A 72,089-nucleotide genomic window follows, 5' to 3' on the forward strand; every position below is an offset into this window, starting at 1 on the left:
TTAATAGGAATTTGAAATGATTTATACTTTTACTTTTGATACTTAAGTATATTTAGAACCAAATACTTTTAGACTTTTACTCAAGTAGTATATTACTGGGTGACTTTTACTTTTACTTGAGTAACTTTCTATTACGGTTTCTATACTTTTACTCAAGTATGACAATTGGGTACTTTTTCCGCCACTGCATTTATTTTATGTTGGAACCCATACTATCAAAAGTAGTTGCTATAACTTACACAATAGCGATTTAAAATTGGCCTTACTAAAGGGAGGAAACACATTGGGCTTGTGCTCACATCCGCTCACACTCACATCGCCACAATAAAGAAGCCCCTGGCTCTATTACTATACTTTTGGTAATGAGATGCACAAATGACTTATTCATAAGTTTTCATGAAAAATGGATGAGTTGAGAACATGTGCAAAAAATTATATCATAACATGTCCATGTAACTACCAAGATGTAATCACCACAATAGTCTATTTTGGTGTTTCTCTTCCCGCATCTAGATGTAAATCCATAGAAGCAAACGCAGACGTTGTGACCCTGCACTCTCCTGTTCTCCCTGACCTGACCTTAGCCATTCACTGTCACCAGACCTGTGAATTCCTGTGTGATAGTAGAGATAGCTACTGGTATAAAAATAATACCCAGTTAGATAGCCATGTACAGGGGGACAGGTGGAGTAGGCACTAAAAGGTTGACTGGCTGACGCGTCAGATAGTTTCACTGACATGCCTTTCTTGGTGCCTGTAGCAGGCAATGATTAGTGTCACACTGATGTCAGGACACTCAACCTACACCTGTGTGTGTGTGTGTGTGTGTGTGTGTGTGTGTGTGTGTGTGTGTGTGTGTGTGTGTGTGTGTGTGTGTGTGTGCCTGTGTGCCTGTGTGCCTGCCTGCCTGCGTGCGTGCGTGCGTGTGTGCGTGTGTGTGTGTGTGTGTGTGTGTGCATGCCTGCGTGCGTGCCTGCGTGTGTGCGTGTGTGTGTCTGTGTGCAAGAACTACTGTTATCATCCCAGGTTCATGAAGGACCTGGCTGAGTTTACCACTTACAGGTAGTGAATTACAATGGTTTTATTTACGGGTGTAGAATTTTGATCTGCATTGGCTGTGTTTGTGGTCGATGTAACATTGAATCAATCTCCAAGTGTAACCCGACAAACATGAACCGGTCAATGTGAGCTATCATTGACACTCCCTCACTCTGTTTTGACATCTCCTCCACATCTCTTCAATGCTATTGTGCATTCTTGCAGTAACTCGGAGTGATTCAATTGTTTTGCTTGTGTTTTCTCTCTCCCTTCACCAGATCAATGACCCTTTCTGTAACAGACCTGCCCACGTTTCGCAAAAGGAAATCATTTTAGCTCTAGTGTTTTTGCCAAATAAGCAATTTATTTGTCTCTCTCTGTGTTGGGCCCTTGGATAGATGTTTGGAAAGCTCAGGTACAGCCAATGTATTTCTATGCCTAACCTTTTCACCATGTTGAGTAGGTAAGCGATAGCTCCGAACTACAATGTCTTGAGGGCCACAGGTTTTGTATTGAACCTAGAACACAGCCATATCGAAGAGGAACTGCAGAAAGATTGTTCTGAAATCTGAAGCTGCAGTATAACAATGGATTACAACCCTCGCTCTGACCCTCAAGCTGCTCGAAGCACACTTGAACTGGATATGTACGGGCAAAAGCTGATCTGCCTCAAAAAAGGACATTTACTTCTTAGAAAAACACACAAAGCATCTAAAAGCAACCCAAGACAGGAATATTAAGTTGCTCAGATAAGTTGCATACAACAAAATCTAAATTAAGCTCTCTTGCACGTGAATTATCTTCTTGTACGCATGTGAAGTGGTGACCACCCATTGAAACTCTGATAGTACAACACTGATGAGAAACTCTGCCACACTTGGGACTATGCCAAACTGTAAGGTTTTCAAATACATTTTGGAGAACTACTGCATGAGCTTATTCTTATGATAAGACCTCCATGAAAAAGCCTAGATACAGGATGACCACATCCCTACGTGTACTCGTAAAGCTCTTTGACAAGAAGCCAAAGTAATTATTTTTGTCTCTTGTTGCGAGGATACGTTTAGGCTTCTTTAAGATTGTGTGTGTGTGGTGTATAATGTCAAAGCGATATAAATGAATACTGTAACACACGGACAACAGCAGCAGGTTGACAATACTTTTTGATTATGGGAGGCATTTATGGAACCAAACTAAAATAATGAGAACAAGATGGCGGACATTGAGCCCAGGTGTACCATAAGTACAGTATTTCCACATAGGGAAGTCAGAGCTGCTTTCTCTTACTCCCTGACTATGGAAAGGGTCTGTAAAGGCTCATTGCGTCATGGTTGGCGGCACTTGCTTCACTGATCTGCAACACAGTGAGGTAAGGGATGTGAGTGACAGAGTTTAAAGAGGACCTTAAACACCTCGCAGAAGTAGGGCCATTAGCTGCATATTAAAAAGGCAAATAATAAACCAGTCAGCTTGACGTGTCTTCAGCCAACAGCAAGTTATTCTCTATGTGATTTGTGGGGATAAGTAACAGCCATCACCTTTCAGGAACACTCACAGTGGTACAAACCAGACCTTGCTATCCTCCTCCACGCTTTCCTTTATGATGTGAAGTAACTGTAGTAAATGGAAAAAGGCAATTTCGTGGGGTTAGATTCTTCACATACTGACTAAAGATTTATACACCAATTTCACCATCAAAGTCAATTTATGGTTGCCTTTAATCTATGTAATTTCTGTTTACATGGCTGCTAATTTGCCCTAATCAATTTCATGTCAAGTCATTAGGGTGGAAGGTGAAGGAAAAGAATAAGCTTGGTCACGCTATGTATATGTTTACCGTGACACTGTCAAATCAAATATAGCCAGAAGTGCTCCAATGGTTTACATCACGTCACTTTGTTGTATGGCTCAGGAGGCCAACAATAAACACAATCAATGGAGCTCCCTCTTTCTCTGTGCCTCAGGATAGGCGAGTAAGGTCTTCAGCAGTTCTTTGAGTGTATGTCTATGTACTTGTCACGCACTGAAGTCCCTATTAGCTCGTACAAATAAATGAGAACTCATTTCCACGAAGGGGCGCGAAAGCACCAGCACATGGCGTGCGACCTTTCTGACCCAGGGTTTGACCAGCTTGCCGACTGTGGTGGTTCTGTTTGTTGATCCTAATTTTCGAACAGTTTACAGAACTGGGGACTGGTTATGCAGTGTCGTTTCCCCGTTTTCACAGGTGGACAGACAGCGGGCACGGCTAGCGCACATTCTCTGCTTGTTCAACCGTGCCTCAGTGACAGCCACCCGGCGCTCTGCACTGAGTGAAGCCCATGTGTAGTTAGCAAGGAAAACAGCTGAAAAAGTTTGAAATGTGGATTCCAACTCTAATATGTTCTTTAGGAGTAATCACCCTGGGTTATTGGAATAAGTCTGTTATAATGATCTTATCCCTACTTTGTTGAAAATGAAGACAGCTATCCGTTAATAATATGTTCAATGACTCGTTACAACTGCCATTCTATTCCCATGTAAAGTCAATTTCAAGATCCTTTTTAGTTGAAGTAATATAGCAGTAGGCAACATATGTTTGTGTGGATTTGTGAATATTGATGATGCGGTACAAGCAAATGCAGGTGAGTTGTAGTAATAAGTCAAGTTATTAGAACATTTCCAAACAGATCCTTTCCATTCACCGTATACTTTCTGTTGACTTTGTCGGACTTCCTTTTCAAGGATATGGCTGAAGCCAGAAAACTTGATGTAAAACGTGCAAATCGGGTTTCAGAGGGAAATAAGATGATTGAGAGGAAAATACTGTATTAGAAATGCAGCCAGAGACTGAGTGTGGTTTTGTGGACGATGTTTTGTCTTTTTTTTCTGCTGAAGGCTTTGGCATGCCAAACCTCAGGTTGTGGGAAGGCAGAAAAATATAGCATTAGCAGTATTATGATAAATAAAACTAATAGAGGATTTCATAAAGTCAGCCAAAAACAGAATTTGGCTGTGTCTGTTACCATTACAAACATATGTCTCCACGTCGGAAACGGTCTTCTCCTATGTGTAAAGGTGGTGTTGTGGTGCCCTTAAAGGAAATTTAAATGGTGAACTGAAAGAACTTTTACTTGAAGACATTGTTGTCATGGAATAAGACTCACCATAATGGAACATGGCAGCCATTTTGTTTTCACTAACAACAGACTGGGGTCATGCGTTGGGGAAGAGGATTGATGCATGTCAGAGATAGTTAGATCAGGTGGATGCTGAAATGGAGGACTAAGGATGTCAACGTTATGAAAAAAAGGGACAGTTGATACATTAACTGCAACAAGAGGTCATCTCAAACCTCCAACTTCCTTTCTTTTTTTTACCCCCTTTTTTCTCCCCAATTTTGATCTTGTCTCATTTCTGCAACTCCCCAACGGGCTCAGGTTGAGTCATACATCCCCCACCAAACCATGCTTCTTAACACCCACCCGTCGCACCAATGTGTCATAGGAAACACCGTTCAACTGACAACCATTGTCAGCCTGCAGGCGTCCAGCCCGCCACAAGGAGTCGCTAGAGCGCGATGAGCCAAATAAATCCCCCCTGGCCAGACCCTCCCCTAACCCAGACGACGCTGGGCCAATTGTGCGCCACTCTATGGGATTCTTGATCACGGCTGGTTGTGATACAGCCCGGGATCGAACACTGTGATGCAGTGCCTTAGACCGCTGCACCACTCGGGAGGCTCTCCTTGTTTGTTTTGAAATAGTAAGAGAAGCTGTTGTGCTGAAACTGAGTTATAACCTGTCGGGCCACAGTTAATGTCTCCCAATATACAATGATCATCAAAGGGTTGAAAGGTCATCACTACTGAGTTTCTATGTGTATCACATAGAAACTCAGTAGTAGGGTTTAAAACCACAAAGTTGTCTTTGATGTGGAATTTACATTCCACTTCTCCTGGAATGTAGAAAATGCTACTGAATGTCCATGGTTTGTGCAGCAAGGGGACAGTATTGAGAAGGTTGAAGATAATGTCGAAGCTCACTCGGGGCCAAGTTTGTTGGTCTTGTTTGTTAAAATAACATATTTGCACACATTGTTACCAACTATATGAACCAAGACTATTTTGTGAACCCATCACAAGCTGTTGAAACAATGATATTTGAGGAAATGTGTGATTTACTGATCAAGGTCCATATCTTACTTAAAATAATTATTTATCCAACCACACAACGCAACACTTATCATACTTCTTTCTAATGATGCAATGGTTTCCAGAGATACTATTTTGTGCCAGAGATATTATTTTGTGCCAGACATATTATTGCCCAAGTTGAATATGTATGCATCCGGACCCTCCAAACTGATAATGAACAGCGGATGTGCGCAAAATGAAAACTTGTATATCATCTATAGCTTGTCTATCACACCACACCATATTAAGCATGTCATATTCTGTTGGACACTCGCCAGCCTTTCAACATTACATCCAACTCCTGCTGCTCTTAACATACTAGCTCACTTTTTCTTCCTGTCCTGCCACTGTGAGGGAGAGTGGGAGAGGTCTCGTGCTAAGCACCTTCATATGCTGTGCGCCCGTTGCCAAGAAAGCTCTCAACACAAGGAGAATAGCCTGGAGCGATGAGCTCCTCCGGACCAGGGTCCGGGTTCGTCTGTCACTGCCACTTTGTCGGGTGACGCACCTTCCCCCGTTAACACTGAAGAAGAGGATGATGGCTGAAGGCACAGAGCCACACCTGGGGGTATGACAGAGAGGCTCCAAAGAGGTCTCCATATGACATGTACTGCGCTCAGCAGGCGGCGAGACGGGCAGGCGGATCAACAGACTCAGAGAGTAAGCTGACCCTCTCCTTGGCAATGCAACGTAGGAGACATCACAGGAGATGATAAATCTGCCGTCCTTTTACCCCCGTCCTTCCCGCCAAAGCGATGTGTTTTTGATTACAGTAATAAAGTACTGTTGAGGGGATTACAACATTAATAGCTATAAATCCAGGTCATAACAAACTGTCAGCGGTATCTAAAAGGGTCTTAATGGCCGACTTAATCTCTACGTCAGCGGTAGGCAACACTGGTCATGGAGTACCGCAGGCACTTAATGTTTTTGATTGAACCGACCTGGAATACCAGGTGTGTTGAATTTAGGCAATCACTAAACTGATCAATTAGCTCAGTTGGTCAGGTGGGAACCGACTCGGACACATACATTGGATTCTACTTTGTTGGCTGATCACCAAAATGGCTTTTGACCTTTGTATTGAGAACATGGTCATGAGGAGGGATTGAAAGCGCCAAAATTAAAATATGTGGCAAACAAAAAGGAAAGCCTTCCCCATCTCAGATTCCAGGTCTTGCATTATGAGTCCACATTCATTAGTGGGAAATTGGCATGCTTGGTTAGTATTGTGCAAGTTGAACATCAATCTGTACAAATTACTTAAGAATACAAGTGGAAGGTTAAGCATACAGTTGACAGAAAGAGGTGAAAAGCTAAGAATTGTGCAAAACTGTTTTTAATCATATCTGCATGTTATTTTTCAGCTTTCATTGAACATGTACAGTATTTAAAACTCTCTCCGGTGGTTATTTGGATTTCTGACAGTTGGTTATGTTTGAGCATCAGGTCCAACCATTAACCCAGTTTAACCTTATCGATGTGTTATCACGTCTTCCATGCTGTGCTCACTGGCATTTCCTTAGAGACTTCATAGAGAATAACTCTTCATGCCACACATAACTAGTGATTGCCACATGCAGAAGAACAATGTTGAGTCATTGATGCCTGCACTCAAACATGAATATCTAAAGAGCTAAAATAAATCTTTCAGGTACATTTCTAAAAGTTTATGCCGGGAGATGAACCCCCGGGGGGTTCAAAGCTGACTTATGGAATTGTTCTAATTAGCCTGTTAAGGATAGGGGGCAGAATTTTCACGTTCGGATGAAAAACTTGCCCAAATTAAACTGCCTGCTTCTCAGACTCAGAAGGTAGGATATGCATATTATTAGTAGATTTGGATAAAAAACACTCTGAAGATTCTAAAACTGTTTGCATGATGTTTGTGAGTATAACAGAACTCATATGACAGGCAAAAACCTGAGAAAAATCCAACCAGGAAGTGGGAAATCTGAGAATTGTAGTTTTTCTTTTGAATCCCTATCGAAACTACAGTGTCTACGGGGTCACGTTGCACTTCAACAGCCTTTAGAAACTTGTTTCATCCGTCTCCTGTTACTGGGCAGAGAATAGGAGCTCAGTCAATCAGTGGACTGCCTGAGGACAAAGCTCGCGCACCGTTCCTTCTTTTTCTTCTGGAATTTTTTACATTTACATTTTAGTCATTTAGCAGACGCTCTTACCCAGAGCGACTTAATTGAATGCATACATTTCATTAAAAAAAATTCCCCGTACAGTTGGAATATTATCAACGTTTTATGTTAAAAAGACCCTAAGGATTGATTGTAAACATCGTTTGACATGGTAATGGAATTATTTGACTTTTTGTCTCTGGTTTAATGCTCACGCATTATGCCTTTGGATTAGTGATTAGTGATCTGAACGCGCGAACAAAACGGAGGTATTTGGACATAAATATGGAGTTTTTCGAACAAAAAGAACATTTCTTGTGGAAGTGGGAGTCCTGGGAGTGCATTCCGGCAAAGATCAGCAAAGGTAAGTAAATATTTATAATACTAATTCTGACTTTAGTTGACTCCAGAACTTGGCGGGTAACTGTATAGCTTGCTTTGATGGCTGAGCTCTGTACTCAGAATATTGAAAAATGTGCTTTCGCCGTAAAGCTATTTTAAAATCTGACACAGCGGTTGCATTAAGGAGAAGTGTATCTATAATTCTTTCAATAACTGTTGTAAATTTTATCAACGTTTATGATGAGTATTTTTGTAAATTGATGTGCTCATTCACCGGCAGTTTTGGAGTGAATACATTTTCTGAACATCACGCGCCAATGTAAAATGGGGTTTATGGATATACATATGAACTTTATCGAACAAAACATACATGTATTTTCTAACATTGAGTCCTGGGAGTGTCATCTGATGAAGATCATCAAAGGTTAGTGATTAATCTTAACTGTATTTCTGGTTTTTGTGACGCCTCTCCTTGCTTGGAACATGGCTGTGTGGTTTTTCTTGTTTAGGCGCTGTCCTAACATAATCTAATGTTATGCTTTCGCCGTAAAGCCTTTTTGAAATCGGACACTGTGGTTGGATTAAGGAGAATCTTATCTTTAAAATGGTGTATGATAGTTGTATGTTTGAGAAAATTGAATTATGAGATTTTTGCTGTTTTGTATTTCGTGCCCTGCTATTACATTGGCTGTTGGCGAGGGGTTCCGCTAGCGGAACTCTTGTCCATAACAGGTTCTAAGATGGTCATATTATGGACCATTTAGTTATTTGATTTAGAATTGTAGGACTCCTTTAGGTATCAAAATATATAGAACAATTATTTGATCAAATATAGAATTTGACCTTTACTACTATAGCCCAAGAAACATATTGAATAACACATTCATTAATGGCAAAAAATACATAATAACAAATAAGGTTTTGAAGTGTTTGTCCTATATCTAGGAGATATAAGAAAGCTCAGGAAATATATACTGTATACATATTTTTTTTACAGATATTTAACCCCTTTTTTTGGGTAAGCACACAACTACCTTTATACTTTTTTAGACCAGCGCAGGTTACCTTCAGATGAGTCCCGTGACACTTGTCTCCTCTTTCCATAAAGGGGCCATAATAGTAGGTCAAACCATTCGGACGCTACAGACGTTTTCGTAAGATTGCTGATTTTCGGGATGTCTCATGGTCTGACAAATATCGCTCAAGCTTTGCCACCTTTCACCGTAGTGCAATATCAGCAGATGCAGTGGAAAAACAGATATCTCTAGCATAAATTGACAGATTTTGATGGGGATTTTTAAAATAATTTTACTACATTGGTGCGGCAATCGACTATAGGCACATCTAATAGATCTAAGGTACATCTAATAGATCTGTAAAAGAGCAGTTATAGATCTAGGGCACCAGTGTGCTAATCGTGGCATAATACTGCACTATGAGACCTTAAATGGAAGCTTTAATTCACTTTATTTATACTCCAGTAGTGTAAAATTGGCCAACGGACCCATGGGAGAAAAGGTTAAGGGCAAACAGATAAAGAGCAATAAGGGGGATGGGGCTGATGAAAGCAGCACCAATATATAAAAGGCTAGCCAAGGGCCACAGCCCTAATAATAACCCTGACAACAAGATTACCAGCTGTGAGGGTGTGAGAGAGAAAGGGAACAGCCGGGCCAGGTGTGTGTGTGTGTGTGTGTGTGTGTGTGTGTGTGTGTGTGTGTGTGTGTGTGTGTGTGTGTGTGTGTGTGTGTGTGTGTGTGTGTGTGTGTGTGTGTGTGTGTGTGTGTGTGTGTGTGTGTGTGTGTGTGTGTGTGTGTGTGCTAATTTAATCAAGTGTGAAATATAACCACAGGTACACCAAGAGTAGGTCAGGCTGAGCAATGGAGAGACTCTATTTATATAATAACAGAAATAGAATGCTAAATCTAATTCATTCTGAATTTTAATTCTATGATTGTGATTCAAATCCATTCAATATATTTCACAGTTAGAATGCCTTTCCTTGCCGCACTTGGCTGATTCCCCAGATGCAAATACATCGAAGGAGAGAAGAGTGACTGATAGTAAGTATAGTGGCAATTATTACAGGATTAGAGACCTATACAGTGGGGGGGAAAAGTATTTGATCCCCTGCTGATTTTGTACGTTTGCCCACTTACAAAGAAATGATCAGTCTATAATTTTAATGGTAGGTTTATTTGAACAGTGAGAGACAGAAATGCAGACAGGGATGGACGAGAGAGAAAGCAAAGTGAGCAAGAAAGAAGGAAAATTGGAAGCAGAAAAGAGGGAGATGGCAGAACTTGTAAAATAGCTGGACACGCACAGAAAGTGTTTGGAGGATAGAGAGAAATCCATTGAGGAAGAGAGGAGGAAAAAACTGGAGAACCTCGATAAGACGATGGAGAGAGAGAACGGAAAGAGAGGGAGGAGATGAGGAAGGAGACAGTGAGGGGGATTCGAGTGAGGGCAGAACTGAGAAGAGATATGAACCTGGACACAAGTGAGACAGACATTACTTATTTTCACCTGGAGGGCAGGAACGGAGTGAGGATGAAGAAAATAGCATGCCAGAGGAGAGGGATGGAGAGGAGGAAGATGGAGGAAAGAGTGAGAGAGGAGAATAGTGGGAATGGAGAGATGGAGGAAAGGAGGCTGAGGGGAGAGGTGGGCGGTGGTGATAACGTGCAGAAAAAAGAGAAAAAGACCAGTAAAGACAGTAACTCTGCCCCCGAGGTCTCCATCATGCTGTCCAGTGTTGAGATGGAAAGCAAGGGAAAGAAAGGAAATGTGTTCACCAGGTGGTTCTCCAAGAAGTAGGAAGAGAAACAAAAGGACAACAGTGATCAGGATAAAAAAAAATATACATATATATTATATGAATTTTTTTTTGATTTCATTAAGTTCAATTGTTCATTACTAAAATAATCCTGTATACAGTGGCAAGAAAAAGTATGTATACCCTTTGTAAATACCTGGATTTAAATTTTGATCTAATCTTCATCGAGGTCACAACAATAGACATACAAAGTCTGCTTAAGCTAATAACACACAAACAATTATACGTTTTCATGTCTTTATTGAAAACACTGTGTAAACATTCACAGTGCAGGGTGGAAAAAGTATGTGAACCCTTGGATTTAATAACTGGTTGACCCTCCTTTGGCAGCAATACCCTCAACCAAATGTTTTCTGTAGTTGCGGTCAGGAGGAATTTTGGACCATTCCTCTTTACAAAACTGTTTCAGTTCATCAATATTCTTGGGATGTCTGGTGTGAACCGCTCTCTTGAGGTCATGCCACAGCATCTCAATCGGGTTGAGGTCAGGACTCTGACTGGGCCACTCCAGAAGGCGTATTTTCTTCTGTTGAAGCCATTCTGTTGTTGATTTACTTCTGTGTTTTGGGTCGTTGTCCTGTTGCATCACCCAACTTCTGTTGAGCTTCAATTGGTGGACATATAGCCATACATTCTCCTGCAAAATGTCTTGATAAACTTGGGAAATCATTTTTCCGTCGATAATAGCAAGCTGTCCAGCAAAGCAGCACCAAACCATGATGCGTCCTCCACCATACTTTACAGTTGGGATGAGGTGTTGATGTTGGTGTGCTGTGCCTTTTTTTCTCCACACATGGTGTTGTGTGTTCCTTCCAAACACCTCAGCTGTAGTTTCATCTGTCCAATGAATATTTTGCCAGTATCAATGTGGAACACCTAGGTGCACTTTTGCAAACTTCAGACGTGCAGCAATGTTTTTTTGGACAGCAGTGGCTTCTTCCGTGGTATCCTCCCATGAACACAATTCTTGTTTAGTGTTTTATGTATTGTAGTCTCATCAACAGAAATGTTAGCATGTTCTAGAGATTTCTGTAAGTCTTTAGCTGACACTCTAGGATTCTTGTTAACCTCCTTGAGCATTCTGCGCTTTGCTCTTGCAGTCATCTTTGCAGGACGGCCACTTCTAAGGAGAGTAGCAACAGTGCTGAACTTTCTCCATTTATAGACAATTTGTCTTGCCGTGGACTGATAAACTTCAAGGCTTTTAGAGATACTTTTGTAACCCTTTCCATCTTAATGCAAGTCAACAATTCTTAATCTTACGTCTTCTGAGATCTCTTTTGTTCGAGGAATGGTTCACATCAGGCAATGCTTCTTGTGAATAGCAATCTCACATTTTGTGAGTGTTTTTTAATAGGCAAGGCAGCTCCAACCAACATCTCCAATCTCGTCTCATTGATTGGACTCTAGGTTAGCTGACTCCTGACTCCAATGTGCTTTTGGAGAAGTCATTAGCCTAGGGGTTCACATACTTTTTCCAAGCTACAATGTGAATGTTTAAATTATGTATTCAATATAGACAAGAAAAATACCCCCAAAAATGGTGTTATTAATTTAAGCACACTATGTTTGTCTATTGTTGGGACTTCAACCCCTTGAAGATCAGATCAAATTTGATGACCAATTTATGCAGAAATCCAGGTAATTCCAAGGGGTTCACATACTTTTCTTGCCACTGTATGTGTCATTTCTCTACTATAAATGGTTGTGGGTACTGCGGGTCCTTTTCTTCTGACGTCAAATCCCCCCATCGCTAACAAACGAACAGCATCGCTACTCAGAAGTTTGTTACATTGGCAGACTATGTCTGTTTATGTGTCTGGTTGAGAGAATGCAAACAGGATTTTCCTATAAACCGGTAGTGTGTTCGTTTCTGTAAACCCCAGCAGACTAAGGAAACATAGAGACTAAGCTCATAGGAGTTTATTCTCAGTGGAAAAGCTTGGGTGTGTGTGTGTGTGCACCGTGTTTGTGCGTGTATATGTGTGTGTACATGTTGAGGAGGGGCCAAATGAGCCTTAATAAGCCTTATTTCTGTTGTCGACCACTCTGATCTTTCTCCTAATTGGCAACGGGGCTGGAGGATGGCAGTTGGTGATTCGAAGACGTGAGGATGAGCACTGTAGCCCGAGCTGCATGCTACTTCACAAACTCTCTCTACTCACTCTTTAAATAGAGGAATTGATGACGCTGAAGACATTACCAATTTCTGTTGACAGTCAGGTAACTGCCAAAATAAAGGAAACACTATTTATTGAAAGCAGGTGCTTCCACACAGGTGTGGTTCCTGGTTTAATTAAGCAATTAAAACATCCTATGCTTAGAGTCAAGTATAAAATGTCTAGTTGCCAATACTTTTTGCTACCATGGCTAGAAGAAGATCTCAGTGTCTTTGAAAGAGGGGTGTCAATGGGGTATAGGGGGTTTAAATGGTGTGTGTGTGTCAGTCACATGATTTGAACCAAATTAAAAACGTATGGGAGATTCTGGAGCGGCGCCTGAGACAGCATTTTCCACCCCATCAACAAAACACCAAATTATGCAATTTCTCATGGAAGAATGGTGTCTCATCCCTCCATTAGAGTTCCAGGCACTTGTAGAATCTATGCCATGGCACATTGAAGCTCTTCTGGTGGCTCGTGGTGCCCCAACGCCCTATTAAGACACTTTATGTTGGCGTTTCCTTTATTTTGGCACTTACCTGTACATTTAATATACCCTAAATTACATGTTGAAATACTATAATAATTGATGTATTGTAATAGGTACCAGTCATACTGTATCTGTGTTGAGGTGTTGATGGCAACGTTTTTGCCAGAGGATCACATGGAAGGCTTTCTAAGGCTGCATTAGCATTGTGGCTAACACCCTCTGGTGATATCGCCACAGATTTCCTGTCACCGTCGACAACTAGATAAACACCCCAATGAAATCCAACTTCTGCCTGGAAACACTGAACTGTGATCCAGCGATGCCCCAGCCGACTATTTGGTGATCTTTGGTGTAGTAAATATATACAACTTCAGTGGCTATGATACAGTATCATCCAGTTTTATCACAAAGTGAGGTTTATAGAGATTTTTTTAATGTCAAAGTACAGTATCTGCAGTGCAATACTGTTCTGTGTAAGCAAGAAGATAGCTCATTCAGCAGCCACTAGATTGTGTGTGCGTGTGCGCCTGTGTACATGCCTCACTGTAGATAGGCTAAGTGTGTGTGAGCATGTGTGTGTGTGTGTGTGTGTGTGTGTGTTTAGATGCTTGTGCGCGAGAGTGTGTGTTGGATAAGAGAAATCGAATGAAGATGGGATAGACCAGAGATGGTTCACCCATACTGTTGAAAAGTCCCCCGGTGTCACAGAGGTCTGGTGCGATTAGACACACCGCCTTGTCTCTCAAAAGTGAATTCCTTTGTGGACGAACTGCTCGATTAATTGTGAGTGTGGCACATCTGCTTTATAGGTGTTGCATGAGGCCTGGGGCTAGGTCCTTTTTCATTTTGGCACCGGCCCTTTCTCTTACACCCTCTATTTTTAACCCCTTGACAGCTGCATATAGCAGTAGACCGGCACGTGGAACCTTTTCCAAACAGGGAGGAAGTTGGAACAACCGGATGCAAGGCCCATCCGATGTAACCCCGACTCACATGTAAAATTATTCTCAAATATCGATAGAGTCTGGGTTTAATGCCTTACATGGATGACACCCATGGGATTGTTCACCTCGCTCATTGGTTATTGCAGAACTCACAGCCGATACTGTACTGAGTAACTGTACTGAGTAAGACGGGCGTCCTCCACAAAGTCAATGACCAATTTATACCAATTAATCCGGGACTTTATGCTAACAGACCTCTTCCTCGGGTATCATTGTGGAAATCCAGGATATATGATGTCTTCATTTATTTGTAATTATGCAATCGCTTTCGCAGCTGCAGTGTATTATAGTTGATTCGTTGGATACGCTCCGAGCCGAGGCCATCGGACAGTGCCATGGGTCCACCTGGGTAATGGCGTGTTTGGTTTGGCGTCACTCTGCACACAACTGTCTTTTTTGACATATTGATTAGGCGTGATCGATGAAAATGAATTCCATGAAAGGTTTTCTTTCTAATTGCGATGGTTTGCCGTAGCATTGCCAGGGTGGAGTGTGTCTGTATATACTGTAATCAGGTATGAAGAACCCGATTCGTCTGAAAGCCGACACAAGGTCCCTCGAGCGACTTAATATGTGTGACCTCAATTTCGTAGGTCAGACCAACTGCTGCTTCATTTCACTATTGTATTTTTTGTCCCCTCTTAAACACACATACCTGAGCCATTTATGGATGAAAGCTGCCAAAAATGTTTCAAGCGTATTATTGCCGTGTCTCTCCTCAATGTCTAGCGTGCGGGTAGAAAGATGGCATCTGCTGTGAAATGGTATTTCAGGCCCAGTTAATGAATGGAGTCATTGTGTGTGCACCGCTAACCTGTGATCTGTGGAGTGTCACTGAAGTGCTACTCATGTTGTTATCTGAAAACTGGCAGAAATGGGTTCCAGACTTGTGCCCCCCCCCCTCCAACAAAAGGTGATTTGTGAACGTGTGTGATTTTAAGGGGGGTGTTTTATGGATGTTTGGTAGTTTGGACATCTTTTCGAAAACTAGGTCAGCCTGCCAGTGCTGAAAAGAGGTCAAATGACACCACAGTGTTTTGGTTAGACTTGGAAATTGATGATAATTTGGTGAGGAAACTAAAAGTTTCCTTTGCCTTTAAGTGATTTATAAACAGCCTTCGAGATTCCATGTCTACGGTGAGTGAATGAATATGCCTGAATGAAGCCTAATCAATCATTGTCTTCATTTACACTCTGAATTCAGCTTTCAGCGAGGAATAAACTTCAGTAACCATTCTCTCAGCATTGGCAGTTGAACTGAGGCAGCAACAATCTCATCCATTTTCACCCCTGTACTCATATTTGGCCCCCTCAACAGTGAGCACACAAGCACTATTGAAAGAGCCTTGGCACGTATTACCAAACACAATCATTGGGTTATGGATGGTCCCCCTTTGAGCTCAGATCCAGACATAATTATTAGGAGAAATTAGGGTCCATTTTCTCCTTGGTAATGTATTCCTGTGTTTGGTATGTGTGCAGAGTAGCTATTTACATTTTGTGTAAAAGCATGTGCGAGTGGATGCACCCAGTGGGATTTATGTACAATATGCAGATGCTCTGAGGACAGCTGTGCCTTGAGGGCAGAAATATGTGCTGGCTGTATGTGTGTTTATGTGTACAAGTTAGTATTTGTGTATATAACTAATCCATATAAGTAGGTTTGTTTGTATGAATGTACACACAGCCATCAGTAGCACTTTATCCATAAAGTAACACCACTAGCTCAGCTGTACAGCTTCATGACTTTCTCCCATTCTTCCATCGCCTCATGGCTGCAGTTATCACCATCCTCTCTGATTAAGCCTTTCACTGGGGCATGCTAGTTGAGGGAGACCTATATCAGCCACACCAGCCCTTTATGGCCATAAGGACTTAGCTCCCAGTCAGCCAATTGAAAGGAATGTGCAGGCAGATAGAGGGGTTCACCGGGTCATCTTGCAGGGGCTCGGCAACCACTTGAAACCTGTAGGGTTCACTTTACGCGGCAACACATGTAAAGAATGTCGCGGAGAGCGCCTGATAAAGGATGGTTGACTGTAGAAGACTCTCTATTTGGTTTGTCGTTAAAACCTATGTGAAGGAATGCCTCTCTGGTGTCTGCTCTGACTACATACACCCAGAATACATTCCTCTCTATGTGTGAAGAGGGATTTTTGTATTTTTTTTCTCCATCTCCTTGATTCAATGTCTCTGTGTTGTGATGTTCGGTGTATCCCTGAAAATGGATGATTGCTGTGGATTTCATTTGTAGAACAACAAATGGGATGATCATATTTGAGTTGTTAGAGAGCTTGATACTCAAGCTTGACAATAAACTAGGTTAGAGGGCAGTTCTACAATCTACGTCGGGAGATTCAGATTTAAGGCTGAGGACTTTGAATAATCATATTTTGTGGTTAGCTATTTTAATTTCAGGTAATTTCCATGTAAAATGACCCGTAAGCACCAACATGTGAAATTCATACAGTAGCAGCATGTCAAATTGGGTGTCAAATGAAAGCTAAGAGTCTATATATTTTGTTGGAATTAAGGCATATATACATTTTCCAACAATTTTCCATCCAAACAAATTAAGAATAAGCAAAGACTTTGATTTCTGGTCAAGCAGCTGGAAAAGGGGTCTTCGAAAACATCTACCAGAAAAGGTATTGAAAGGTATTAAAAATGCATCAAGACCCAATAATGTTGAAGTAAAGACCCCTACTAACTAATATCAACACTAATATTTAGTTTCTAATATCAACTCTTATTTAGTTTTGGAAAAATGTTTCTGCCTTCTGTAAGTTAAAGAAATATTGCCTTGTGCCTTGAAATTCCATTACCAAAAAAAACACATACAGTATATGGCCATAAGTATGTAGAACAATTATAAAAAAATTGTTACACAAAGAATAAATACACAATAATTTGGCTATATACACGGTGTAAGTAACGAGTCGATGTGCAGGGGTATGAGGTAATTGAGCTAGATATGTACATATAGGTAGGAATGAAGTGACTAGGCAACAGGATAGATAATAAATGACTGATAATGATCAGTTATTCCGGATGACTGTGTGATCACACTCTCCGTAGCCGATGTGAGTAAGACCTTTAAACAGGTCGCAGGGCCTTTAAATAGGCCGCAGGGCCAAACGGATTACCAGGATGTGTACTCCGAGCATGCGCTGACCAACTAGCAGGTGTCTTCACTGACATTTTCAACCTGTCCCTTAATGAATCTGTAATATCAACATGTTTCAAGCAGACCAAAATAGTCCCTGTGCCCAAGAACAGCAAGGTAACATGCCTAAATGACTATCGACCCGTAGCACTCACGTCTGTAGCCATGAAGTGCTTTGAAAGGCTGGTCATGGCTCACATCAACACCATCATCCCAGAAACCGTAGACCCACTCCAATTTGCATACCACCCCAACAGATCCACAGATGATGCAATCTCTATTGCACCACACTGCCCTTTCCCTCCTGATCACCACATGATCTGAGTACATGTCCTGGTAATCCATCTGGCCCTGCGGCCTTATGAATATTAAACTGTTTAAAGGTCTTACAGTCGTCCGGAACAGCTGGTGCTCTCCTGCATGGTTTGTTGTTGCTTGCCTCGAAGAGAACATAGAAGGCATTTAGCTAGTCTGGTAGGCTCGCGTCACCAGGCAGCTCGCGGCTGGGTTTCCCTTTGTAATCCATGATTGTTTGCAAGCCCCGCCACATCCAGCGAGCATCGGAGATGGTGTAGTAGGATTCGATCTTAGTCCTGTATTGACATTTGATTGTTTGATGGCTCGTCGGAGGTCGTAGCGGGATTTCTTATAAGCAACCAGACTAATGTCCCGCTCCTTGAAAGCGGCAGCAAAGACTTTAGCTCAGTGCAGATGTTGCCTGTAATCCATGGCTTCTGGTTGGGATATGTACGTATGGTCACTGTGGGGATGACGTCGTCGATGCACTTATCAATGAAGCTGGTGACTGATGTGGTCAACTCCTCAATGTTATCAGATGAATCCCAGAACATTTTCAAGTCTGTGCTAGCCAAACAGTCCTGTAGCTTAGCATCTTATCCTGTAGCTTAGCATCTCACCTTAGCTTCATTGGACCACTTCCGTATTGAGTGTGTCTTTGGTACTTTCTGTTTGAGTTTTTGCTTATAAGCAGGACTCAGTAGGATAGAGCTATCAGATTTGCCAAATGGAGGGCGAGGGAGAGCTTTGTATGTGTTTCTGTTTGTGGAGTAAAGGTGATCTAGAGATTTTTCGGCTCTTGTTGCGCAGGTGACATTCTGGTAAAAATTAGGTCAGACAGATTTCAGTTTCCCTGCATTAAAATCACTGTCCACTAGGAGTGCCGCTGGTATACTGGTAAAAATGAGGTCAGACTGATGTGCATTTTCTTCTTTGCTTATGGCCTTATACAGCACATTGAGTGCAGTCTTAGTGGCAGCATCGGTTTGTAAATAGTATGTTTTGCAGTTTATCATGAGATATTCTACCTCAGGCGAGCAAAACCTTGAGACTTCCTTAACATTAGAGATCACACACCAGCTGTTGCAAACAAAGAGACACACACCTCCCCTTAACCTTACCCGAAGCTGCCGTTCAGTCTTGAAGATACATAGAAAAACCAGCTGGATGTATATTATCCACGTCCGTGTTCAGCCACGACTCTGAGAAACACAGGCCATTACAGTTCTTCTGGTCCTGTTGATAGGATAGTCTTGAACAGAGTTCGTCCAGTTTTTTCTCTAGTGATTGTACATTCGCCAATAGAACGGAGGGTAGAGGTGGTTTGTTTACTCGCCGACGTAGTCTCGTCAGGGAGCCCGCTCGTTTGCCTCTCTTGCGCCTTCTCTTTCTCTTTTGAGTCCCCAGGGATTAGGGCCTGGTCCGGACTGAGCAGTACATCCAGAGCTACATACTCGTTGAAGTAGAAGTCTCCATCCATAATCGAGGTTATTGACCACTGTTCTGATCACTGTTCTCTATCGTTCTCTGTCGTTCTCTGTCTCTAACTCTGAATGCTTGGCTATGAAAAGCCAACTGACATTTACTCCTGAGGTGCTGACCTGTTGCACCCTTTACAACCACTGTGATTATTATTATCTGACCCTGCTGGTCATCCATGAACATTTGAACATCTTGGCCATATACTGTTATAATCTCAACCCGGCACAGCCAGAAGAGGACTGGCCACCTCTCAGAGCCTGGTTCCTCTCTAGGTTTCGTCCTAGGTTCCTGCCTTTCTATGGAGTTTTTCCTAGCCACCATGCTTCTACACCTGCATTGCTTGCTGTTTGGGGTTTTAGGCTGAGTTTCTGTATAGCACTTTGTGACATCGGCTGATGTAAAAAGGGGTTTATAAATACATTTGATTGAATTTGATTGATTGATGTCCAGAATCTGTTTTCAGTCATAGGAAATTATGGCGGAAATATTTTGAACAAAATGTAATTTTTAAATCTGCTTTAAAAAACATAAAATAGCAGAATTGGTGAGGAGCCCGTAAGATGGCATCTATCCTCATCTTATAATATCATGATATGCATGTCTGCCATCACCGATGGCAACCCAGCAGCTATAAAACAGCCTCCCAGTTCATCTTAACCACACTGGCTCAACTAAAAGTCAGAAGATACAGTGTGTAATTCTTATACACACAACAATGGCAAATCCATTACTCTGTTTAAAAGGATAACATAATACAGTATGGTACTCATATCAACATTTTATAATTCACCAGCTCAATGCATAGTTGAATGGAATCACAACAGACCATTTAACCCTTTAATGCATTTGTATGCGCTCAACGGTTAGTAGCCCCAATTTGTTCGCACCTTCATGTTCCCCATAGAGAATAATCTTATAACCAGCAGGAAACGGATTGCAGCAAACCTTTCTTGTGGAATTGGAGACATCGGTCCCTCAACAGTACAAATTGGGTCAAATCCTGATGTGGAGCGTCTGAGGACTGACTGTTACTGTTTATGATTAAACACTGGTTTCTCATGAGATTACAGATTAGACAGGAGGGGGTGGTGTGTGTGTCTGTGTCTGTGTGTGTGTTCCATTTCAGCTCCTGATGTAATGGTCCAGACGACCTTTCTTTATCTCGGCTGCAGTGTCTGGACTGAGAAATGGTTACAAGCACCGCAACACTGCTGGAGTCATCATCAGGCCGGTAATTCAAACCTGCCGTTTTAAGGGCCCTTCATTCATCAGCGCACAGGCACGCGACTGGAAGCGGGTCAGAGGTGGGCGAGGGGGGGGGGGGGGGGGGGGGGTCTGATAGTGGCCCACAGAGCACACAGACAATCCTTTAAGTTTGAATCATGGTCGACTTGAGAGATACTTAACCCCAAGAGCACCTGGACTCCCCTGGCTGGGTCTCAGATAGCAGCGTTAACATGATTACTACTCACTAATGTCCCGTTTTGTCTGAGTCACCCTAAGTCTGCAAACAGAATAGCTCAGGACGCCATTATGTAAATAGGGGGTATCTAATCTAAAGTTAAAGACGCTGGAGTGCTTTGTGGGGCAGATCAAAGGAGCGTGTGCAGTCCAGCTATGGTCCACTATCCCAGGGGGTAGATTGGTCTTAAAGAGGGCTGATAGCTGCTGCCCCTATAGGGCGGGGATAGAGGGTTATCAATCAAGGCTGTGTGTTATGTGCACTGAGGTGCTGGTGAAGTTGATCAAAGCTAGCAGAGAGCAATGGTCAAAAATCAGCAAGAAGATGACGGAACATTTAACTCAGAACCCTGTCTTTCAAAGATAATTTGTAAAAATCCAATTAACTTCACAGATCTTCATTGTTAAGGGTTTAAACACTGTTTCCCATGCTTGATCAATGAACCATAAACAATTAATGAACATGCACCTGTGGAACGGTTGTTAAGACACTAACAGCTTACAGACAGTAGGCAATTAAGGTCACAGTAATGAAAACTTAGGACACTAAAGAGGCCTTTCTACTGACTCTGAAAAACACCAAATGAAAGATGCCCAGAGTCCCTGCTCATCTGCGTGAACGTGCCTTAGGCATGCAGCAAGGCGGCATGAGGACTGCAGATGTGGCCGGGGCAATAAATTGCAATGTCCGTACTGTCAGACGCCTAAGACAGCGCTACAGGGAGACTGGACGGACAGCTGATCATCCTCGCAGTGGCAGACCACGTGTAACAACATCTGCACAGGATCCGTACATCCAAACATCCCACCTGCGGGACAGGTACAGGATGACAACAACAACTGCCCGAGTTACACCAGGAACGCACAATCCCTCCATCAGTGCTCAGATTGTCCGCAATAGGCTGAGAGTGGCTGGACTGAGGGATTGTAGGCCTGTTGTAAGGCAGGTCCTCACCAGACAACGCAGGCAACAACGTCGCTTATAGGCACAAACCCATCGTTGCTGGACCAGACAGGACTGGCAAAAAGTGCTCTTCACTGACGAGTCGTGGTCTTGTCTCACCAGTGGTGATGGTCGGATTTGCGTTTATCGTCGAAGGAATGAGCATTATACCGAGGCCTGTACTCTGGAGCAGGATTGATTTGGAGGTGGAGGATACGTCATGGTCTGGGGTGGTGTGTCACAGAAATGCTGTGTGTTACAGGGAAGAAATCCTCCTCCCTCATGTGGTACCCTTCCTGCAGGCTCATCCTGACATGACCCTCCAGCATGACAATGCCACCAGCCATACTGTTCGTTCTGTGCGTGATTTCCTGCAAAACAGGAATGTCAGTGTTCTGCCATGACCAGAAAAGAGCCCGGATCTCAATTCTATTGAGCACGCCTGGGACCTGTTGGATCGGATGGTGAGGGCTAAGGCCATTCCCCCCAGAAATGTTGGGAACTTGCAGGTGCCTTGGTGGAAGAGTGGAGTAACATCTCACAGCAAGAACTGGCAAATCTGGTGCAGTCCATGAGGAGGAGATGCCCTGTAATACTTAATACAGCTGGTGGCCACACCAGATACCGACTGTTACTTTTGATTTTGACCCCCTCTTTGTTCAGAGACACATTATTCAATTTCTGTTAGTCACATGTCTGTGGAACTTGTTCAGTTAATGTCTCAGTTGTTGTTATGTTATGTTCATACAAATATTTACACATGTTAAATATTTACACATGTTAAGTTTGCTGAAAATAAATGCAGCTGACAGTGAGAGGACGTGTCTTTTTTTTGCTGAGTTTATATCCATAAAAATTATGCCAGTTGATTCATGATTTCTACTGGCTGAAAAATGCTGCCTGCCCTTCTGTCTCGTCCAGACTCCTGACACGTTCTTTACTATGGGACAGCAGGATAATGAATTTTAATATTGAAACAATGTTGCAAATCTCTGCTGTTGAAAACTAAATGTTAGTCTAAAATAAATGTGAGATAATGTCTAGATGCTTTTTGTTCTGGAGATCAAGTTTATAAATTGCCTGGCTGGGCTGATGAGACAATGGATTGCACAGTCAGATGGAACAGAGTAAATAAGCATTTTAACATCATAGTTTTAGCCAGTGGCTACTTGTCGAATTAGACACTGGCTGGAATGCGGTTTTAACCAATCAGCATTCAGGATTAGACCCACCCATTGTATAATTCTTGATAGAGGAGTGTTTGCTAGAATTAGCTCTGCATTCTTAAGTCTTTATATGATGTCTTGCAGTATCTTATTGAAAATAAGCAGTGATCCCAGCAAAAGGATGCTGGATAGATAGTGTTAAACCAATTTTGTTGAATCAGCTGAATAAATAGCCAATTTCATTTGACGATTAATCCAGATTAAAGCAGAAGCCACAAAAACGTCACAGTTTCTTCAGTCAATAATGTCAGTAGAGAGAACTCAACTCTCTCCAATCTCACAAAGACCTGCTGATTCCAATTGTGTTTCACAGGACTTCGGTTTCAACCCCTATTCCTCAACCTGGTCCACCATAGAATAAGAAACCGTAAAAGTTGAATTCCTATAAATCATCCTTATGCCATGTGCTCTCTCCTCTCCATGGTCTTTCTGGTAATGTCAGGGAAACCGTAGGAAGGCCGGGATTGGAGTGCAATGGATTGTTGTGCTGGGAATAGAGCTGGGATAAAATGCAACATTCCGAGACAAGGACAAGGCTCTGATATATTGATTTATCGAAGCTGTGAAATATAGTTCAACCGGCGGGAGCCCAACACAAGGGAAGAATTAATATCAGTCAACCCAACAGATAGTTGTTTGAGATATTTTACCTCCACACAGAAAGTACCCTAATGGTGATGAACAGAAACATGGACCTCAATGTAAGGTGTGCGTGACTGGCTGCAGGGAAGTCTGGGTAATAACCGGAGCAGTTTAATATGAAAAACCAATGGCACCCAGAACAACAATATATGGGTACAAATTAACCAGTCGCGAACCAGTCAGAGTGCACAAACACTTTACAACAAACAATTTCACACACAGACATGGGGGGAACAGAGGGTTATATACACGACAAGTAATGAGGGAATGTAAATGGTAAACAAGACAAAACAAATGGAAAATGAAAGGTGGATCGGCGATGGCTAGAAGACCGGTGACGTCGACCGCCGCACGCTGCCCGAACAAGGAGAGGAACCGACTTCGGCGGAAGTTGTGACACTCAATGTTACTGGTTAACATGGGGTTTGAAGCTATACAGTAACAAACATATAACTTGTGTACGACTCATCAAAAAACCATGGGAAGGTATGTGGTGGAAGGAAGGCACACAGACTGCAGAAAAATTTGCAAGTGAGAAAACACTAATCGCTCAAATAGTTAGATTACTGGATTTTGGATGCATCCAAAAACAGTTTACATCATGTAAATAGATTGATTCATCAGAGATAGGATAATCTGTATTGCTAGTTCCACATGTTAAATGTTAAAACCTAGTTCTAGTGTTGATTGAAAGTTATTCAGAGAAAAATAAAGCCTATAACCTTTTTAACTTCGCCACTGAGGGCCTCTACAGTTACACTGCCTGGCACATGACTGCCACCTGTTGGAGGCACAGTGAAACCACACCCTCAACACACTAACAAATATCACTGCACATTGGCCACTCTACTTTAATTTACTAGGGTCTTTCACTGAACATATGTCACTTGGCTAAAACAATACAGTCACGTTCATATACTCATAGACAAACTTTGGCCTAGTTCCTAAAAACCCACTATGCTTATGCATTTGTCAACTCTTGGTCTCTTTAAAAGGGGACAAAACTACAAAAACTGTTTAAGAGCAGTAAAATGGTCACTGGGCTCTGTGTTTGTGTGGGAAACTGTGTTTATGGCGCACCGGGCCCCTAAGAACTGTGACATGGCTGAGGGAGTGTGGGTCCAGACATGCTGTCTGGAGGAGGACCCGTCACTCATCACCCCGTCTTTCTGAGAGGGGATGGAGGGGGTGAACAGGCCTCAGGGATGTCTTATGCTGCTATGGTCCTCTGGGGTAGTAGGGAGGGTAGAGGGCTGTATCAGTCTGCTCATGGTCCCATGGGGTAGTAATAGGGAGGAGAGAGGTCTGTGTTCGTCGGGGAAAGCGCAGTGTTCCATGGGGATTTTTGCCCTATGGTTCTCTGTCCATGGGGTGAGTTGAGAGGGGAGAGAGCTGAGTCTGCCTGGCCTGCTTATGGTCTTCTGTCATCTGGGGTAGTAGGGAGAGTAGAGGACTGAGTCTGTCTGCCGATGGTATTCTGTCCTTTGGGGTAGAGAGGAAGGTTCTGTCCATTGGTGTTAAGAGGGAGGGGAACAGGCTCTTTCTGCCTGCCTATGGTCTTCTGTAGACTGGATAGAGAGTTTCCTCTGGGGCATGGGTAGAAGGGCTGTCCCTGTTCCTGCTTATGGTCTTAGGACAGAACATAGAGGGTCCACTGGGGCGGAGGTAGTGCAGAGAGGAATGGGTTGTGTCTGCCTGGTCCTTGTCCTCTAGGGTAGTGGGGAGGCGGAAGGTTGTCACTGAGCCTGCCTTGGATTTTCTGTCAACTGAGTAGCAGTGGTCCACAGGGCCCTGCTCTTTACCCTAGTAGAAAACTGGAGACAAGCCAGTTACAGTAACATTGTTCCACAAGTTACTCACACGTCAGAGCACAGGTTTGTTTGCTTGTGTGAGTTTTTGTGTGTGTGTGTGTGTGTGTGTGTGTGTGTGTGTGTGTGTGTGTGTGTGTGTGTGTGTGTGTGTGTGTGTGTGTGTGTGTGTGTGTGTGTGTGTGTGTGTGTGTGTGTGTGTGTGTGTGTGTGTGTGTGTGTGTTTGTCACATTGGATGCACACTGGAAGCCATGTCATATCATGCACTAGGAATATTTAACTGGAGACAAGAAAGTCCCCATGGAACTCAAAACTCAATGGAAAGATATATTTGCACTTCAATTGATACCACCTTCAAAACTGACCTTGGCTGAATCCTCAGATAAACACGCTACATATAGGCTACATGTCAGTATAATGTACAGTATAATTCAGATTTACAGTCGTTTGGCTGCTAACTGCAATCCATAAACAGTCAGTCATAAACATACACGTATACTCCATTTAAACAGCATACCATCTGTTCTGACACTCTGATCCATAATCATAACAGTTTCATGAACCTTTCAGTCAGCCCATTGTGGAAATTCCTTTTTCATATTGACCACTTGATGGCCCCAAAGTACATCGTATTTTAGACTACCCACCAAAGGTGGAGAGTGACGAGTCAGTCACTACACTATACTGCACAAAATTATAAACGCAACATGTAACAATTTCAAAGATTTTACTGATTCAATTGTCAATTGAAATAAATGAATTAGGTCCTAATCTATGGATTTCACATGACTGGGAATACAGAAATGCATTTGTTGGTCACAGATACCTTAAAAAGAAGGTAGGGACCTGGATTAGAAAACCAGTCATTATCTGGTGTGACCACCACTTGTGGCCTCATGCAGCACAACATCAAATAAAATGTTATTGGTCACATACACATATTCACCAGATGTAATTGCGGGTGTAGCAAAATGCTTATGTGTCACGTCCTGACCAGTGAAAAGGGTCATTTGCCATAGTAGAATGGTCAGGGCGTGGCAGGAGGGTTGTTTTGTGTGTTTTGGGGTTTGTTTGTGTCTAGGGGAATGTGTTCTAGTTTTCATTTTCTATGTTTCGTTTTCCAGGTTTGGCCGAGTATGGTTTCCAATCAGAGGCAGGTGTCTTTTGTTGTCTCTGATTGGAAGCCATACTTAGGCAGGCTGTTTTCCTTTGGGTTTTGTGGGTGGTTGTTTTCCATGTAGTCTATGTACCTTACGGAACTGTTGGCTGTCGTTTGTTTTTTTCTTGTGAAGTGTTAGTCATTAAAAGTAAAGAATGAGCACACAACACGCTGCGCCTTGGTCCCCTTTCATCGACCGCTGTGACATTATGTTCGTAAACTCCAACAGTGCAGTAATATCTAACAATTCACAACAATACATACAAATCTAAAAGTAAAAGACTGGAAATAAGAATTATATAAATATTAGAATGAGCAATGTCCGGAGTGTACATATATATACAGTTGAAGTTGGAAGTTTACATACACCTTAGCCAAATACATTTAAACTCAGTTTTTCACAATTCCTGACATTTAATCCGAGTAAAAAGTCCCTGTTTAGGTCAGTTAGGATCACCAATTTATTTTAAGAATGTGAAATGTCAGAATAATAGGAGAGAATGATTTATTTCAGCTTTATTTCATTCATCACATTTCCAGTGGGTCAGAAGTTTACATACACTCAATTAGTATTTGGTAGCATTGCCTTTAAATTGTTTAACTTGGGTCAAACGTTTCGGGTAGCCTTCCACAAGCTTCCCACAATAAGTTGGGTGAATTTTGGCCCATTCCTCCTGACAGAGCTGGTGTAACTGAGTCAGGTTTGTAGGGCTCCTTGCTCGCACACACTTTTTCAGTTCTGCTCACAAATTTTCTATGGGATTGCGGTCAGGGCTTTGTGATGGCCTCTCCAATACCTTGACTCTGTTGTCCTTAAGCCATTTTGCCACAACATATCTCCAAAAAGTACGATCTTTGTCCCTATGTGCAGTTGCAAACCGTAGTCTGACTTTTTTATGGCGGTTTTGGAGCAGTGGCTTCTTCCTTGCTGAGTGGCCTTTCAGGTTATGTCGATATAGGACTCATTTTACTGTGGATATAGATACTTTTGTACCTGTTTCCTCCAGCATCTTCACAAGGTCCTTTGCTGTTGTTCTGGGATTGATTTGCACTTTTTGCACCAGAGTACGTTCATCTCTAGGAGACAGAACGTGTCTCCTTCTTGAGCGGTATGACGGCTGCGTGATCCCACGGTGTACATACTTGCGTACTATTGTTTGTACAAATGAACGTGGTACTTTCAGGCGTTTGGAAATTGCTCCCAAGGATGAACCAGACTTGTGGAGGTCTACAATTTATTTTCTGAGGTCTTGGCTTTTGATTTTCCCATGATGTCAAGCAAAGAGGCACTGAGTTTGAAGGTAGGCCTTGAAATACATAAACAGGTACACCTCCAATTGACTCAAATTATGTCAATTAGCCTATCAGAAGCTTCTAAAGCCATGACATCATTTTCTGGAATTTTCCAAGCTGTTTAAAGGCGCAGTCAACTTAGTGTATGTAAACTTCTGACCCACTGCAATTGTGATACAGTGAACTTTAAGTGAAATAATCTGTCTGTAAACAATTGTTGGAAAAATTACTTGTGTCATGCACAAAGTAGATGTCCTAACAAGAAATTTGTGGAGTGGTAGAAAAAGTTTTAATGACTCCAATCTAAGTGTATGTAAACTTCCGACTTAAGCTGTATATATATTGAGTACCTGTCAAAAGTTTGGACACCTACTCATTTAAGGATTTTTCTTTATTTTCTACTATTTCTACTTTGTAGAATAATAATGAAGACATCAAAACTATGAAATAACACATATGGAATCATATTTTTACAAGATGGCACCGACAGTGATGCTCTCCTCGCTTCGCATTCTTAGGAAACTATGCAGTATTTAGTTTTTTTATCTATTATTTCTTACATTGTTACCCCAGGATATCTTAAGTCTTATTACATACAGCCGGGAAGAACTATTGGATATAAGAGCAACGTCAACTTACCAACATTACGACCAGGAATATGACTTTCCCGAAGCGGATCCTTTGTTTGGACCACCACCCAGGACAACGGATTTAATCCAAGTAGCCGACCCAAAACAATGGCGCCGCAGAAGGGGCAGACGGAGCGGCCTCCTGGTGTGCACATCTCTCACCGCTCCCGAGTATACTACTCACCAATGTCCAGTCTCTAGACAACAAGGTAGATGAAATTTGAGCAAGGGTTGCCTTCCAGAGAGACATCAGAGATTGTAACATTCTCTGTGTCACGGAAACATGGCTCACTCGGGATACGTTATCAGAGTCGGTACAGCCACCCGGTTTCTTCACGCATCGCGCTGACAGAAACTAACATCTCTCTGGTAAGAAGGGCGGGGGTGTATGCCTTCTGATTAACGATATGTGGTGTAATCATAACAACATACAGGAACTCAAGTCCTTTTGTTCACCTGACCTAAAATTCCTTACCTTCAAATGCCGACCGCATTATCTACCAAGAGAACTCTCTTCGATTATAATCACAGCCGTGTATATCCCCCCCAAGCAGACACCTCGATGGCCCTGAAAGAACTTCACTGGACTCTATATAAACTGGAAACCACTTATCCTGAGGCTGCATTTATTGTAGCTGGGGATTTTAACAAAGCTAATCTGAAAACAAGGCTCCCTAAATTTAATCAGCATATCGAGTGTGCGACTAGAGCTGGCAGCATTCTGAATCCTTGCTACTCAAACATCCATGACGCATACAAAGCCCTCCCCCGCCCTCCTTTCGGCAAATCTGACTATGACTCCATTTTGTTGCTCCCTGCCTATAGACAGAAACTAAAACAGAAACTTACAAAAAGAAAACCAGCCTCGTCACGGACACCGACGTCTTGCTCCCAGACAAATTAAACAACTTCTTTGCTCACTTTGAGGACAATACAGTGCCACTGACATGGCCCGCTACCAAAACCTGTAGGCTCTCCTTTACCGGGGCCAACGTGAGTAAAACATTTAAACTTGTTAACCCTCGCACGGCTGATGGCATCCCTAGCCACGTCCTCAGAGCATGTGCAGACCAGCTGGCTGGTGTGTTTACGGACATATTCAACCAATCCCTATCCCAGTCTGCTGTGCCCACATGCTTCAAGAGGGCCACCATTGTTCCTGTTCCCAAGAAAGCTAAGGTAACTGAGCTAAATGACTATCGCCCTGTAGCACTCACTTCTGTCATCATGAAGTTATTTGAGAGTCTGGTCAAGGATCATATCCCCGCCACCCTACCTGATACCCTAGACCCAATCCAATTTGCTTACCGCCCCAATAGGTCCACAGACGACACAATCGCAATCACACTGCACACTGCCCTAACCCACCTGGACAAGAGGAATACCTATGTGAGAATGCTGTTCATCGACTACAGCTCAGCATTTAACACCATAGTACCCTCCAAACTCATCATTAAGCTCGAGACCCTGGGTCTCGACCCCGCCCTGTGCAACTGGGTCTTGGACTTTCTGAGGGGCCGACCTCGGTGGTGAGGGTAGGAAACAACATCTCCACCCCGCTGATCCTCAACACTGGGGCCCCACAAGGGTGCCATCCTAGCCCTCTCCTGTACTCCCTGTTCACCCATGACTGTGTGGCCATGCACGCCTCCAACTCAATCGTCAGGCTTAATTACCAACAACGACAAGACGGCCTACAGGGAGGAGGTGAGGGCCAGGAATGTGGTGTCAGGAAAATAACCTCACACTTAACGTCAACAAAACAAAGGAGATGATCGTGGACTTCAGGAAACAGTCGAGGGAGCACCCCCTCTATCCACATCGACGGGACAGTAGTGGAGAAGGTGGAGTGTTTTAAGTTCCTTGGCGTACACATCACGGACAAACTAAAATGGTCCACCCACACAGACAGCGTGGTGAAGAAGGAGCAACAGCGCCTCTTCAACCTCAGGAGGCTGAAGAAATTTGGCTTCTCATCAAAAACACTCACAAACTTTTACAAATGCACAATTGAGAGCATCCTGTCAGGCTATATCACCGCCTGGTACTGCAACTGCTTCGCCCACAACCATAAGGCTCTCCAGAGGGTAGTGAGGTCTGCACAACGCATCACCGGGGGTAAACTACCTGCCCTCCAGGACACCTACATCACCCGATGTCACAGGAAGGCCAAAAAGATCATCAAGGACAACAACCACCCGAGCCACTGCCTGTTCACCCCGCTATCATCCAGAAGGCGAGGCCAGTACAGGTGCATCAAAGCTGGGGCAGAGAGACTGAAAAACATCTTCTATCTCAAGGCCATCAGACTGTTAAATAACCATCACTAACCAGCCTCCACCCTCCCGTGAACTTAGTCACTGTACTAGAACGGCTACCACCCTGTTACTCAACCCTGCACCTTAGAGGCTGCTGCCTTATGTACATAGACATGGAATCACTGGTCACTTTAATAATTTGGAAGCGTGATTACTACAGGGAATGTGTTGATAGAGCTTCGGTGGCGTTTTCCTCAGATTTACTTTGTTCAAATCCCCAGCTACAATAAATGCAGCCTCAGGATATGTGGTTTGCAGTTTACTCAAAGTCCAATGTAGTTCCTTCACATAGAGTTGATCAGGCTGTTGATTGTGGCCTGTGGAATGTTGTCCCGCTCCTCTTCAATGGCTGTGCGAAGTTACTGGATATTGGTGGGAACTGGAACACGCTGCCGTACACATCGATTCAAAGTATCCCAAACATGCTCAATGGGTGACATGTCTGATGAGTATGCAGTCAATGGCAGAACTGGGACATTTTCAGCTACCAGGAATTGTGGACAGATCCTTGCGACATGGGGCCGTGCATTATCATACTGAAACATGAGGTGATGGCGGCGGATGAATGGCACGACAATGGACCTCAGGATCTCGCCACGATATCTCTGTGCATTAGAATTGCCATTGATAAAATACAATTGTGTTTGTAGTTTATGCCTGCCCATACCATAACCCCACTGCCACCATGGGGCATTCTGTTCACAACGTTGACATCAACACATGTTGGAGGTGGCTTATGGTAGAGAAATGGACATTCAATTCTCTGGCAACAGCTCTGGTGGATATTCCTGCAATCAGCATGCCATTTGCATGCTCCCTCAAAACTTGAGACATCTGTGGCATTGTTGTGTGACAAAACTGCACATTTTAGAGTGCCTTTTATTGTCCCCAGCACAAGGTGTACCTGTGTAATGATCATCCTGTAATCAGCTTCTTGACATGCTACACCTGTCAGGTGGATGGATTATCTTGGCAAAGTAAAAAATGCTCACTAACAGGGATGTAAACAAATTTGTGCAAATAAATTGAGAGAAACAAGCTTTTTGTACGTATGGAAAATTTCTGGGATCTTTTATTTCAGCTCATGAAACATGGGACCAACACTTTCCACGTTTCGTTTAGCCATCTAGCCATTATCAACATTCTAAAGAAACCTAATACTAAAGTGCTTAAGCTACATGATGTCTTAAAATGGGTACCCATTTACATACAGTATGTTGCATAGAGAAAGCATCTGGGTAGGCTTTCATGTTAGAATGGGAAACCAATCCTGAAAACATCTGCATATAAAAAGCTTTTGTGTTTGATGTTTCTAAAGCTGTTGTGTGTGTGGGTGACGTCAAAATCTATTTGGCGGTGAAGCTTGGCGGGAGAGAAGCTATGGCCTTAAAGGGAAATGTCACCGTTGCTCTTTCACTGCATATGTCTATCAGTCCCCAAACCCACCAAAAATCGGCTTTTCATTTATCTGACTTTCATTTATCTGACTTTCACTTTCATCTGCATGTCCAGCCCTTATATTCAGCCTCACAATTAAGTGTTTACCATTTTCTTTTCAGGACAACCATGTACAACACAAAATAATTTGACATAAACAGTCACATTCATGAGTTTTATTGACATATATAAATGGATTTATATGAATGCTGTAAGCACATAGTTTGCTCAGTGGGAAATGAGACTGTGTGGAGTTTGACGTTTGTGACGGCAACTATGTGAGTTTATTACAGACACTATGTCCTTGGATTTCCTATGATCTTCCATGTAGATTAGAATAACCCCTTACCTTCTAACGACTCTTATGTAGCTTGTGAGCGTCATAAAGCAAAACATGTGTGTGTTCGGGAGAGTCTCAGCTTTTCATAAATAGGTTTTAATAGTTTGTAGCTTAAACCATTCGGACTCTACAGACGTTTTTGTAAAAAAAAGACCTGGCCACAGGGCCCTTCGCCATCCACTCTTGTTTCATAAACACCGCTCTAGCTCAGCACCCGTTGATCACACAGACTAATGGTTGGCACCAACAGATGGAGAAGAAATAGACAAATCAAAAGGATATAGCTCAAACACACTATGTTTATAAGGGGTTACAAGTCCAAAACTTGCCGGCGTCGCGGTGGGACTCATTGGGTTAATATGTTATTAACATTTAATCTGTGTCAGAAAAATCAAGAATTTTCTCACTACATGAAATACAAGCGGGCCATCTACTTTTCCTGGTTGTGAGTAAACCACAATATCCAGAATTCATATCGATTTCAGAACGTAGTACCGCCCCTGTCAAGGTGGATCCAGTTGAGAATCGTTGTCAACAGGTAGCTAATGTTACTTTAGTCATGTTGTGGTACTCAGTACCTGGATGTGCAAAGTACAAGCAGCATAGGTTGCTGGGGTGACGTTATAACATTTAATGGTTACCTTACTAAGAAGTCGCGCAAAGGTAACGTAATTAACTTAGATAAACACATGTAGTTTGTTAGCTAGCTAAGTCTAAATCTAGCTAGCTTTCATAATACACAGGTTAGCCATTACAAAGCAAATCAATGTAATTTGCCAGCAGCTATCTGGCAATGTGATTTGTAACTTTGCTAGCTAACGTTAGGTAACATTAGCTACAGCCTACTGGACTGTATCTAACTGTTAGCTAGCTAACTAAATACCGCAGAGGGTACCGTGACTGGCCTAACATTATGTGTTCTTTTTAGAGTCCGATCCCATCAACATCGGCATCAAGCTTACCACCAGGAACTAGTGTAAGTGACAAAATCTTTCCATGACTTTTTGACTTTTTGTCATATGTGTTGTGTTTATAAGTAGGGTACAACTTATACTGTAGTCGTATACGACCTATTGGATGAAAGCTTTCGGCCGAGAACAAGCTCAAGCTTAACATCATCTGACTCAGAAGACCCAAAGTGTATTGTCCATGAGTCCAAGGTCATGGAGCTCATGAAGTTCTGCCATATCAGCAGCCATTGCACAGGGTCTTCAGGACCCTGTCTGGAACATTCAGCCAACCAGTGGTGTAAAGTACTTAAACCAGTGGTGTAAAGTACTTAAGTAGAACAACTTTAAATTACTTCTTAAGTCGTTTTTTGGTGTGTCTGTATTTTACCTTTCTATTTATATTTTTGACAACTTTTACTTCACTACATTCCTAAAGAAAAGAATGTACTTTTTACCCCGTACATTTTCCTTGACACCCAAAAGTACTCACTATACTGTATTTTGAATGCTTAGCATGACAGCAAAATGGTCCAATTTACACACTTATCAATAAAAACATCCCTGGTCGTCCCTACTCTCTCTGATCTGGCAGACTCACTAACGCTTCGATCACACCGACAGCATCATTGCATTTTGGTACACCAGAATTACATACATTTTCAATGAAACGATGTGTTTGCCTTGCAGCATTGCGTTGCAAAGGCAGTTGGAGTGCGTTCGGTGTGGTGCATATGTTGGATTTATCGAACGTATGTGTCAATCTATGCATAGATGGCTTGACAGAAATGGTAGCAGAAGGTGGATGTTGAACTTTTGTTGCATACATATCCAGATGCTGTGTGCTATTTTGCGCAATGACGCTATCGGTGTGTGAAGCGTAAATACACATGCTTCGTTTGTAAATGTCTGAGTATTGGAGTGTGCCCCTGGCTATCCGTAAAATAGAAAATTCAAACATGAAAATTGTGCCATCTCGGTTTGCTTAATATGAGCCATTTGATAAGATTTTTACTTTACCTTTGATACTTAAGTATATTTTTGCAATTACATTTACTTTTGAAAACCAAATACTTTTAGTCTTTGCAATGAACTGCAATGTTGCTGGGTTTTTCATGCTCAACAGTTTCCTGTGTGTATCAAGAATGGTCCACCATCCATAGGACACAACTGTGGGAAGCCATGGAGTCAGCATGGGCCAGCATCCCTGTGGAACGCTTTCGACACCTTGTAGGGTCCATGCCCAACAAACTGAGACTGTTATGAGGGTGAAAGGGGGTGTAACTCAATATTAGGAAGGTGTGCCTAATGTTTTTGTACACTTAGTGTATAGCCTAGTTGATTTAAGGATGTTTAAATGTTTGAGTTGAAATGGCGCTGAATAGTTGAGGCAGTGCTCCTGTTGTCTTTACTGACTTGTGGTAACTCTCTGTGGTTCTAAATCAGTAGTTGTTTAGTAAACTGTCAGAAACATTAACTTGTTTGACCATGCTGTAATTGTTTGTTAAATTAGTTTACTATAAATCAGTAGAGCGAATATGTTTACTCTCAGAAATGTCCCTTCACATTCCATGATCAATCAAGTCCAATTTAAAGGGGCTTAGACTGAGGATAGACTACGAGACATAGAAAACCCCACGTTCTACACATTCCCCAAAGTCATCCCCCAGTGTTCCCAAATCTCTGTTTGGAGGCCGATTTGTGTGAGCCCCTGCCAGCAGCACCCGGTCCATGCAGCGCTTCACAAAATATTTGCGCTCGAACGCAGCCAAGTTGACTTCGCCCGGAGCACGACGTTCCCAGAGTTCTGATAGGGCATCGGTGAGAGGCTTGGGTTTCAGGCAGCACTGAGCGCCTCTTGTCCCCCCATCTTACACCAAGGGAATAATTCTACACATGCTTCAAAACAGACAGCCCCGGCGAAAAGAAAAACAGCCACATGAGAGAGCACTGTGGATTTCTCTCTGTGGAGGCAGACACTGATACAGATACTCTACTAGTATGGTCTGGTAGTGTGCTGTGGACGAGCAGAGATGAGAGCATTCTGGGTAGGGGGCCAGGTGGACGCAGAGCATAGCAGGAAGAACTTTTTCACTGGAGATGTTTTCCTTGTTTTGATTCATTACATTTTTGTGCAGCAGTTGCAACCCCACAGTGTATTGCTTATTTGGGTTTATTGCTGTATTGTTTTATTAATCGAGTGCATTTTCCTCAGTGTTCTGCTTTCCGTTTGTTTTGGGACAGTTTTCGTTCAGTTTCAGTGAACTGCCTTCAAAGTGCTCTTCTTCACTTAATTTTGTTTCGGAGTGTGTTTCTTACCAACCTGGACACAGGGGTAGATGTAATATAGTAAACGTAAATATGTCTCACTCCATTTTGTATGATATGTTATGTTTCATATGGTATGTATTAATTTGTGGGTGTCCATCATCCATTTCATATGATATGTTACGAATTACAATTGGTATGACATATTGCAATTGGTAAAATATGTTACAAATGTGCAATACGCATGATATTTTACAAATTTCTATTTGACGAAGTCCCAGGTCACTTTGAAGATGCTGATGGGGATGGAGGCAGACCGGCAGTGGATGAAGTACAGGAGTTCTGTGGTAGCTGGAAGGCTGCCAGCCATTTCACCCCTCCTGGCCCTGCTGTTTGCTTTGATGAGTTCCAGTCTGGAGTGCAACTCCCCTTGCCATTTCCATCTGAGGCAGAGTGCTTCAAGTTGTTTCTGACAGAGGAGCTGGTGGGAGACATAGTAGAGGAGACCAATCGCTATGCCTTGGAGCTACAAGAGAAGAGGGAGCCAGGAGTGAGGGGGAAACTTGCTAAATGGGTGACAACCACAATTAGTGAAATGTATACCTTCCTGGTGACAGTCCTTCTCATGGGAAAAGTAAAGAAGAACTCCCAAAGAGAATACTGGAGCACAGATCCTATGTTTGTAACTCTCTTCTTCGCCAACCTCTTTTCCCAAGACCGCTTCCTAGTTTTGCTGCGATGCCTGCATTTTGTCAACAATGCTACTGCCAACCTAAATGGCCCGTTACACAAAATAAGAAATGTTTTTACCAGCCTGACATCAACATTTGGTCAGTTCTTTGTGCCATACAAGGACCTATTCATCGATGAGTCCCTGATGTTATGGAAGGGTAGGCTGGCGTTCCGTCAATATATTCCCTCCAAAAGGCACAGGTTCGGGGTCAAGTTCTTTGTCATGTGCGACGTGAAGACAGGATTTGTCCGGGACATTATAGTTTACCAAGGGTCCACCACTGACATCCAACATTATGAGGCTCTTGGGGTGTCCGGGTCCGTGGTGATGACCATGCTGGCTCCTCATCTCGGCAAGGGACACACTTTGTATGTGGACAATTGGTAGAGCAGTCCCACACTCTTCGAGCATCTGGTCTCCAACAGTACAGGGGCCTGTGGCACAGTCAGGTCAAACAGGAAGGGGATGCCAGCATTCAGATGCAGGAAGATGCAGAGAGGGGAGGTGGAGTTCAAGGAGAACAGTCAACAGGTGGCAGTAAAGTGGCATGACAAACGAGACGTCCATGTCCTCTCTACTGTCCATACAGCAACCATGTCTGCCACAGGGAAGGTGGACCACCTGACGGGAGAGTTAAAGATCAAACCAGACTGTGTGCTTCACTATAATGTCAAAATGGGGGCAGTGGATAAGGCAGACATGATAAACAGCTTTGTGGAATGCGCTCGGAAAACTACCAAGTGGTATAAGAAGATATTTTTCCATCTGATCGACACTGTGGCCCTCAATGGCTACATAGTTCACCGCCAACTAACAGGTGAGATGATTACTGAACAAGGTATGTTTTGTAATTGGATGTACAGTTCACATACAAATCACATACAGTACCATTATGCAATTATAGTGACAATCTCACCCACCTACCCACCGTCTCATCCTCCCCACTCCCTCTCCCCCACAGGTAAAGTAATTACCTACCAAAAGTACAGAGAAAACCTCATGAGAGAGCTTCTGGAGGAGCACCACACCCCTCGGCGCCCATCCACTGGTGGTCGTCCTGCTGCAGACAATCCCCTACGGCTCACTGCACGGCATTTTCCCTGCAAAGTCCCTCAAACACGAAGGCACTGCAAAGTTTGCCTGTCTGGCACCAGGAAAAGGAAGCATAGGAGGTTGACAAATTATGTGTTCAGCTTGTGACACACCTCTATGTGTTTCACCATGCTTTGTGGAGTACCATATGCTCAAGCACTATTGAGCACATCTGCAACAATTACTGACTGACTTACTGACTTGACAGGTGACTTGACCGGCAATCTGCCATGATACTATGCCTTTAGAGGTGGGTCGGGGGGGGGGGAATGCAGTTGTTGTTCAATCACTGCATGAATTTGAAATATGGGTTATGCATATTCATAAGTTGTCAGTCTCATCTTGCAGTTTTTTTCTCCTCTAGTAAAACAAGTATTTGTTGTTGTTGTTCGACCACCACCAATAATTCAATAAAATAGATGACTATTACATATTGTCTTATGTTTTCTTGCTGTGTTTTCATCCAGTAAAACTGTTAAGGAGTGTACACTAGCATACAAAAACTGTCCTCAATCTTCAGCTCGTAAGATGTCCAGTTCCAGTTATATTGGCAAATAATGTTCAATACTGTTGGTGTGTGTGGTTTCTGAAAGTACAGAATAAAGAGGAATTATTAGTATTTAGAATGCAATATCATGATATAGCAATCAAACAACTTTATAAAGAAGTAACATAACAACACTGCTATAAAAATAATACATTGCATTGACAAAATCACAAATATGAGTTATATAACAGTAAGAAACAGTAACCGTTGAGCTCCACAGGGGGGCAGGGCAGAACAGAGCTATGCTAAAAAGGCCAAATGAAAACAAACCATGGTCACAAGGCCAGGGTAGCTTCAAAAGATAACACAAGCTAATATTTCTCTGATCCAATTAGAATTGTTTTACAGAGCTAATAAAATAATGTAGCTTGCTACATAAGCACGACTGAGTATAAGACCATAAAGGACATGAAATTAGTAACGTTACCTCACGTGTCCACGGTTATAAGGAGTACACACAAATATACACTGCTCAAAAAAATAAAGGGAACGCTTAAACAACACAATGCAACTCCAAGTCAATCACACTTCTGTGAAATCAAACTGTCCACTTAGGAAGCAACACTGATTGACAAATTTCACATGCTGTTGTGCAAATGGAATAGACAACAGGTGGAAATTATAGGCAATTAGCAAGACACCCCCAATGAAGGAGTGGTTCGGCAGGTGGTGACCACAGACCACTTCTCAGTTCCTATGCTTCCTGGCTGATGTTTTGGTCACTTTTGAATGCTGGCGGTGCTTTCACTCTAGTAGCATGAGACGGAGTCTACAACCCACACAAGTGGCTCAGGTAGTGCAGCTCATCCAGGATGGCACATCAATGTGAGCTGTGGCAAGAAGGTTTGCTGTGTCTGTCAGCGTAGTGTCCAGAGCATGGAGGCGCTACCAGGAGACAGGCTAGTACATCAGGAGACGTGGAGGAGGCCGTAGGAGGGCAACAACCCAGCAGCAGGACCGCTACCTCCGCCTTTGTGCAAGGAGGAGCAGGAGGAGCACTGCCAGAGCCCTGCAAAATGACCTCCAGCAGGCCACAAATGTGCATGTGTCTGCTCAAACGGTCAGAAACAGACTCCCTGAGGGTGGTATGAGGGCCTGACGTCCACAGGTGGGGGTTGTGCTTACAGCCCAACACCGTGCAGGACGTTTGGCATTTGCCAGAGAACACCAAGATTGGCAAATTCGCCACTGGCGCCTTGTGCTCTTCACAGATGAAAGCAGGTTCACACTGAGCACATGTGACAGATGTGACATAGTCTGGAGACGCCGTGGAGAACGTTCTGCTGCCTGCAACATCCTCCAGCATGACCGGTTTGGCGGTGGGTCCGTCATGGTGTGGGGTGGCATTTCTTTGGGGGGCCGCACAGTGCTCGCCAGAGGTAGCCTGACTGCCATTAGGTACCGAGATGAGATCCTCAGACCCCTTGTGAGACCATATGCTGGTGCGGTTGGCCCTGGGTTCCTCCTAATGCAAGACAATGCTAGACCTCATGTGGCTGGAGTGTGTCAGCAGTTCCTGCAAGAGGAAGGCATTGATGCTATGGACAGGCCCGCCCGTTCCCCAGACCTGAATCCAATTGAGCACATCTGGGACATCATGTCTCGCTCCATCCACCAACGCCACGTTGCACCACAGACTGTCCAGGAGTTGGCGGATTCTTTAGTCCAGGTCTGGGAGGAGATCCCTCAGGAAACCATCCGCCACCTCATCAGGAGCATGCCCAGGCGTTGTAGGGAGGTCATACAGGCACGTGGAGGCCACACACACTACTGAGCCTCATTTTGACTTGTTTTAAGGACATTACATCAAAGTTGGATCAGCCTGTAGTGTGGTTTTCCACTTTAATTTTGAGTGTGACTCCAAATCCAGACCTCCATGGGTTGATAAATTGGATTTCCATTGATTATTTTGGTCAGCACATTCAACTATGTAAAGAAAAAAGTATTTAATAAGATTATTTCATTCATTCAGATCTAGGATGTGTTATTTTAGTGTTCCCTTTATTTTTTTGAGCAGTGTATTATGCTCCATACATACAGTGAGCTACAGTAGAAATGACATAACGACATAGAGAAACTATTATAATGAAACAAGGCACTTACTTTAATAGAAACGCACACGTCAAAGATATTATCATGTAGTAATGAAAACAACAATGAAGGCGAAGCAAGCACCAACTTGAAAATGGGAAAAGTTTGTGCAGGTCCTGTTCTGTCTGGAGATGCGCAAATGTCTGCGTACTTGATCTGCGGAAACAATGGGGAAGTGCTTGGGGAATTTTGGCCCGGCTCAGTAAAGCCTAAAGCATAAATTGTCCGCAAAAGTGAAATGGCCTACTTCTGTGTGAATAAATCAGGAGGCGGAACACACCTCAATTCAAACTGTTGTTTGAAAATAAAACTTGTTTGAAATTGACAAGTTGAAACAGCCTATAAATAAAAGCAGGAAGCGTGCTTTAGTTTCAGGGCAGCGCGGATTCACTGTCCCGTTGCGTAACAATCACATTTTGGAACATTCTGACATCACGTGCATAAAAAAAAAAAACTCGCACCGGGGCAACCAGAGATATATTTGGAACTCACATGTGAAAAGGTTAAGTTATGTAACCATACCAAATGTGTGTCCCCCAGATGTACGTTTGCTATGTTACGTCTAGTCTATGAGACCAGGCTGATTTTAGTGTAATTGACAAGTGCAAATATGTGAAAAGGAAAACACTAACATTGTCTGTCATGCAATGTGAAGAAAAGTGTTCAGCAGAGGGAAAGTCTCAATTTCAAAACAAAAAAGACAAACAGAATTAACAGCTTGCCCAAATGGGTTTAAGAGATGTGACAAATAATGTCTATAAGATAAATACATAAAGTTCATGAAGCACATTTTTGCTATGGTGTTTATCGGTATGACACAATCACAAAGGTAACCATCAAACAACCACAACCAACCATCAAACAGCAGCATGTAGGCAGCGCAACCATTAAACACACATTCACAGGCCCTAATAGCTTCTGCCCCACGAAAATAATTTGGACATAGACACATTAAAGGCAGCGAAGCACTCTGCCTGCCTTTTGACTTCTGTTCACTGGCGGTATAAGGTAGAAACACGCATGTGCAGGTCATGTCAATTCCTTGCGTTGAGTTTGAAGAGCGGGAGAAAGGCAAACAAGGAAGCTGCCTTTCCCCTGCCCACCTTGCGCATTTTGTACCAGATCACCGCAAATTTGGGAAGTAAGTACTTAGTAGTTCAAAAATTGATGTTATTATGCAGAAAAAAACATGCAGAAAAAAACACTGCCTACCCTGTCCACACGTCACTGGCAATAAGGAAGTCATGGGGAGGGGAATGAAACAGCAAAATAGCATTTATTCTAATCAAAATAGCTTTAATTTTCTTCTGAAACAAAAACCTTCAGCTCAGCTAGGTGGAATAAATGGGAGATGTTAACCAGCTAGGGAAATTCCCACGGAGGGAATGAATCGCTGTTGTTTCATGAGAAAGAGGAAACTCTGCCTATAGAGAGAGTTAGAGCTGCAACCGACAGGCTTGTTCTGCTGGAGGGGATCCAACGCAGACAAGTCCTGACAACGAGGGATCTGGACTACCCGGGGAGCTTCGGATGAGGGAGTCAGTCTCTTGTCCTCTTTCTTTCTATATTGATGCACAGGCTCACTTCCTCGGTCTTTCACTCACTTTCTCGCTCACTCATTCACTGTCAACCTTCTCTCTATCAAACACAGTCTGCTTATTTCCTCTTTGTCTCTTCCTTTCCCACACTCTTCTTCTCCCACTCCTCTCACCCCCCCCCCCCCCCCCCCCGGAAAGTCGTGGTTTCATTAATCATTAGCAGTGACTCAGAGGAAAAGCCAGTCTGTGGTAGAGTTCATCCCACCGAATGTTTCACTGCATCCTCCTACACACGGGGATGTCAATGTCCCAATCTTAAATCCAAAGTTAGGGGACAAGAAGGAAAGCATGCCCTTGTTAGACTAAGATTAGTTAGGTTGAGTAGGTCTTTGGCCAAGCTTTCCAAGGCACTGGCAATAACAATGTGTATATGACAGTTAATTCCTGCCTCAAAAGCTCAAAATACCTACCTAATCACATTTATTAATAAAAGTGTCAACCTAAGAGAGTATGAACATAGTGTCATTCCTATGCTACGGTCATTCCTATGCTACCACTTCCATATAGGAGCTTGCGAGCTAGGCTACCTTTCCAGCTTTCCAACTAATTGTTCTGAATGAGAGACAAGAGGATATTGGAAATTCCACATTGACATGACACGTTTGAAACAGCTATGTTTTGCTAGTCAAAATTGAAATCAGGGCATATACAGTGGCCATAGCATCAAAGGTCAAATAGAGGGTGCTTATATTTGTCCTGTTTCACACATGTACCCACTCCCCACGAGACATATCCCACTCCCCATGAGACATATCCCCCCCCACGAGACATATCCCACTCCCCATGAGACATATCCCACTCCCCACGAGACATATCCCACTCCCCACGAGACATATCCCACTCCCCATGAGACATATCCCACTCCCCACGAGACATATCCCACTCCCCATGAGACATATCCCACTCCCCACGAGACATATCCCACGAGACATATCCCACTCCCCATGAGACATATCCCACTCCCCACGAGACATATCCCACTCCCCACGAGACATATCCCACTCCCCACGAGACATATCCCACTCCCCACGAGACATATCCCACTCCCCACGAGACATATCCCACTCCCCACGAGACATATCCCACTCCCCATGAGACATATCCCACTCCCCACGAGACATATCCCACTCCCCACGAGACATATCCCACTCCCCACGAGACATATCCCACTCCCCACGAGACATATCCCACTCCCCACGAGACAGATCCCACTCCCCACGAGACAGATCCCACTCCCCACGAGACAGATCCCACTCCCCACGAGACACCCTTGTAGAGTGCGCGACCAAGGATCAACCATTATTGACAGCAACCTTGCAGCAATTAGGTTTAAGTGCCTTGCTCAAGGGCGGATCGACAAATGTTTTCACCTAGTCGGATAGGGGATTCAAACCAGCAACCTTCTGGTTAGTGGTCCAATGATTGTAAAATAATAATAATTCTAAGTTTTGAATCTGGGATCGTTTTGCGTATCAGTACATAAACCATGTGCCATGGAATCGGTATGTAGAAAATCTCTTCCCAACTATTTTGCAATCTATACGGCACAGTTGTCAATTTTTTGGTCCTTAAATGAAACTGGTATACGTTTTATTTATTACAATTTTATTTAACCAAAGACTACTGACTTACTATAGTGAATAGAGACTCAGGAGGTGCATGTATCTAGTGTCTAGTGTCAACAAGCTACAACTGCCATGTTTTACTTGGCAAATCATCTATTTCTCTGATAACCTGGCTAGCTAGCTAATGATAGCCTAGTTGGCAGAAACTTAAGCAAGCTAGCAATTGATGTTACTTACATGTATACATGTTGGACAGAACTGCAGTTCTCTCATGTTGTGGACATCCTGATATCAAAATGTAATTGTTCAATCTTACCATATAGTGTCACACAAACTCTTTAGGACATGTCATCTTGTGACATCTTCCAGGTCCTTTCTACCACTTCTTCCACTCTACCCAACCTCCACAGACATACCCCTCTCCATAACCCCCACCTGTACCTCATCCCTCCTCTCATCCATTGGGATCTTTGAAGGGCCTTTGACCACTGCATAGGAAATGATGAATGATCTTTATCTCCCTCCATTAAGAAGCCAGCCTGACATGCTCTCCTTTCTCTCCTCTAAGTGAGATTCTGCAGCACTGAGCTCCTGTGGTAGTCTTATCTATAGGTCCCAGTTTCATTTAAAAGCTGAATAAGGTGAGAATGTGAAGATGATGGGTTCCGTTCTGCAGAGATGACGACTCTCACGCATAGCCCCTAAAAGTACATTTTTCCATAATTATTTCCATTTTTACAAGGGACAATCTGCAGTTGCTACATCCCATTTTTGGACTTATAAATGAATTATATGTACCCATTGATTCTTGAAGAATAGAAATGATAAATACCCCATGAGCTTAGTGTCACTGTCGTACCCCATCAGAACCCAAAATATTACTTGTTTTACTCAATAAGGGTTTGTAAACATAGTAAATGCAACATGCACTGTATAGCCTCAAAACATGGTAAAACTATACTTGCATCCATAGCTCTGTCTATGAATTTAAGAGTTTATATTTGTCCAGCCCCATCCCTCAGTTTTTTATCAAAACAGTGGCAGGGACCCGCTTTGTTATTGTTTTAACTGCTGATTGGCCCTTTAAGGGGTGTATTTGAAATTACTATGCTTCACGCTGCACGAGTCTCCCAATTCAGATCTGACATTACACCTTACTTTGTCAGACATGCTATCATTATAATTTTTTCCAACACTGTTTGTTTACATGTAGGTACCTTGCAGATTTTTGATTTTAAATATTGCTAGACCACTGTATGTCATGCATTCTATGTGGGATCACATCGGTGTTTATATCAACATAAAGCACAGAATTTGAAATTCTTACACAACACTGCAAGGTACCAGGCAAGATTCCGAAGCATAAAATAAGTTGTTAAAAGCTTCTCGTTGGCAGTGAAAACCTTCATTTGTAAGGCGAGGCCCATTCTGCATTCCTCCATGGCTGCCAACCAAATAAGAACCCAACAACCAGTACCGGCCAACCCTATCAGAACAAACTCATGGGCTACACACAGTGTTGACCAAATCTCTGGCCGTGCCCAATGGCCATTGCAACCCTCTAAGTTTGATAGACCTTTCCTGAATTCCACCTAATCTGACACCATAGCAACTCAATTTTCATAACCAAAAAAACTCCTCAAGCTATTAAACTCCCGCCGCTTGCTTTGACCACTTCCATGTAGGAGATTAGCATTTCATTAGCATTTTTTATTAAACAGTGCATATGCATATTGGGCCTGATTATTGACATGGTATTTAATAGCGTGCAATTGAAGAGATGACTGTTAATTACACATAAACCAGTCTGATTGCTTTCGTTATCTAATGAATAGTCAGTGAAGATAAATGGCTTGCCTCTAATTAAACTGATCCCAGTAACCCCTGGTAGATATCATTTGGGCTTTTAAAGCACAAAGTAGAGTTTGAAATATTCAGGAAAAAGTTCACCACACACTTTGAGGTAATGTGCAGCTAAATATTTGTGTTTACTGAAGCGACAATACTATTTATTATGCGAGAGTGACATCCAATTACTGTATGTTGTGAATTGGTTGAGTACCTATTTTTCCCTAACCTCTACACTCTGTGTTGAGTGATGAAGCCTCTAACAAAACAAATATGTAATATATTGAAAGTACACAACGTACGTGATCGCCATTTCAAAAGCAGGAAATGTAGTTCTTCCATCTCACACTCGTGACATCAAAAAGCAAGTGAAATATCAGTACTTAACCTGGAATCCTGATATGAATGATGAAAAGTACTTAATGTTGAATTCCAGACTAGGAGAGTCCCTCATCCTCCACAACACCACCATCTTAACCGCATACAGCTGTACAAACCTTAACTCATCCTCAAATCTTCCCATGTCTTTTTTCAGGAAGACTATTCCCAGGGTGCATTTCATCTCCCCTGAGCCTTTGTGGTTTGAAAATTGACAACTAACCCAAAGAGAGAAAGGCATTACATGTTCATATGATTCATCCCAGTCATCTGTGGCTTCCCAGTGATTTGTGAGTTTTATAAGATGGGACCAGTGACCTAAAAAACCCTGTAGATTTCCCAGAATTATTGAACGAGTTCAATTATGGCATGAGGAAGCCTGAAATTGAAGGTATCTTCAAAAACCTATCTACAGCAGCATGCAGTGTCAGGTTGGTCTGACACACAGGGTGGCACAGCGTGAAACACGATGGAGGGAGGGAAGGGGCCCAGAAAACAGGTCACGATCACCACAATCCACATCCCTGAAGCCACTTCCCCTCCTCAACTAGCAGGAAGGTGTTAACCAACCAGAGCCTTAAGTGGGTCCAAAATAACCTGCTGCTCAAGAGCGGCTGATTCTCTCATTTTCTCTCTCAATATTCTCTTTTCGACACCATCTCTCTCTTTTTTCTTTCTTTCCCCATTGTCGCTTACTCACATGTACACGCACGCACGCGCACACTCACGGGCACACACAAACAGGGAAATGGAACGCTCACAGTGCTCCGCCATTGTTAAAAATGCATGATTACAAGCATCCTTTCGGAAAAGACAAGGAGAGAGAGGCACGGAGCTACAGGAGCAACACAGAGCTGAAGACAAGGCAAAGCTCCCCTGACACCTCAGTAGAAGAAAAATTCAATAATGGTGTTAGAAAAAAAAAAAAAAGACGGGCTGGACGGGCTGAGTGACTCAATCAAAATAGCAAGAAAAAAAAAGAAAAAAAGAGTGGCTGCAATTATCATGAAGGAGTGTGACAGGTGGAGAACGCCCTCATCAGCCATCGCCACGGTGATTCTGCGTCATTAGGGAGTGTTTGAGATGGAGAACCCATCAGGGCACACCGTTGATTGCTGGGATTGAGTAGAACCCCCTGGGCTCAACAAATATGAGTAATGCTGGGCTGGTTTCGAGCTGCGAGGCGCAGTGTTACTCGAAGTTCCACATTGAAGTTCACGTACAGTGAAAATGTAATAAGATATAGCTGTCATTATATGTACCAGCCTGTTATTACCCAATAAGAAAAATCTAGAAATCTAGTTATATCCCCTGGGAACTGCCTTATGTATTGATTTCAGCACTTCAACACTATGAAATAATAATTGCTGCCTATTCAATGCAAACCCATTGGCCTAAGGTAAAGTATGTGAGAGCAGTTCTTCCAGCCATGTCCTGTGTTTGCTCACCATACCGCTCTTCACACTCTCCCGGCCTATCAGGGCCTGAGCAGTTACAGCTGTTTGCTCAGATGACATTAACATCAGTGACACAGACAGGAAAGACCATTGGCTGGCTGTTAGTGTACATGTCTTCTTTGACATGTGGTTGAGATGGACCGACCGGGGGCTTGTAAAAGACATGTCTCAGCTTACGCCTCAGTTTGCTCAGCCACATAGCACGTTATTGAGTTCTGGGTTACCAAGGTAACTCAAGGGGCTGAAGAATAACACCAATGTCTACACAGCTGGAGAGAGAGAGAGAGAGAGAGAGAGAGAGAGAGAGAGAGAGAGAGAGAGAGAGAGAGAGAGAGAGAGAGAGAGACCGAGAGAGAGAGCGGCAATAGGCCTAAGGATACAGTGATTGAAGTCTCGCGTAGACAGGTACTGTAAGCGTGTTTATGTCCGTGGTATGTGGCCATGTTAATTTTCAGGCCAGCTGTGCTATTCTTTTTATTGTCCCCGATCCAGCGTTGTAAAAACTTGGTCATTTCTCGTAAACCAGAACTGTTTATATTCCAGACACACCTGTAGGTAGTAGATTTCAAGACATCTAATGTGTGGTTCCTTTATATAGCAAACCACACACAGAGAAGATAGCATGACGTCTCCAATAAACAGAAGAGCATAAAAAACACATATCAGACGTACGTATCAGCTTGACATCACATCTCGATTTGGTAAGAACAAACAGAGGCTTTAATGCTGTAAAATGCATCCAAAAATCTATGTAGACACAAAATTTGCCCCAAAATGAAAACAAATGTTTTTCTGTCATCATTACGGTGTCTAGCATGCTGGTTTCATTTTCAAGTGGAATGTCACATCTAGGAATGCATTTAATTCATTAGAAATATAGTATATCTCTGACTGAAAAGGCTGATTTTGTCCCTGGGGGATTAAAACAGGGATTAGAACAGGCCTGTGCTGATGACGAGTTAGCGTTTTTATGTATTCTAAATGAGTCTCCGGGTGTATGATCCATTCCTTCTCGTTTCCCACAGCATTGATTTACTGAAATTCATATTACTGCTGCCACGTTAGTAGCACAGAATCAATGAATGAATGACGACGGTATTGTAAGCAGGAGAAAATTGTCAGGAATAGAATGAAGAAATTAGCACGTGTAAGAATGTAATCATCACTCATAGTGTAGGCCTAGATGCTAAGCTAACACACTGCATTAAACAAGAGAAATGCATCTCCTATCTCATGTGCATGCCTGAGTGTTTCATCATTGTGATTGGCTCTAATTGCTCAATGAGGAACAGCTGTTGAGGCTTGAACTAACTTTTTTCACAGAGCTGGAGAATATTGATACTTTTGAATTCACAGGGTTGTAATCTGAATCAATCTAGTACCTAACAGACAATAACACTGACTGATTCACACCTTAAACACATGAAAACATATGCAGACACATGCAGGCACACACACTTCATGTCAAAATGTAGTCTTATATAATGTAACATCTTCCTTACAAATGTCCCAGATAATCAATATGCTTTGCATTTCATACGGCAATTCACACCATTCTTAAACTGATCCTCCATTGTCCACACTCGAGCTAAACATGAATTCCATATAATGAAATTATACTGGGAATTATTAGTTTGATTTCAACATTGAAGAAAGCAAGGATTCCTTCCGTTTGCACTTAACTTGAAGAAAGGCAATGTGATGAACAAGTGTAGTGATAGAAGGATCTATTCCATTGATTGCGCAGCAGTTTGCCGTACCTGCTAGTTTCAACTGATTGGATACAGCTACTGTGTAATCAGAGATTATTGTCAGAGAGATACAAAGAGATAAATGGATGTTCTGTTCCGGTCTTATTCTTAATGTGCATTAGGTAATAGATATCACTTTATAGTCCAGAGTTGGGGAAAGACAAAAGCGTGCAGAGACAAATATTTGGTTGTAATAGTTTTTAAAGTTTTAAAGTTTTATAGTGATTGCATGATCAAATCATAAAAAAGTTATTTGATAAACACAACTTTAATTGAATAAATACATACGGTACAGTATATCAGAAAGATACCATAACTCTTGTGATCATAAGTAATACAACACTTTCTAAAACTTGTAGATGAATCGATTGGCAAGATCAATCACTTCCTGATAATCTTTTCCTATCTAAGGACAGAATGTTAAATCATTCAATGAGAAAATTCCATGGAAAGTCATCACAGCTCGCTTCTGGCTCGAAACAGATTGACGGCGGGTATTGGCGTCCCTTACACCAACCCTCTGAGATGGTCTCACCACGCGCGCATGATGTTACTTAGGTAACCGCTGCCAATATAGACAGCGGTGACATCACAACCCCTTAAATCGGTAAACGGAGGGGGACATTGTCACGCCTGTTCCCGCTCCCCCTCCCTGGCGCTCGAAGGCGCCAGGCTCACCAGCATTACGCACACCTGCCTTCCCCAGTCACGTGCATCACGATTATTGGACTCACCTGGACTCAATCACCCGTGTCATTACCTCCCCTATATCTGTCTGTTCCCAAGCTCTGTTCCCTGCTTCAGGATTCATGTTCGTTTGTCTTTACATACCCGGTTCTGGCGCCGTCCCTGTCCTGTTTGATGTCTTTTCCATATTAGATGTTCTACTCCCCGTACCTGCTTCTCTTCTCCAGCGTCGGTCCTTACAGACAGCAGTTCAGCTTAGTCCAATTTCTTCTTTCGCTCTCTTCCTCGTCTTTTTTATTTTGTTCAAACAGACTGGCGCGGTGTCAAAATGGCATAGCATTGTAGTCTCTCACTGTCACAGGGCATTGATCACAGCAAAGTATTGCTTTTGTTCTATGCACTATGCTAAAATAGAATTACTGTCAAAGGGAAATATTTCAAAGTGTATTTCAAAAGCTGAAATGAAGGAAATATATATTCAAAGCCGTAAATCAACAAAGTCAGGAGGGAGGGGTGTGAGAATCAGACATGAATAACTTCCAACGAGGGGAGTCGTGTGTTGTTGATGTTTCCTAGTCACTTGCTTCCTCTCTTTCTCCACAGAGAGGAAATTGAAAAAACGTGGACTTCCTGAATTGTGCCCTTCCTGCTTCCAGGCCTATACGGGAGAGAGATTGAGTGGTCTCAGTGTGCTCGTTCCATGCTTCCACCGCTGGGTCAGGGGACTAAGGAGAGAGCAGCTTACATTATGTCAGCAGTGGAGGGAGACTACATCAACATGTGGCTATGCACCTGTAATAACAACTGCCCACCCGTTTATACGTCGTACCCCTGCGAGCCACATTCTGGCAACGTCAGCTACTCATCTGCGTGCATATTTTTCTGGACAGCTAGGGAGGTTTTATGTTTAGCCTTTACATTAGACATTACGTTGTACCCTACGGTGTTAACTTTAATTGCTCCTTACTGTCTTCTGCTAAGCTAACACTGGTGTAACCATTCCCTTGTTACCACGGGGAACACCAGCCTGGGATATAGATGATGTCGGCTTCACTGGTACAGTAAGCCTCGTGGAAATGTAATGTGTGAGTATAGGAAAGTCCTAGACAAGCAAAATTGGGGATGTAGACCTGGGCGGATTATGATAAAAATGAATTCATCCACGCCTCCAACTTCCATCATTAAGTAATCAAAGGCTCAGAGAAGTTGATGGGAAAACATTCTGGAGTACATAGGGAATTTCCAAAAATGCGGAGGGAAACATACCGGTCGCTTTTGATTCTCTGTGATGTTGCTGAGACCTCCTCTGAGCTGCACAAATCTTTTGATTGAACGTGAGTCAAATCATGTTGACATGAATAATGAGGTTCTACACCTCCTGGCACAGCCAGAGAACTGTATGTCACTTAGGATGAATATTAGATTCTCAAAAGGAGACCAAAAAAAATAATCCCCAGCCTAGGATTTTTCCACTTTTGTGGCTGAGGGTAACATGTGGATTCATTTATTCAACAGAGAAATTAAAAGGTGTTTCTGTCTGGGTGTGTGTGTGTCCTCACTAACTATAATTAGCTAATAAAAACATAGTAAAATATTTCTCGTGGTTCGAGTGATAGATATACATATAAATGCCCATATAAAAAAGCACACAAAACCCGAACTAAATATTTGTCCAAAATGCTATCATTGCCAAGTCATTTAGACCCTTTCTTTTCTGCCCACCACTAAAAGAGGCTTGGTGGTTGGTGCGCGGTTTAATTGCACATCTGGTAGCAGTTAGGACTGCGTACTTGGCACCGCGGAGGCTTCTACAATCGAGGAAAGCTGCACGTTCCATGAGCCTGGCCCAGCTTCTGACTCTCCCACATGTCTCCTGGCTAGAAACAAAAGACCCATTTGGCGCAAAAGGAATTTGACCCTTGATCTCCATGGGCGGGAGGGTGTCTCCTTGGCATTGACTTTTAGTCATTATTTGATAGAAATGTTTTGAGTTCTTGGACAGTGGGAACATTGCTCTGGGAAGTGTGGGGGAGAATGTGTGCGAAGGAGGGAGAGACAGAGAGCTCAATGGGTTAGGGGACTGCTTGTGGGAGGGGGAGAGGGAGAGGGAGAGAGTAAGAGAAATGGATGATGATAATTGTGACAGGGGCTCAGTGGGTTGTCTACTGACTATCTACTGTATCATGGCCTCTTATAATGCCACGTTGCACGGCCCTCCTCGCAACAAATGTGACTGATCTTTTTCTCCTGGGTGGAAAAAGCGTTATTTTGATCATCCAGCGGGAGGACTGGAAGGATGTTTGAACAGCTGGCTCCGTGATCCATCGGTTAACGGGCTTGGCGTAGCATATTCCTGCACTTGCCATATTCAACACCTTTCGCCCATTCCCTCTCTACATTCATACATAAATTCACACTTTTTCATTTCAAAAGTCCAAATAAATTGTCTGTAGACGAAAGGATGTAGCGCTCTTCAGTAGTGCGAATGATATCAACCATGATTAAAATGAATGCCGTTGTTTTAATTGAGATGAGACCTGGAACCTAGAATGTTCAGTATTTAATGGAATGCCGTGTGGCCTTGGGCATTTCCAGCCTAGCCGCTAGCATGGCAATACCAGACAGACCACAATCACACACTAGAACATAACAACACGCCAGACCCAACAACAACACTTACTGTCAACCTAGACGGGTAAACATCAAAACAAACACACTATTAAAGCCATGTGAACTTCCATGAGATAGGTAACACTCACGTAATTTGCAATTGCGTAAAAGAACACACCAGGATTGGTGGAATGCTAGTTTCTTGCGCCAACTGGTCACAGAGATCTCCAAAAACAGACCAGGACAACTATAATCTCCATAAAGACATAAGTACATATAATCACAATAATCACCTACTTGTGTGGGTTCTTAATATCACCTTCTTATTATTGGAGGGTAAATTCTAGGTTTGCCTAGCATGATTGCTACATACTACTATGCTAGTTTATTGCTGCTCTAGCAAAACATGGCTGTGAATAAAGTCATTGTTATTCACCAGGGGAGGAATGCAATTATAAATGCATTATGTGAAGTTGAGAGCAGCAGTACAGGATGTGCCGATGAGAACGGCATTAGTCCAACCGCCGACACACTTTGCATATCTGCAATCCAAGCAACTCAGCCCCCTCCCTCACCTTCTCACCATGGTAATGGACAGGCATGGTCACAGTCTCCTTGGCACAGTCCATCTGTTGTTATTACTTTTTCAGAAGGGGGGGTGGGGAGTTGCGAAGGGAGTTCCGACCACATAAGCGGCGCAGGCCTGTTATTACGGTACATTAGCGTTAGCGCTGGGCTAACACGCAGCATGACGTCCATTTCTAAATGCAGGCTGCTGACGCAGTTGGCCAACTCAAGTGGGCTGTAGTGGAGGAGGCAGTAGCGGTGCTACCCCACCACAGAAACAACCTCATGACAAAAAGCTAATCCACATCCGGACATTCAAAAAGGTCACATTTCCTCAATTTGGTGTTCTATTACTTTTTTTGTGTGCCAAACTGTGAATAATAGTACACAGTGATGTGATATCCCTTCTCCCATAAGGTCTCATTTACATTCTAGAGCCACTCATACTGGAGTTGCTATTTTCTCAGTAGACTACTTATGGTTTCTCTCCAAAATCCACAAAGAGAATAGTGTGTTTGAATAAACATGATCATGCTAGCAGCCAACCCTTCTCTCTCTGATTAGTAAAGGCAGTCATCATAGGCAGTACGAGTCTGGTTCCTCTATAGGCAAGTTATGATTGGTGCCAGCTATTGAGGCATCTTTATTTAAGGAACACATGTTGCAATTGCACCAGCATACCGGCCCATAACATGATGCTAGCGCGGGTACAGTATTCCAAACGAACAGTAAAGTCCCGGTATGTTTTTATATATTGGAGCAGAAGCATCCTCATCCGCTGTCACAATGACCGTCCAGAGACACTGTGAAACAGGAGTTTAATGGGCCATTCGGTTTGTACAATCAGCAGCCAATCACCTTCCTTAGGGTTCTGGGGACCAACTTTGGAGACTCCTGTGTGTGCAAGGCATCTGGCATCAATGCTGGAGAGGCTGTAGAGAGAGAGAGACGCTCCTGTTCCCTTGGTGGTGGAGCATGCCGGAATGTGGCGCAGTGGTGTTTTTTTTCGATGCTTGGACCGGCCACACTCTCTGCTAGGCGGGGTGTGTGTTTGTGCCTGTGTGTCTGTGTGTGTTTGTTTTCGGTTCGCACACGGTCAGTCTGTCTGTGTGTGTGTGCCCATTTGTGTGTGGTGGGCACAGGGGAGACAGATGGCAGGGGCACCCTGACTATCTTCCCCTTAGATGGTGTGAGAGATGGGCAGACGTGGAGAGGTGCCGGGGGGGGGGTCGGATCCATTCTAGAACACAGCTAAGCAAAAGATCAAGGTGAAACACTCACAACTCCGTGAGGATGAAGGATTTAAAGTGGGACACTGCTGTACCATCTCCAAGTCTAATCAGTGTAACAGAATTAAACATCAAATCTAATCTTCGGTTTTCTCAGATGGCTGGTTTGAACTAAAGGTCCTGACATTTAAAGACACTCTGGCCCATTCAATATTTTACAGTCATGCTCTGGTTTATAAGGAGCTTATGCTGTGTGATGTCGTCGTTCTTACTTTAGGGCAATTCCACGTAATGGAATTCAAATCAAATCAAATGTTATTTGTCACATGCGCCGAATACAACAATGAAATGCTTACTTACAAGCCCTTCACAAACGGTGCATTTGTAAGAAAAATAAGTTTCAAGTAATTTAAAAAATAATTAAAGGAACAAATAGTAAAAGAGGAGCAGTAAAATAACCGTAGTGAGGCAGGGGGTACCGGTACAGAGTCAATGTTTTTCACATTGAAATGTATGCCAAACAGAAACCATTGACTTCCACGTTTAACCAACCATACAACTCTAAGCATGGGCCGATAGGTAGCCTAGTGGTTAGAGTGTCGGGCCAGTTACCGAAAGGTTGCTGGATTGAATCCTTGAGCTGACAAGGTAAAAATCTGTTGTTCTGCCCTTGAACAAGGCAGTTAACCCATTGTTCCCCGGTAGGTCGTCATTGTAAATAAGAATTTGTTCTTAACTGACTTGCCTAGTTAAATAAAAAAAGAACTACTTTCAACAATTTACACAGTAAATAAATAAACATATTGGGAAAAACTGCAGATTCTGTTACCAAACTTTGTATCTGCACAGTTCTTCCTGTAAGTTGTAACATTTTCAGAGGAAATTATTAAAAGTAGTCCTTGGCGCATAATATTTTATGATTTGTTAAACTTTGAAATCAATGGTTTTTGTTTGGTATATATTTAACGTGAAAAATCGGAGTCTCGGTGTAATTCCGTATCCATGAAATTGCCCTTTAACATTCCGGTCTTTGTGGTTTTTGCCACTGGAGGAGGAATATATACGTACATTCCTATATGGTGACTGAAATTCTGGGTTATGTTGTGGTCCTATTGAATTTATTGTACATACAGAATACACCAAGTGACAGAAAAGCAGGCCACAAGCATTGAGGGATTTAACATAGTTACTTTAAGCTGGTGGAAGATTGTTTTAGAGCTCATGAGGACGTTCCATTATACTAATACTCCTCTTTTCCTCACTTACTCTTTCAAACCTCCGCAACTCTCTCCCCCTCTTTATTAAGACCACACTGGGCATCATCAAAATCAGCCGATGCACCATCTGCCCACACTAGCCCATGTCATATCCTCCCTCCCTGTAAAAAGAAAAACATGCAGAACAAGCATCATCCTATTTATGACCCTCACATCTTTTGTCATTGCATTTTTAAATACATGATTTACTGTATTTATAATACATTATCATCTATGACTATGATACATTATCTGTGAAGCCCCGGCAGCAGAAGAGCCTACTGTACACCCTGTGCTGACAGATTTACTGACTGATGCACTCCAATAGTGACTGGGAGATTTACAGCAGGTTTGTTGCCGTTGAGCCCTAGACACCTCCTGGTGCAGTCTGGGCTCGTTTCTATTAAGATTAATAATGGCTGTATTTACGAGGAAAACTGTCCCTCCAGGACACTTATGGATGGATGCACTGTGCCAAACTGCCACTGGAACAAATGCAATAGGCTGATTAAGGTAAAGTCAAAGTGAGAGAGAGTGTATGTGTGTGTGTGTGTGTGTGTGTGTGTGTGTGTGTGTGTGTGTGTGTGTGTGTGTGTGTGTGTGTGTGTGTGTGTGTGAGATAGCTTGTATGTGTTTTGTGCAAGTGAGTGTGCATCACCTGGTAGACGGCTAGTGATGGCTGTTCAAATAGGATGAGAAACAATACTTCAAGCCGCAGCTCCATAGTTCTTGTCAGACAGAAAACTGATGCTATATACTTGTTGTTGGGGTGGGATTGGTGTGTGTGTGTGGGGGGGGGGGAGGTTCGTGGTTGGCCTTTGACCATTTCTTTGGATTCATCATGTCTAACTCATTGTTAAGAAAAGTTTTGTCCAATTCAGATGTTAGGTCCTATATGTATTGAATATTATATGAATCCTATAAATTAAAATGACCAATTTAGATGCTGTCAATAAGATTAATTTCTCAGAGATTAAATTATATTTCATCAAAATAATGTTGCAGTAATGCTAATCTTATCTGTTTCTAACAACAGAAACAATTTCAGAACAATCTGAGAAGGTGAGTGTTAATAAAATCAAATTCTTGTGCTTTTTGAGGTGGTACCAGCCAACTGACAACACTTCCTAAACATCCTCTCATACAACAGGGGTGGGAGAAAAAAAAACTATTTGACCTGACTTCTGGGGCAGACTGGTACTCAGATACACTAACCGGCTATCAAAAAAATGAATTAACTGATAACAAGCATTGCCAACACAAATCTACTGTGGGAGCTTCCAAGTCAGACAGGATCAGGTGAATAAAAGTTCATGGTCGTTCGTTGTCTAAGACCGAGACTCCTCCACAGTGATTCCCATGATTTAGTGTATTAACTATGCTCTGCAGGTAGTGGTTGGGAGCTAGTAGACAGTACCCCCACGCACTCCCACTCTCTGACTCCGTATGATATGATTAACACCATTGTGATATGGCTTCATATTTCTGTATTATGAGTCAACTTGAGGTCAAGTCTCTCTTACTCTACTCTAACCTTTCCCACCAGATACCAAAACACTTGGTTATGCTTACTTAAAGTTAATTCATGATAAACAGGCTAGTTACACTGATTTCATCTTTCAAAACAGTTGAAAATCTGTTCATGGAGATAGTTTTTAAATACATCATTTGCAACTGCCTCTTTAAATAGTCAGCCTATAAATTCATCACCATAAAATTATATGTACTGTAGATCCCTATTAATATAGAGTATTAGCTCTTATTCATCACCCTTTAACACTAGTGGATGATCAACCTTGGTGTTAATGTGCCAAAGTCAGCTATAACACCAAATGACGGTGATTATCTTCAGCAGCGTCAACCAAATGTAATTAGAGACTTGCTGTACTGTTCTGAACATTATCATATCAAATCAAATACATTTTTATTTGTCACATGCGCCGAATACAGATGTAGACCTTACCGTGAAATGCTTACTTACAAGCCCTTAACCAATTCAAGAACCAGTTCAAGAACTACAGTTAAATAAACTAAAGTAAAACATTTCATAAAAAGTAACACAATAAAATAACAATAACAAGGCTATATTTATTTAACTAGGCAAGTCAGTTAAGAAAAAAAATATTATTTACAATGACGGCCTACCCCGGCTAAACCCGAACGACGCTGAGCCAAATTGTGCGCCACCCTATGGGACTCCCAATCACGGCTCGTTGTGATACAGTCTGGGATCAAACCAGGATCTATAGTGACGCCTCTAGCACTGAGATGCAGTGCCTTAGACCGCTACGCCACTCAGGGGGTAGAAGCTATTAAGGAGCCTTTTGGACATAGACTTGGCACTCCGATACCGCTTGCCGTGCAGTAGCAAACAGAACAGTCTATGACTTGGTGACTGGAGTCTTTGATATTTCTTGGGCCTTCCTCTGACACCGCCTTGTATAGAGGTCCTGGATGGCAGGAAGCTTGGCCCCCGTAAGGCACTACCCTCTGTAGTGCCTTACGGTTGGATGCTGAGCAGTTGCCATACCAGGCGGTGATAAAACCGGCCAGGATGCTCTCGATAGTGCAGCTGTAGACATTTTTGAGGATCTGGGGACCGATGCCAAATCTTTTCAGTCTCCTGAGGAGGAAAAGGTGTTGTTGTGTCCTCTTTACAACTGTATTAGTGTGCTTGGACCATGATAGTTTGTTGGTGATGTGGACACCAAGGGACTTGAAGATCTCGACTTGCTCCACTACAGCCCTGTCAATGTGAATGGGGATGTGTTTGGCCCTCCTTTTCCTGTAGTTCACGATCATCTCCTTTGTCTTGCTCATGTTGAGGGAGAAGTTGTTGTCCTGGCACTAAACTGCCAGTTCTCTGACCTCCTCCCTACAGCTGTCTAATCATTGTCGGTGATCAGGCCTACCACTGTTGTGTCATCAGCAAACTGATTGATGGTGTTGGAGTCATGCTTGGCCACGCAGTGGCTGAGGGGCTACCCGTGTTGAGGATCAGCGTGGCAAATGTGTTGTTTCCTACCCTTACCACCTAGGGGCGGCCCGTCAGGAAGTCCAGGATCCAGTTGCAGAGGGAGGTGTTTAGTCCCAGGGTCTTTAGCTTAGTGATGAGCTTTGAGGGCACTATGGTGTTGAACGCTGAGCTGTTGTCAATGAACAGCATTCTCACATAGGTGTTCCTTTAGTCCAGGTTGGAAAGGGCAGTGTGGAGTGTTATTTAGATTGCATCATCTGTGGATCTGTTGGGGCGGTATGTGAATTGGAGTGGGTCTAGGGTTTACGGGATGATGGTGTTGATGTGAGCCATGACCAGCCTTTCAAAGCATTTCATGGACACCGACTTGAATGCTACGAGGCGGGAGTCATTTAGGCAGGTTCCCTTCGCTTTCCTGAGCACAGGAACTATGGTGGTCTGCTTTAAACATGTATGTATTACAGACTTGGTCAGGGAGAGATGAAGACACCTGCCAGTTGGTACGGGCATGCTCTGAGTACACGTTCTGGTAATCCATCTAGGCCCGCGGCTTTGTGAATGTTGACCTGTTTAAAGGTCTTGCTCACATCGGCTACGGAGAGCGTGATCACACAGTTGTCCAGAACAGCTGGTGCTTTCATGCATACTTCAGTGTTGCTTGCCTTGAAGTGAGCATAAAAGGCATTTAGCTTGTCTGGTAGACTCGCATCAATGGGCAGCTCGTGGCTGGGTTTCCCTTTGTAGTCGCTAATAGTTTGCAACCCCTGTCACATCCGATGAGTTTCAGAGCTGGTGTAGTAGGATTCAATCTTAGTCCTGTATTGACGCTTTGCATTTTTTATGGTTTGTCTGAGGGCATAGCGGGATTTCTTATAAGCGTCCGGATTAGTCTTTGGGGCGGCAGGGTATCCTAGTGGTTAGAGCGTTGGACTAGTAACCGAAAGGTGGCAAGATCGAATCCCGAGCTGATAAGGTAAAAATCTGTCGTTCTGCCCCTGAACAAGGCAGTTAACCCACTGTTCCTAGGCCGTCATTGAAAATAAAAATGTGTTCTTAACTGACTTGCCTGGTTAAATAAAGTGTCCTGCTCCTTGAAAGTGGCTACTTTAGCTCGGTGCAGATGTTGCCTGTAATCCATAGCTTCTGATATGTACGCACGGCCACTGTGGGGATGACGTCGTCAATGCACTTATTGATGAAGCTGGTGACTGAGGTGGTTATACTCCTCAATGCCATTAGTTGAATCCCAGAACATATTCCAGTCTGGGCTAGCAAAACAGTCCTGTAGTGCAGCATCCGCGTCATCTGACCAATTCCGTATTGAGCGAGTCACTGGTACTTCCTGCTTTAGTTTTTGCTTGTAAGCAGGAATCAGCAGGATATAATTATGGTCAGATTTGCCAAATGGAGGGTGAGGAAGAGCTTTGTATGTGTCTCTGTGTGTGGAGTAAAGGTGGTCTACAGTTATTCTAATTTCTGCATGCTAGTAGAAATGAGGTCAAAGGGATTTATGTTTGCCTGCATTAAAGTCCCTGGCCAATAGCAGCGCCAATTCTGGAAGAGCATTTTCTTGTTAGCTTATGGCCTTACACAGCTCGTTGAGTGTGGTCTCAGTGCCAGCATTGGTTTTGTGGTGGTAAATAGACGGCTACAAAAAAATAAAGATAAAAACTCTTGCTAGATAGTGTGGTCTACAACTTATTATGAGGTAGTCTACCTCAGGCAAGCAATACCTCAAGACTTCCTTAATATTAGACATCACGCACCAGTTGTTATTGACAAATAGAAACACACCCCCACATCTCATCTTACCAGACGTAGCTGTTCTGTTCTGCATATGCACGGAAAACCCAGGCAACTGTATATTATCCGTGTCGTTGTTCAGCCATGACTCGGTGAAGCATAAGATATTACAGTTTTTAATGTCCCGTTGGTAGGATAGTCTCGAATGGAGATCATCCAGTTTATTCTCCAATGATTGCACATTGGCCAATATAACGGATGGTAGAGGCGGGTTACCCAATCGCTGATGAATTCTCACAAGGCATCCCGATCTCTGCCCCCTGTATTTCCATCTTTTCTTCATGCGAATGACAGGGATTTGGGCCTGGTCTTGGAAAAGCAGTTTATGCTTCGCATCGGACTCATTAAATAAAAAAATCTTCTTCCAGTTTGAGGTGATTAATCGCTGTTCTCATATCCAGAAGCTCTTTTTGTTGGTAGCAGAAGCACTATGTACAAAATAAGTTACAAACAATGTTAAAAATCTAGAAAATAGCACATTTGTTTGGGAGCCCGTAAAATGGTAGCCATTATCCATCTATTATACAGTAAGCAGGCCTGTGGACCAGAGTGTGTAGCCAAAAACAAACTACCTCTATCTAATTTCGTGGCAATATGAGTCTTTAATGCCAGGTTCTATTACAGTCCTCTTCAGAAAGGGAACATTCACTCTGACACAGCAAGAAGAGGGAGGGAGGTATATGTAGCCAAGGGGACATTTAAAGGATTTTCCCCCCCAGTGTTGGACAACGCTGAGAGGCCACGCTGGTTTGAGAACATGGAATTAGAAGTGGTCCAAACCACAATGACACGAGCAGGAGGAAAATGGGTGATGTCATAGTAGAGTGATGTGATGGAGGTTGCCGATGATTGGATGCAAGCCTTGTCTGACCTTATGGGAACTTTTCTGGGTAGAATGAAAAAGGCTTTAGCTAAGTACTTGAGTTATCTACTACAAAATTATTGGGGTACTGATGCAAGATTACTTAGCAATTTAGCAAAAAACAAACAATAAAATGTGTTCTTGCCTGATGCATGCTTTTTTCGCTTATATGTTAAAAAAAAGACAATATACTGTTTTCTGGATGCGATAAATGCAAACTACAAGCTGGATAGACTGATTTGTGTCACACCAATTTTGCCTAGATTACCTTTTTAATTTAAGATATCTGAGATCTCTGTTAAAAAAAAACGTCCCTAGTGAAAAACATAAAACTGCTCCCAATGCATGCCAATATACAGTATATTGTTTCAAGATGACCGAAACATTTCTGCAAAAGTTTTGGAATCATAAGTTGACTGTCACATTGATAAAGAGCACAGTCTGTGTCCATTATACCCCGTCTACTGTCTTGATGACACCATGTCCCCCCCCCCTTCTCTGTGGCATTTCATCTTTCAATTGGATTCAAAGATTAAAGTCATAATTTAAGTTCCAAGAAATGCTTTCAAGTGCTTTCATGTGAAATAATGCCTCCCATATAATATACTGACAAAGTGTGGCTTAGCTTAAGCTCTTGCTATGGACACAAATAGTTTGTGACATGAAAGGCTTTCAATTACTCAGTAAAATGTTATACTTTTCAACATGGAACCACACACTGACTCTAAGCTGCATTAGACCACTTAATAGAGATGAATGAAATGCTTACTCTGTGGGGAATATAAAAGTGCTTGATCTCCCTGGCCTCCTGGATCCTGATGCTAAAATGATATTAAGGCGACTGTTTGGAATTATTGGATGCAAATCTGTGTTTGGTTCTTTAAATCCAATAAAAATGCTGTATTCTGAATGACTAATAAAGTCATGGGACTGTTGAAATGCCGTTTGAGGTCGGGAGACAGATTCAGTAGGGTTTCTTTTCTTTTGCTGAAATCTATGAATGTAAAGAGGTTTCCGTATTAAAAAGTTAGTCATAAAGGATGTTCTCAGATACGCTTTTAGAGGCTGAGTTTGTTTTTGGTTCCTACCAGACCTGGGCACAAATAGCATTTGCTTTCTTTTCAATTCTTTGAGTATTTAGTTGTTCCAGCCTGGAGTGCCAGATGAGTGGGGTTTGCGTTGTTTTGCGTGTGTGTTTGGAACTATAATAATTTATCCTCCCACACTGCTGAGTCACACTAACCAGATGTATAGCTGCATTGTAATGGCTCAGGTATTCATCTTTGATCACCCATAATAACAATTTCATTCAACAATTTCATGAGCGTCCCAATTCATATTATCTAACCTCTGGGTGTAATTCCACTGCCACCCTGCAGAGACCACTGTGGGCAAACATCTTCCAATAACAGGACCTTTGACATCATCAACCTTGAGCCCTGACATGAACACATGCACCAATGTCATTACTATGGAAATATCTATTTCCAGGAACTGGAGTTTAAGCCTATTTCTGGAAACCTGTGGTGCTGGTCATATTCCCTTTAGTTATAGCTGCATTCTAACATATCTTCCAGGGTTTGGCTATTGAATGTCTGTAGTCTGTTTACATTCATTTAAAGTGAGAGGTACAGTAGCTTAGAGTAGACACCACTAAAATAAGTTACCACCCTATCTTTCAGACCGACATTCAGTGACACCTCACTCTTTCTTTATCACACAGACCAAAACTCCTCGCCCTACAAAAGGAAGCTTGACACACTCCTCAGTGAGCAAACACAATGATGAGTTCTACCGAGACAGTGATTTGCAGGCTGTAATGTAACTCAGCCTGGCACGTCACAAACACCAGCTAGACACATTGTGTACCCATCTTTCCCCTTTGAAGCAGACTAATGTCCGTAAGAAAGCAGGTGTGTGGGAAGAGACAAAGGAAATGCAAAAAGCACAGGCAGGAAAGCTTAATGGATTAGAAACAGTGACAAACTAATGCATCTCCTCTCCTGTATTTGTTTTTGGTGCTTGTTTGGTTTGCATGTAAAAATGACAAGCTCGGGTGCCTCGATGAGACACACGCGGCTGTCGTTCCATTCATCCAATAAACAGGCTGAGAAATATTGTATTACTGCCATTTGTCTTAGAAATGATTTTGCATTCAAAAGCTGTTTTATGTCTGTTTGTTTATTCTTAGTGTACGTGTGTGTGTGCGTGTGCGTGTGCGTGTTCGCGTGCGTGCGCACGTGTGCACGAGAAAAAGGCCTTCGTAATTCTCATAACAACCTGCTGATGCGCTGAAACAGAACACCATTAATGATTCATGCGAGCTCAGAAGCAACCAGTCTTTGTAGATAAACTCCAAAGCAATTGTTTACTGCAGCCAGAGAAGAAAAACTTCCATCTGATCCAAGACTATAAACGAAATGAGCCTGTGAAAATCCCCAAAACGTTCCAAACCCTATTTTATTTGTTTATAGGACTGGTGAACACTGTGTAGCCAACATAAAGTCAACAAGAGAGAAAGGGAGTTTTTCTCAGAGAATGGCAGCCTTATTGAGATCTTACCTTCTCCGGAAGCCTTTTTTACATGCATCCATGCCAGCAAATACCGTAAACCAGCCATATTGTTAGGAAAAGCGCACTCATATTACAATGGCCTGCAGTGCCCTGATCCTCAAAGTTATAGCCTACTTGAAAACGTTTCTGACTTGACAGAATACTGGTATGTAGTCCTACAGTGTTTCCCAGCCCTTTAGATGGGCTATCTGACAACGCCATGAAAACGATGCGCACGCTTCAATGGGGCAGAAGGCTCTGTGTTGTTGTGATTCTGGATGGCCAGATAGCTAGAAACAATGACAAGAAGATGCCTTGTGGGGAATCGTCGGTGTCTCGTGTCATCTAGTTTTATCTTGTTCTAGGTAGCATGTCTTGTTTTGGGATGTTTTGACTGATGTCACATATATGCTAATATGTCTAAAATTCACTAGCTAGCTAACCAACAACTGTAACAATGTATTTGAGAGACAACAAGTTCTCATTATGCAAATGTATTTATCAATAAATATTGGAGACAAAATATAGTTTACATGTTGTCAACAACTAAGCCAACATTGACTTGCCTAGTTAAATAAAGGTTAAATAAGAATACATTTAAAAAATGCGTTGCTAAACAACCAACTCTTCTATAGCTGGAGCTCGACTGATTCCAGTTGGCATTTTGTCCACCTGGGCAATGTTACCTGACTCCAACTCAAGTGCCTTGTCTGTCCAGGCCTAGAGCAAATATTGCCAGTCATCTTAAGGAGTCCACTTGAGAATACATATCCACTATTTTGGCTGCTGCCCCCTACTGTTTTGGAGGTCCAGGTCTATACTCCTAAAAGTATAGAACTGGACATAAAAGTGTTGTCATTGAGACTGTAAAAACGAATGTGCTACAGCAACCAAATTCACCAAATATCATGTTCCCAAACCTATAGCGTACATACCATTCTCAAAACTCCTTACACAATACTTAAATACTTGACCACAAACTATAAAAAGCTATACATGGTGAAATAATAATGTTTATGGAGGATGATTTATAGTGGCTTGTGAAAACACAAACCAAAATCAAAGACCACAACACATAAATGTGTCCCAAGACCCAAACGTTAAAAAGCGATTCTTTGGGTCCATTCATTTCACATGCTTCCAATTCCGACAGAAATGTTCAAGAGGAAACAGTTGATTTAGGATATTACTTGAGAATGACTTCAATTAGCCATGGAGAAGGTGAACACTGAGCATATACATCATGGTTGACAGCACCAAGCGACCAACAGCAGGCTAGTATGACATGTGACTGTGACTTTCCGAGCAGCACTTAAAGTCACATAGTCACATGTGACTTTTCAGAGCAGCGACAGGCTCATTTGAAAGGAACATTTCGGAGCGTTGTTATAGATGACTATGAATGTCAGAATGTTAGTCTAGTAAAACCTCATCATATTAGACTAAGAGGATAGACTCTGAATACTTAACAGATTAGTAGACAATGTTGGGTTGCTATTGTTAGGAATAGGATTCACTGTATCCATGGTCAATTATAGGAAACTACTTTCTTAATATTTTACCAAATCATTCTGATATGCAGTGAACAATGATTTCACTGTACTGGAATTGGAATAGTTTAGTGTAAGAAACCAACATGCACAAGTTGTTCCTTACTGCTTGGTTGTTCTCAGAATGTTCTCAAAATATGCATTACAGAAACAAGCATATTTACAGACGCTTGTACACATGTTATATGAACATGCACATGTATAGTCAGATCGAAAATGATTGGCACCAATGATAAAGATTAGCAAAAAAGATTCTATAACATAAATAATACAAATACTGAGCTATATTGCACATAAAAATAGCATAATAATAAAACATATATATATATATATATATATATATATATATATATATATATATATATAATACTAATACAATTGCTCAGAGAAAAAGATTGTGTTTAATCCTGAAGTGTCTATTGACACACCCGTGAAACAATCTAAGTAACAATAAAAAAATATATATATTAAAATCTGTCCATTTAAACTAGTCTCAGTTCACGCATGTGCCTGTGGCGGCCTTCCGCATCTGCGGTGGAAGGTGGCAGAGCTATAGCTGTGTGTGTCAGACAATGAGACATCCCGAAAATCGGTCTGCTCAGGAAAATCTATGTAGTATTCGAACGGTTATGGAAAGGGGAGACTCTCACGATGGTGTTCCACGACCCCCACAAGTGTCACAGGACTCGTCTGAACGTAATCCATACAAACAAATGGAAGTATGGAGGTAGGTTTGTGCCAACACAAATAAGGGGTTAAATATGTGTCAAAAAACCCAAAGTATTTCCTGTGCTTTCTTATATCTCATAGATATACGACAGACACCTTATTTCTTGTGATTCATGACATTTTTTTGGCCAAATTCAATATTTTATCAAATAATTTGTTCATCTTTTTTTTATACATAAAGGGGTCCTAAAACTCAAAATCAAATAGCTAAATGATTAATGGTACTGTATGACCATCTTAAAACCATTCCATATGTTAGCACTTCAGCACCAATCGCTACGTTGTAACGTTGGGTCAGCTAAACGCACAGTGGAGCAGCAGACTCGATACTGTACTGACTCATGGCAGAGCAGGCTGTTTGCTACTTCATTAAAACTTGTTCATTTTGATAAAAAAATAATGTTACTACAGTAGCTAAGTAACTAGCTAGCTTGCTTATGGAAGGAGCATTGCATTTAGTGTTGCACTAGCTGGTTGGTTATCTTCTCTTTCGTTTTATATGAAGTGACTGGCTCAGGCTAGCAAGGTAATAATGGACAAGTTGTCGTGTACATGATCAATCTTCAGAAATACACTAAGCTCTTTAGGTTGATGTAAAATAACGTGACTAAATTAAACTTCAAAATGAATTACAGATTTATCGATATCTTGATTTATTTGACTATTTTTGAGGGCGACTTAGTCGTGACTCTTGTTGCTAGGTAACATTATAAGATTCATGGGAAGAAGTTGCTGCCAAGGGCGTCGAGTAGACATGGGATGCCCATTCGATAAAATGGCTTCCGAAGGGCGCAGAGGAGCCCTCCATGACTCGACAACTAGCATTTGAGTTTGACTCAATTGACTCATGAAAGCGCATATCAAGTGATCTAGTGCTCGAAGTGGTCACTCAAAGTGTTGGGTTTATGATTCAGCCAAGAGACCATTCCTCTATACAGAATCCTTGATCCTTGATATCCTTTTTCTGTGCTCATGGACTGCCCTCTTCAATTCAAACCACAAGTTTTCAATGGGGGTCAATTTCTTTGTGGATTTTGATGTGGTGTGCTTGGGTTTGAAGTGCATTCAGAAAGTATTCCGACCCCTTGACTTATTGCACATTTTGTTACGTTACAGCCTTATTCTAAAATATATATTTTTTAATCCCCTCATCAATCAACACCCAATAACCCATAATGACAAAGCAAAAACAGGTTTTTAGGATTTTTTCAAATTTTTGGAGAAAAGAAAACACTCAAATATCACATTTACATAAGTATTCAGACCCTTCACTCAGGACTTTGTTGAAGCACCTTTGGCAGCGATTACAGCCTTGAGTCTTCTTGGGTATGACGCTACAAGCTTGGCACACATGTATTTGGAGAGTTTCTCCCGTTCTTCACTGCAGATCCTCTCAAGCTCTGTCAGCTTGGATGAGGAGCGTGGCTGCACAGCTATTTTCAGGTTTCTCCAGAGATGTTCGATCGGGTTCAAGTCTGGACTCTGGCTGGGCCACTCAAGGACATTAATAAGAGACTGCGTTGTCTTGGCTGTGTGCTTAGAGTCATTGTCCTGTTGGAAGGTGAACCTTCACCCCAGTCTGAGGTCCTGAGTGCTCTGGAGCAGGTTTTCATCAAGGATCTCTCTATACTTTGCTCCGTTCATCTTTCCCTAGATCCTGACTAGTCTCCCAGTCCCTGCCGCTGAAAAACATCCCCACAGCATGATGCTGCCACCACCATGCTTCACCGTAGGTATGGTGCCAGGTTTCCTCCAGATGTGACACTTGGCATTCAGGCCAAAGAGCTCAATCTTGGTTTCATCAGACCAGAGAATCTTGTTTCTCATGGTCTGAGAGTCCTTTAGGTGCCTTTCGGCAAACTCCAATTGGGCTGTCATGTGCCTTTTACTGAATAGAGGTTTCTGTCTGGTCACTCTACCATAAATGCCTGATTGGTGTGCTGAAGAGATGGTTGTCCTTCTGGAAGGTTCTCTGATCTCCACAGAGGAACTCTGGAGCTCTGTCAGAGTGACCACTGGGTTCTTGGTCACCTCCCCGAACAAGGCCCTACTCTCCCGATTGCGCAGTTTGGTTGGGCGGCCAGCTCTAGGAAGAGTCCATTTAAGAAATATGGAGACCACTGAGTTCTTGGGGACTGCAATGCTGCAGAAATCTTTTGGTACCCTCCCCCAGATCTGTGCCTCGATACAATCCTGTCTCGGAGCTCTAAGGACAATTCCTTTGACCTCATGGCTTGGTTTTTGCTCTGACATGCATTATCAACTGTGGGACCTTATATAGACAGGTGTGTGCCTTTCCAAATCATGTCCAATTAATTGAATTTACCAAAGGTGGACTCCAATCAAGTTGTAGAAACATCTCAAGTATGATCAATGGAAACATGATGCATTTGCTTAGCCATTATAGGCTATTGTGTGTAGATTGTGTGTAGATTGACGAGGATTTTTATTTATTTAATCCATTTTAGAATAAGGCTGTAATGTAACAACATTTTAAAAAGTTCAAGGGGTATGAATACTTTTCAAATGCACTGTCTTGTTTCAGCCTCCTGGGAGAGGCAACCAGGTTTTCGGTTAAAATGTCCTGGTACTTGGTAAAGTTCATGATGCCGTTGACCTCAGGACCAACATCATAAAACATTTTAGAAAAAGTTCAGTGCCGTTATCCTCGCAAGGTGTGGTATTGAAAGGTAATGAAAACAGGGGTGCCAATAAGTTTGACTCATATTTTTTTGAGAAAAAAACTATTACTTGGTAAACAAAAAATGTTTTTTAAATCACCCAGAACTAAATTGCTATGGGGTTTATCGATTATACTTGGTGAATATCTACCTTCAGCAAAGACCCTGGAAACAGTCATTACAGAGCTAATTTACAACCAAAATGGAGGGCTCCATAATAAAACCAGTATGAAATGCTGACAGCTCCCTTTAGTTGATGGATGTTTCTGGAGTGGTTGATGATTACCGAACTGCTGGTAATGTGGATGCATGAATCATCCTCTGTAGCTGCAGAAGCACTCAGCTTGCGTCATGGACTGACAGGGGAAGGAGACATCAGCAAACTCCTACGTGGAAATTCACAAGGAGAAGATGGGAAGAGTCTGCTAATGAATCGTACTGAATGTACCAATGTTACAATGGCATCTATGTGGGATTTGATAAAGGTTGTGCTGTGTGTGTGTGTGATGTGTATGCATGTGTGCGTGTGCGCATGTATCATCATGACTAAGGAGGACATCTGCGTGGAACATTGTGTCTCTCCACTTGATTTCACACATGCTGACAATTTTATAATAACCTGCATTTTTCATTGCTTTTTTAATAGTTTGGCAGGAATTGTCTCTGAGGATCACATTCCCCATTGGACAAGAGCAGAGCGGAGAGGGGAAGAGTGAGGATTGTGGAGACTTAGCAAGCATTGTTGCATTTCACAGAATAACCAGGTAACGATGTAACAAGAGAACAATACAAATGGATTAAAGCTCCTAACCAGGCAATACAGAGCTCATGTAGGATAGAAAGGAAATGTTAGTCTAAAATGATGTTAGGGTCCTGATGTAACCGTGCGCAGGTTACCGTCAGGTACCTTTATCAGGACAGGAGTAATCTGATGATTACCACAGGGAAGAGCACTTAGGGCACATTAGCAAACTGCCGTCAACATGGACAGGACTGACGGACGGACAGACACACAGCATGTGCAAATGTATCCCTATTGTTCAATCAATATACCACAACATATACACATATGTACACATATTTACATGTATGCAAAACCTTATTGCACCGCACGCACATCCCATACATGAGACTCACTCTGACACACAATGATATACGTTGCGGCATCAAATCAGTCACCTGCACTTGTATTTCTCAGATGAAGCAGCTCTCCTGATCTCAACTGTTTCCAGATGTGGAATGTCAGAGATGATGCCGTCCTATGGATCTCAGTGGGAGGCATGGGGTGCCCTTTGTGCAGGAGCTGAACCCGTCCCAGCTCCCTTCATAGACTTCCACTGTTATTCAGTTGCTCTAAGGCTGGCGCCTCTTCCTTCCAACTCTACCATGCTCTGTTTATTCATTGTTTGTGCACAGGAAGCATGAGTCTGAGATATCCAATATGTGGACACACAGAAATACACATGCTCTAACATGCATACACATATGCATGTGCACACATGCCAAACGCATACACTGAGTTAGTCTTTGTTTATTTTTAGCCACCAAGCACTGGCATTGTAATACTTTGATTACTGTTTATTTATATGGCTTTTATTTCTCAATTAGATTTTTGTCAATTTCTTTTGAAGTGGAGGATATCTCATTTCACTGGATGACTAACAGATGCTTAAAATACAAATTGAAAACATGAAAAGCAGGCTGCTCAGGGAAAGAAAAGGCCTGGAGTTGTAAGTTTGCTTGCTAAATATACACCCTCAAACAACATATCCCTTAAAATATACCTCCGAGAGCAACGTGAGAGGCGTTTACAGTTGCCATAAAGCTTCTCCAAACATTCATAACACTGAGTGATGATTTATGAAAGCAGAATATGTTATTAACTTTGGTTTTGTTTTGACATTTGGGAATCTTTTCAGTGCACCCTTGCATTATGGTCTGTCTCCGTGACTGTCCAGACAGGTCTTGGATGGCCAACACAAACAACCAATCCCCGTAGTTGGGCAGCAGGCGTCACGGCAACCCAAAACGGGCCACAGCAACCGAAAGAGTCGACACCGAGCACCAGCCCCTACACTGTTCGTCCGACCATAGTAAAGTTTTCCAGACTGGAAAAAATTTCCACAACAATTAACATAGTTTAGAGGCAAAGGCACCTTAGCACTAAGCTGAAACGAGAATGGTAAAGAACAAGAAAAAAAACGACAAACACACAGTGCAGGAATAAACTCATTAAAGAGAGCCATTTTAGCTGGCTACAAAAGCAAAAGATTAGTTTTGTCTCGAATTTGTCTGGCACCAAGGCAGCCATTAAAATGTTTGGCACTCACTTGCCTATGCTATGGGTGAAGCTTTTCACTGAGATCCAGATCTAATAGAAGGGGAATACCAGCCCCACAGACATGAACAGGCTTGGAATGGGCCAAAGGGGCGGAAGAAAAGCACAACAGACGTGTTGAGCTGAAAATATGTCTACCTCCATGTCAACCTTCACCTTTTATGTGAGTGTTCTCGGGTTTTGAGATTTATGTTATTGAAGGTGGGACATTTTGCGCCGGCATTGTTGAACTTGCTCTTGCAGGTCTTAGGTGGTAGGTGCACATGTCAACAAGACATCTGATCGCAGATTATATATGCATAACAGGTTCGGGTTTCTAAAAACAGCCTGGTCCCAGTGCACCAAAAATAAAAGGGCTGAAAAGTGAGAGAGAGAAAAAAAATGGTTGGTTGTCTGGTTCCAATTCTCCCGGCTCATTGTTAGCAGAACACAGGGGCCGGCTGTGTATTGTGGTAGAAAACTAGAGCTTTGTCAGCCTCTAGCTTTCACACATTGTCCAGAAGTGTGGCAGAGATGCTGAGGTGGGATTTACACTAAAGGATTTACAAGCTGTAAGTGGCTTTTTGGTTTTGACATTTTACTTTTGTCCCCATAGGAGAACACTTTTTGGTTTCAGGTAGATCCCTTTGGTGGTTAAAAAATGGATATTTAGAACCTTTCAGTGGTGTAACGGTTCCACGTAGAACATTGTATACGTGAAAGGGTTCCACTTGGAACCAACAATAATTATTTTCAAAAGGTTCTCCTATGGGGATAATTGAAGAACCCTTTATAGTTCTAAGTAGAACCTTCTTTTCTAAGAGAGTAGTTTACTGACCTCTCACAGACTGTTGATATGGAACAACAGCAACCAGGGGTAAAGTGAGGGATAAACATTGCTCAATGACTAACCTCTGTCTCCTTTCCTACCTTTCTATCTTTTCACGTGGCTTATGCCCTTCTCTCTATCATCTAGCTATACTCTTTCCCCTCTCCCATCCATCTCTCTCTCCTCCCTCCTTTCCCACCTAAAATCTTCCTCCTCCCTTGTTCCCTCTCTCCTCTCACCCCCTCCTTTCTTATCTTCCTTATCTCCCATTTACTCTACTCCCTTTTCCTCTCTCTTCTCGTTCTCTCTCTCTTCTCACTGAGATGTGAAGAGCGTTGCCCTCTATGTTGGCCCCAGAACAAGCGCTGGCCTTGTGAGGCTCTGTTTGCTCTCTGAGATGTTTTCTCACATAGCAGCGTTTCACAGCCTGCCCTGGCAGATCACACCTCCCTGTGTGTGTATGTTTGAATGTGTGTGTGTGTTTGCGTACACTCAAACCAGGGCTATGCATTCGTTCTTAATACTTGCTGTTGGTAAATTGCATAGGTGTGTGATTGTTTGTGTTTCTGTGAATATTTACTTGTTTGTGTGTGTGTGCTCACAGAAGAACTAACGGGCCAAGGCATGCATTGCTTTCCTGTTTTCTCTATCAACAAACAGAAAAGGAAATTCTCCAGGATTTTAGATTTTATTGGAATTGTTTGAGAAAATAAAAATTAGCAAATGAACATTTCACAAAAATACTCCATCACGAGCGGCTGTAAAACCGACAAATACC

At 42.6% G+C, this 72,089-nt stretch overlaps 1 protein-coding gene and 2 long non-coding RNA genes across 3 annotated transcripts; 2 read left to right on the forward strand and 1 right to left on the reverse strand.

The window, feature by feature from the left end:
- Window positions 1-24,226: 24,226 nt before the first annotated feature.
- On the reverse strand, window positions 24,227-28,342 carry LOC115173420 (uncharacterized). The gene is made up of 2 exons (XR_003871606.1): window positions 28,302-28,342; window positions 24,227-25,215 (listed from the first exon to the last, which is right to left on the reverse strand). It is a non-coding gene; the product is annotated as an uncharacterized LOC115173420 (long non-coding RNA).
- Window positions 28,343-32,887: 4,545 nt separating this feature from the next.
- On the forward strand, window positions 32,888-35,705 carry LOC115173422 (uncharacterized). The gene is made up of 3 exons (XR_003871607.1): window positions 32,888-33,049; window positions 33,315-33,362; window positions 34,460-35,705. It is a non-coding gene; the product is annotated as an uncharacterized LOC115173422 (long non-coding RNA).
- Window positions 35,706-36,063: 358 nt separating this feature from the next.
- On the forward strand, window positions 36,064-37,855 carry LOC115173423 (piggyBac transposable element-derived protein 4). The gene is made up of 2 exons (XM_029731475.1): window positions 36,064-37,151; window positions 37,296-37,855. Exons 1-2 carry the CDS (start codon window positions 36,800-36,802, stop codon window positions 37,532-37,534), a joined length of 591 nt encoding a protein of 196 aa, XP_029587335.1. The 5' UTR covers window positions 36,064-36,799; the 3' UTR covers window positions 37,535-37,855.
- The last annotated feature ends 34,234 nt before the right edge of the window (window positions 37,856-72,089 follow it).

Source organism: Salmo trutta, chromosome 34 (assembly GCF_901001165.1).
Source record: "Salmo trutta chromosome 34, fSalTru1.1, whole genome shotgun sequence".
NCBI classification, from domain to species: Eukaryota; Metazoa; Chordata; class Actinopteri; order Salmoniformes; family Salmonidae; genus Salmo; species Salmo trutta.

Excerpts from the sequence above, each read along its gene's own strand:
- LOC115173423 (XM_029731475.1), top strand. The coding sequence starts at position 36,800 with ATGCCAGCATTCAGATGCAGGAAGATGCAGAGAGGGGAGGTGGAGTTC. Across the intron at positions 37,152-37,295 it reads AGTTCACCGCCAACTAACAG|GTAAAGTAATTACCTACCAA; the intron begins GTGAGATGATTA and ends TCTCCCCCACAG.